Below are 72,089 nucleotides of genomic sequence, written 5' to 3' on the forward strand. Positions count from 1 at the left end.
CTTGGATACTTCTTTACCTAGGTTGCCATCTACTCCTTCATTTGAGTGGGTGAAATTCATTTTTATTAGCTTTATTATCCCACTTGAATATGGTTTGCTTGAAATGGATGGCCAATGTAGGAAACTTTGTGGGATGAAGCGTAAGCAAAAAAGGTTTTGTGGTTGGCGTTGCAAATCAAGGCTCATTAGGGTTGATGCATCAAACATGAAATACAAAGGTTGGAGTAGTGCTCAACTAGATGGGTCTAGGAGGATTGTTGGCCACTTTATTGAGAATTTACCTTGCCACCCGGATGGATTAATAATGATCAATTCAAGGATGGGTGTGGAAACAAGATATGGGATCTGGAAATACATGAGGACCACTTTTGGGAGCCCATGGTTTGTGAGGAACTCCACCCAAGTTTGGAGTTATTAATTTTGAAGAATGGTGCTTATTGGAGACTCAAGCATTGGTGGATGTTCCAAGATGAGTTTAAGCACAAGCCACCTTGAGAGGAGCTCCCCATAAGTCCAACTTAAGGACAATAAACAAAAGTGCTAGGTGGGAGACACCCCACCATGGTAAATTCTTTTCAAATTTCTCTTTTGTACATATTGATAAAATTAGTTTAATTTCATGTTTTTGTTGGTTTTTTGAGTTTATTTGGTAGTTTAGTATGTTAAATAAGGTTTTATGGTATTTTGGTAGCTGTTTGGAGGTTTGGAATGCTTAGATTAGTGCAAAAATATAGAATTTTTTTTGAAAAATAGAGCACCATCCGCGCGTACGCGTGCATCAAGCATTTTCGCCCACCCACGCGGACGCGCCATGTACGCGTACGCATGAATTGAGAAATTCCACCCCCAAGCCAAAAACCCGAGAGTTGTGCGAACGTTGCGCGCGCATTGTGCCTTTGGCACAAAACAACTCGCGCGTACTCGCACATGACGCGTACGCGTCATTCTCGAAATAAGCCATCCGCGCGCACGCGCCATGTGCACGTACGCGTCGCATCCATTACACCATCATCCGCGCGTGCGCGCCATGCGCGCGTACGCGCGGATGTCCTTCCTTCAACACATCTCTTTTCTTCTCCTCTTTCCATTTCTTTCCTTCTTCTTTCTTCTTCCCTTCGTCTACCCCTCATCCAACACTCCCAAACACCATTGATAACTATTTATTTTAGTTAACTAATTAGTTAGTTAGTTAGTTGATTAGTTAGTTTTAGTTAGTTTTCATTTCATTTTCTCTTTTTCATTGTAAGTGTTGGATTGTTATTCTTGTTTACCATTAATTGCTACTGAGTATTAAAAAGGGATGTTATCTTAACATCATTATGTTTATAATCTTTGTTGGATTCTATTGTTGAGGTTATATTTTGCTACTTGGTTTTGAGTTTTTCATGCTTACCTTTTAAGAATACCAAGTGATGAGAATTGCCTTCGAGCTTGTAACTCTTCTTGAATTACATGATTTGGCCACCATGTGATTTGAACCCTATTCTTTGATTAGGCAATCTCTTGACATTGGATGGTGTGCATTTACCTTAATGCATTGTATTTCACGATCATATGCATCCATATGCTTATAGCTTGAATGCCTTCATGCTTCTTTAATGCTTGTTTTACCTTACAAGTTTACTTAAAGCATCTCAAGCACACTAGGATATGTGAAGTGCATTCTTCTTTAGTGACATAGCTTTTATGCTAATGTGTGTTCTAAACTGCGCGCAATTTAGAATTTACACACTTATTTGTCATTAATGTCACACTAATTCACTCACTCAATTCTAGTATTAGTACCTCATTCCAATAATGTTTGCTTCCTTGCTTTTGTTTTCTCATCTTATGGTGTTATATTTTTGTTTTTCATGAATGATGCACCGCGTGCAAAAATGGAAGCGAAAGAAAGAACGCGCAGCAATCGGTTGATCTACCAGCTGAAGGTAGCAATCCGGAGAGTCGCCGTACCCCCTTGCTCATATTTGAGAGCACCGAGGATGATGCAAACTTTTAAGTGTGGGGAGGTCGTCCGACCGGTCGGCGATTTTGGGTGACAAGTTTCTAATCTCAACACTTTTGCATTTCATTTTTTTGGTTTTTAGGATTTTTGTTGCATTTTCATAATTTTGCATATATATACATAATAAGCTTAGTCAAAATAATGAGGTTCTTCAATATTTCTATCTATAGGGCACCAAGTGATTTGAGTGAAAACTTTTCATAGAACTTGCTTGAATTATATATATTGTGGATCATGTTTTTGAGCTAAGAACACAAGCTAGTGAGATTTGAGCCTAATGGTGTGATTACATCTTATAACCACTTATTTTCCCTTCTTGTGTGTATTGTTCTCTTTCTATGATTGTAATCTTTGATTTGTTTGATTCTTTATGTCCATTATTTTGTGTATTCATGTATTTATATGATTGAAGCCATCATTTCATTTAGCTCACTTACCCAAATAGCCTTACCTTTTATCTTCCATTGTTAGCCAATTTGAGCCTATGATTAACCCACTTGTTCTTCATTTTAGCACAATACAAGTCTTAAAGTGAAAAACAATAAATATCCTTATTTGGATCTTTGATTGACTTACACACTCAAGTGTGGAAAACTTAGAACATTGGTTGAATAAAGAGGATAGTTTGTATTTTTGTTAAAAATATTGGGAATTGGGTACATGCTCATGTATTGACTAAATATATAGACCTTATGCATTGATGTTCTTGTATATAGTTTGAAAGAAAGGAAAAAATGAGAAAAAGACAAAAGAAAATGAAAAGAAAAGAAAAAGAAAAATAATATGGAAAAGAAAAGAAAAAAAATAGAAAAAAAGAAAGGAACAAAGAAAAAGAAAGAAATAAAAAGGGGACAAAATACCCCAAAGCAAAGCTCAATAAAGATCAATGCATAAGTGTTGTGAAATGAAAAGAAAATGCATGAGTATGTTAAAAAGTGAAGAATGGGTAGTTAGGTTAGCTTTTGAATTGTATAGGATGTCATAGGTTAGGTGGGAAGTTTAAGCTTATCAAAGATTCAAATTTCAAGCTCACTTAACCATATATGCATCCTACCTTGACCCTAGCCCCATTACAACCAATGAAAAGACCTCATGATACTTGTATGCATGCATGAAATAAATGTCGATTGTTAGAAGAAAAACAAACCTTGGAAAGCATGATTAGGGGAGAATTGAGTGAATCAACCCTAAACACTTGAGCGAATAAGAGTGCAAACACTACCGGTGAGGGTTCGATTTCTCAATTACATGTTTTCCACCTATGATCATCATTCTTCATGCAAGTTTGTAAAAATATTTAATAACTCAATTTAATTGTGGATTAGACTTGCTAGTCCTTAGCCCTTGTGCATATATGCTTCTTGGGAATTGATTTATTTTGACTAAGTAATTACATTCATTTAGATAGTTGCATATAGGTAGATTGCATGTAGTTAGATTTCATTGAATAAATGTTGATCCCTTTGCTTTCTCTTGATTTAAGCATGAGAACATGCTTGGTTTAAGGTGGGGAGGTTGATAAACCCCATATTTAGGGTTTATCTTGTATTGATTTTAGGGGATTTTATCACCTTTTACCCACATTTATTCAACGAAATAGCATGGTTTCATAATTGTCTCCCAAATTGTGCTTAAGTGTGAAAACATGCTTTCTAGGTCCTTAATTAGCTAAATTCAATTCACCCTTGATTTCACTAGATGCCTTGATTTGTTTGTTAAGTGATTTCAGGTTGAAAAGGCTAGGAATGAATCAAAGGAGTGAAGAGGAAAGCATGCAAAGTGGAGAACACATGAAAAAGCCAAAGATTTGGATATCTTCATCCACGCGCACGTGCACGGTACGTGTACGCGCCGGTGGGCACACGTGATTTTTTAATAGAAAACGTGCCTAGCAATTTCTGAGAGCTGTGGGGCCCAATTTGCAACCAACTTTGGCGCCAAAATGCATTTAAAGGACCAAGGATTGAAGGAAATGGAGACTTAGCATCATTTACACACATTAGGATTAGTTTTAGTTAGTTTTAGAGAGAGAAGCTCTCACTTCTCTCTAGGATTAGAATTAGGATTAGGTTTAGTTCTTAGATCTAGGTTTTGATTCATGCTTTCTTCTACTTCTTCTTCTTAATTCTTTGTTGTTACATTCATGATTCCACTATTCTTTTGTTGTAATTTTCTTTATGTTGTTTCTATGCTTTATTGTAGATCTACTCTTGTTCCTTCTATTTTCTTCCAATTCAATTTGAGGTAATTCATAATAATTGTGTTTCTTTTTATTGTTGTTATTAATTCCTTGCAATAAGTAGTTGTTAGATTTCATTGTTGTTATCAATTTACTTTGCTTTCTTTTTATGCCCTCCAAGTGTTTGATGAAATGCTTGGTTGGATTTTAGTGTAGATTTTGTTCCTCTTGGCCTAGGTAGAGTAATTAGTGACACTTGAATTATCTAATCCCTCTGTTGATTGACAATTAGAAGTTGCTAATTGATTTGGATACCACTAAAGCTAGTCTTTCCCTTGGGAGTTGGCTAGGACTTGTGGAATCAAGTTGATTCATCCACTTGACTTTCCTCCATGGTTAGAGGTTAACTAAGTGGTAGCAATGGACAATTTGTGGTCACAATTGAGGAGGATAACTAGGATAGGACTTCTAGTTCTCATATCTAGCCAAGAGCTTTGTTAGTTGTTAGTTTATTTTCTTTGCCATTTATATTTCTTGTCTAAAATCTCAAAAACCCCAAACATACTCCATAACCAATAACAAGAACACTTTATTGTAATTCCTAGGGAGAACGACCTGAGGTTCCAATACTTCGGTTATTTTTAGGGGTTTGTTTTAGTGACAAACAATCTTTTGTATGAAAGAATTCTTTTTGGGTTTAGAAACTATACTTGCAACGAGAATTTATTGTGAATTCTAAACCGTCAAAAGTCCTCTCATCAGTGTCTAGGAGCACTCCCCATGTAATTTACCTGTTCAGAAGAAGATTGAGTATAATCATAATTCTCATTTTGCATAAAATTACCTGTCATGTCATAAGGGACCTCTTGAGGTGTATTCTGGGTGTTGACAGCTAAAACTTACATTCCACTCAACTATTGAGTAATTAAATTCATCTGCTGACTCAAAATTTTATTCTGAGCAAGGATAGTACTAAGAGCTTCTACTTCCATAACACCTTTCTTCTGAGGGGTCTCAGAGTTCACAAGATTCTTGTTGGAGGAATATAAGTATTGGTTTTTAGCAACCAACTCAATAAGCTCAATAGTCTCCTCTAGTGTCTTCTTCATGTGCAAAGAACCACCTGCAGAATTATCTAAGCGCATCTTGGACATTTCACATAAGCCTTCATAAAAGATATCCAATTGAGTCCATTTAGAGAACATGTCCGGAGGGCATTGCCTAGTCAGTATCTTGAATCTCTCCCAAACTTCATAAAGGGTCTCACCATCCTTCTGTTTGAAGGTTTGAACCTCCACCCTTAGCTTAGTCAGTTTTTGAGGTGGGAAAAATTTAGTCAGAAATTCAGTGACAACCTTGTCCCAAGTATCCAGACTTTCCCTGGGTTGAGAATCTAACCACAGCTTTACTCTATCCTTCACAGCAAATGGGAAGAGTATGAGTTTGTATACCTCAGGATTCACTCTGTTGGTCTTCACTGTATCACAAATCTGCAGAAAATCAGAGATAAATTGGTTTGGGTCTTCCTGAGGGAGCCCATGATATTGGCAATTCTGTTGCACAAGAGTAACTAGTTGTGGCTTCAGTTCAAAGTTGTTTGCAGCTATAGGAGGCACCACAATACTTTTGCCATAAAGATCTGCATTAGGAGCAGTGTAAGAGCCAAGCACTCTTCTAGGTTTCTCATTCCCATTCAGATTTGCAATATTGGCATTACCAGCATTATTATGATCCTTATTGGACTCTGCAGCCTTGTAAAGTCTTGCTTGTTGCAAACGCCGCCTCAAAGTCCTTTCAGGTTTAGGATCAAAGTCTAACAGAGGTTCCTTGTCCCTATTCCTACTCATAAACAGACAGAAGACAAAAAAAGATGGGACTCTCTATGTCAGTGTGTAGAGAATTCCCTGTGAGGTAACCTGTGTGAAATAATAAAATAAAAATACTAAATAAAATAAAGAAATAAAATTAAAAAAAGATGACTAAAATTAGAGAGAAAAATTCAAAAAGTAATAAGAAAATTAAATAGGAAAATTAAAATAAAATCAACTAGGTAACACCAAACTTAATTTCAGAAATTAAGGAAAAATGCTAGTGCTAATGTTCGAAAATAATAAAGCAATAATTAATTAAAATTAAAACTAAAATGCCTAATCTAAGTAATCAAACAACTAATAGTTGTTAATCACAGTCAATCCCCAGCAACGGCGCCAAAAACTTGGTGCGGAATTTATAACCACAAACTAACCGGCAAGTGCATCGGGTCGTACCAAGTAATACCTCAGGTGAGTGAAGGTCGATCCCACGAGGATTGATAGATCAAACAACAATGATTGAGTGATTGGCTTAGTTAGACAAACAGAAAATGGTGCTTTGAGTGTTCAAAAGCATAAACAGTAATTTCAGAATATCAGAAGGCAAGCAGTAAAATTTATGTGAATAATATATGGAGAAACAGTTAAGGTTCAGAGATATCTATCTTCCGGATTGACTTTTCTTGCTAACTATTTTAATCATGCAAGATTTAATTCATGGCAAACTATATGTGACTAAACCCTAATTCCTTAGACCTTTTTAGTCTCATCTAACCATCATCAACCGCCAATTCCTTGGTCACTTAATTTTAATTAGAGGGTGAAGTTCAATTCTAGTTTATATGCCACAAAAACTCTAATTACCCAAATATAAGAGGATTATATGTCACGTATCCCGTTAAGTCCAGATAATTAGTGATTTAGGAGAATATGTTTTCAAGTTGTTGTTCAAGTAAAGAGCTTTTCCAAGTTATACAAGAACTCAATTAGAAAAAAGGTCATACTTTCGTTCCACCTAAATTCATAAGATAAAGAATGAAAACAATTCTTGAAATATAACTCAGTACATGAATTAAAATAGAAAAATAATAGTATCAATCTATACAATAGACAAAGCTCCTAACCTTAATAGTAGAGGTTTACTTGCTCATGGTTCAGAGAGAAAACTAAGATTCGTAAAAACTGTAAATTGCGGAATGAGGTCGTAGAGAAGAAAAGAGCCCGAATGGCTGATTCTTTTCCCTTTTATATCTAATCCTAATTAATGTAAAATATATTTCCTAAAAACTAAATAATATCTTTTGCTAATTTTTAATAATATAAGTTAAATAAATAGTTGCAATGCCTTCACTTGTAATGCATCCTGGGACGAGTGGGGACCATTGGGCTTATTAAGGTCCACGCTGAACTTGAATTAAACCAAGTTTAGCGTGGAGTAGTATGCGCATCTAACCCTTTTGGAGCGTTGAACTGGCGCTGAACTTGGAAGGAGCCAAGTTCAGCATGGAGGAGGCAGAACAGATTCCCTAGGAACTTCTTCAAGCTGGCGCTGAACTTGACCATTGTCAAGTTCAGCGTGGAGGTCACGCGTGTGTTCCTTGGGAGGTGTTGATGCTGGCACTGAACTTGAAAAATTTCAAGTTCAGCATAGAGGAGGTAGCATACATTCTTCACTCTCTCTATTCTCTAGCCTTGACTTAAACTCCATGAAATTCGTCCAAAATGCTACCTGAAATAAATAGAATTGCACACAACTCAAAGTAGCATTCATAGTGGCTAAAATATATTAAATTTTGATTAAACTTAGCAATTCAAGTGCAAATTCACAAGGAAAAGACAAAGAAGATGCTCACGCATGACTAATGCACTAAATGCAGAGGTAAGAAGGTTACCTTCATGGGGCTGAAAAAGCCTTTTAAAGGGGGCGTTCTGTAGTTGAAAAAAGGATAACTTGACGGATTGGCACGACCTCCCTGATGCGTATCTATGGAGACCCAAGGCTTCCTCCTCTGTATCCGTTCACTATCACGCGCGGCTCGCAAAGTTAGAACCTGGGACAACCTATTTTCTGGGTTAAATACCTATTCGCAAAGAACCAATAGTGAAATCAGACATTGATCCAAGAAAGCTTCCCTGCAGAAATTGCAAACAAAATATTGTCTCTGAAAATTGAACCTAGAGATAATGAACTAAAGTGCGTATTGAACAAGGGTAGAAAGTATGACATTGCATCTGGCTATTTGGTGGCATACCAATTTAACCACGACCCAATTGAGCTTTTGCCCCCAATTGATGAGATAGAGGGATGTATGGGTTACCCTGTGGAAACTAACTCTCCTCCACAAAATCAAGATTTTTCTCTAGAAGAGCATCCACCAATGTCTCCCCTTCTGCCATCCTCTTCACCATCGCTTCCCGTCAACGTTTGGAATTTGCCCATGCTGCTCTGAAGAAAAAGAAACAGTACTCCACTGCTTGGTGACATGCAAATATGCTAAAGAAGTGTGGAATTAAATCTCTCTAGCATACCTGCTAGCAACTTCTTCTTCTGGTCCCTTCACCCAATAATGGATATTATCCATGAAATCCCTCAAATCCAGCCTCATCTGACAGATCCATCTCCAACTTCTTACTATTCTCCTTTGATTCTTGTGGAAAGAACGAAATTTATGGATTTTTTTTAGCACAAACGGAGACCTCCTGTTCTCTCTTCAGTTCGCAATCTCCACGATGAAATGCTGCAACTTCCAAACTCCTTTCATCCTCAAAATGTTTGTAGTAATGCTAGGACAATAATAACCTAAAATAGTTATCTTTTTTATCTTAATATTCATAATTTTATGTATGTAATATTTATAATTATATGTTTATTATATTTAATATTATTCAACTATTCAAACAATAATTAAAAATACAAAACAATTTTAAATTGATTTTTTTTAATCTATTAAATATTTTTAAATTTTTTTTATGCTCTAATATCATAAATTTAATGTCTGCACTCCAACCCCAAGTACAGAGCACAATGCCACAAGCAGAGAAAACCACAAATTGATATCGCTATATCTATACCCAATAAATTAGAATAGTTGTTACTTGTTACTCCTACCCTCAAATTAAAATCTAAAGAACCAATGGCAACTAAAGAACCAACGCTATATTTGTACCTTAATTATTTTATTTTTTATTTTTTTAATCTAGAAGCTAAAGAACCTGATCCGTCACTTTATAACTCGGTCTTTATTGTGCATTATGAGTTATAACTCGGCCTTAATTATCATTCATTTTGTAACCGACACATTCATTACCGACTTAATGATCATTATTCTGATTTAATGATCAACGGTCATCCATCAACTCTATTCAGCAACTCTATGTCTATAAAAGGCACCAATTTCTACATATACAAGACAGATTCTAAATATATTCTATATACATTCTATATTCATAGAATTATTATAATATACAACAAATGCTAACTTCTATTTCATATCTTACATTTTATATTCATAAAATTATTCTTATACCTCTTAAACACTTACTGACTTGAGCATCGGAATGTCTTTTGCAGGTATCCACCTCCTTGTTCTCTCCTTACCGACGTATAACTCATCCCGACCAGAAATTTAAAAATATTCATCGACAGATGAGTTATATACCGACCAAACTCAGCAAGAACAGAACCAATGGCAACTAACCCATTCTAACAAATTTTCTGGTTCTCTAATATTTTTCAAGTTATATATATCTTGAACTTAATAATCTTGTTTGACACTTTGAAAAATATAAGGCTTCGTTGAACTACCTTTTTAGGTTTTTGTTTTGCTTGGTCCCCGAATCCCTTTTGACGTTAAGTTAGGGGTAAGTCTCATCAATTTTAATGTGTATTAAATTAAAGCTCGTTAATCTTAGTCTTGATATTAGGTTTATTTGCGATTATAGTCAAATTTCATACGTCGATCGATACGATGTTATTTACGTTGCAAAACAAACATCTAATCTAATCTAAATATATAGCTAGCTATGATAGGTGACACATGCCTAGTTGCCTACTAGATAATAGATATATGAACGAAATACTATTTTTTAAAAAAAAAAACATATAGCTAACTACAATAATATTAAGAGATAATAATTTAAAATTATTTTATTTAACTTAATATTTATAATTTTATATATATAATATTTAAAAAAATTATAGACAATGAGACATAAAATCTAAAAAAAAAAATTAGACAAAAACTATCCTAAAAAATGTAGTTTTAATAAAGTTTGTATAAAAATTTTACAAAAATACACAAGAAAATAGAAAAGAAAAAATAACATCCCGAATCTTATATCTTTGTCGTACCAATCCATCTGCATAATCATTTACTTTTAGAAACTTATAATGGATGTTCTAATTATTTAACTTACTACAGCGTTCTTTAACATTGTGTTTGGTTTGTGTTTGTGTATATCAGACACACACCACAACACATGTATGTTGTTTGTTTTATGAAATACAAATTTAAGAGAAATACAGTTACATATAATTATCTATAAAAAATATGTATTTTGTGTCTCACTAAAATAAAGAGATTCTGATATTTTACTTGAGACACAAATTAGAATATATTTTTGGACAACTTTATGTTTACTAATTTTTAAAATTTTAAAATTGCTCAACTCATTAATGTTCTTATTTCTTTTCTTCTCTTTTCCTCCTCTGATTTCTATTGCTACTGCATCTCAACTCCTTTCCAAATCTGTTTCATTCTCATCCTCTACCATGCTACCTAGATCCATCAAGTAGCTACACATATGAAGCACTTTGTGTTTATTCGTAAGATCTCTCTCTCTCGTTCGGCACCACCGCCTCCGGTAACGTCGTCTTTGCTTCCTCTATTTCTTTTACTTCTGTCTTCATCTAGTGATGAGAACAAAGTGTTAGTGACTAGAGTGGTTGGCTGTCATTGCAGATCTGACGCTATTATCGAACACCACCGTAATCGCGAGCACGAAGAAGGCCGTCCAACACTGTCGTTTGCCTCTGCGTAGTCCTTTACCATCACTGTCGTCTTCCCCGTCATTTACGTCACCTCTATTACGTTAACAAACCCTCACCCTCCCTCATCTTAGAATTAAGGTTTAGTTACTTTGTCAGTCCTTATAATTTCGTCGAATTTTCAGTTAGCTCTCTATAATTTTTTTTCTTTTCAATTGGATCCCTATACCTAAGTTCCTATCGTGACAAAAACGTTGGAATTAATGAAATATTCTTCTAAACTATACAGAATATTTAGTCGAATGTTAGGATATCCATTTTGTTTGAAAGAATATTCCGTTAATTCCAATGTTTTTGTCACAACAGGAACTTAATTACAAAATCTTATATGATATAGGGACTCAATTGAAAGAAAAAAAATCAGTAGAGTGATTAAACCTAGATTTAATTCTGTCTTTCTTTTAATTTTTTGTTTTTTAATTTGTATTGTTTAAGTGATATTTGAATTAGAGTTGTTAATTTTATTTATTTGAAATAAGATTGAAAAATTAATAGTGATGATAGTAGTGGTAGAAATTCGTGATGATGGTGGTAGTGGTGGTGGTGCTGTCATTGAGGTTATTTTGATAATGACTTTTGATAGTGGTAGAAAACCAGTTGATGCCTTTCTCTCTAAGGCCCTTCCAAACCTCAATCGGGATATTATCAGGTCCTACTGCCCTGCCATTTTTCATCTGCTTTAGAGCCTCTTTTACTTCGAAGTCTCGAATCCTTCGATAATAGTCAAAGTTTTGATCTTCTTCCCTTGTGCATAACCGACCAAGGCTCGGAAAAGTCTTCTGTCCCTCATTAAATAACTCGTAGAAGTAGCTCTTCCACCTTTCATTAATCTTCTCCTCTTGAGCCAACACCTCTCCATCCTTATCCTTTATGCACTTAACCTGATCAAAATCTGTCGTTCTTCTTTCACGGCTCTTTGTGGTTCTATATATACTTTTTTCTCCTTCTTTCGTACCCAAAGACAGGTAGAGACCCTCATATGCTCTTGTTCTTGCTTCACTTACAGCCACTTTTGTCTCTTTCTTAACCGCCTTATATTTTTCCTAGATATCTGCGTTGCGGCATAAAGACCATTCTTTAAAGCACTCCCTTTTTATCTTTATCTTTTCTTGTACACTCATATTCCACCACTAGGACTCCTTGTCTCTTAGTCCTATTCCTTTAGATTCACCAAAGCTTTTTTTTACTGTTCTTCTAATAACTTCTGCTATCTCCCTCCACATCTCTTCCGTGCTTCCATTCCCATTCCACTTTGTCTCTTCTCCTACCCGTTTTAGGAAGCTTCTTTATTCCTCACCTTTCATCCGCCACCATCTCGTCTTTGAGTTCTTCGTATGATGTATTTTCCTCAACTTTTCTTCAACGCGAAAATTCATGACGAACACCCTATGTTGTGTTGTCAAACTCTCTCCCGGAATAATTTTACAATTAATGCAAAATTTTCGATCGACTCTCCTCAACAAGAAGAAGTCGATTTGAGAGCTTGTCATATCACTTTTATAGATTATAAGATGTTCATCTCTCTTTTTAAAATATATATTTGTAATGAGAAGATCAAAAGTTTGAATTGAATTAATTTTTATAATTTACTAAATTTATAATTGAATTCTTATTCTTTAAAAATTTTTAATTGGTTATTTGTTTTTATGTAATATTTATTAATAACTTTGAATATTGAGCATCTCAAATATGATTATATGTACATGGTCCAAATTATTTTTCTTACTCTGATATAAGTCTAATCAATCATCTTACGAGACACTGTAGTGTGTAGATACCTCCAAATGTCGTATATAACATAGTAGTGACTGTTTGAAGGAAAATAACACACCCATGATGATGGGGTACTTTTTAATTTTAATATACCAATTAAATATCTGTAATACGGCGAAATGAGAATTTGAGCGTGTAATGCATAGATATGAGTTTTATAATTGTTTTTACAAAAATTGGTATTTGCAATTTAAATGAAATCGTTAATCACGATATAAAAAAAGAAAAAGAAAAAAAAAAGGAAAAACTAAAAACTGTTAAATTATTGGTCAAACGATTGGAAATTATTGAAAAATTTGGCACTACTAATTTTATTTAAAAAAATAAAAAATAACAAAAAAAATTGTGAATTACGATTTTATATATATATATATATTAAATTTTGGATGAAATGTACCAACAATCAATTTTATATATTAGTACCAATTTTCTATAAAGATAACTGTGTCTTGCAACTTGTAATTTTTTTATTGATATATGATATCAATTTTTATTTATCTTCGCTCTCCTAAATATTTATATTTTTAGTATTAATTTGTATTGCCTGGAAATGGATTATTATTATTATTATTATTATTATTATTATTATTATTATTATTATTATTATTATTTCCGTACATAGAAAAAAATTATCTGGGTCATCATCTTGTTACTTATATATATATATTTTGGTAAAGATTTTTTAGTACCTCTAGTTTTAATTGCTACTTCCGTTTTTATTTTTTAAAATTTACAAAAAAAAAAAATTAATTCAAAACGTGAATCACTTTTTTTTATAAATTTTTTATTTCAATTTAAATCGTTATTAACAATTTTTTTAATTTAAATTTTTAATCAATTCAAATCGTACTTACAATTTCTTTCTAAAAAATTTTAAATTCTACAAAATTAAAATTGTTACTAACGATTTTTCTTTTCTATCATATTCATGAAATTCACTAACAAATCCTAATATTTTGATAAATCTCACATTTGATTTAAATATTCAAAAAAATTAGCTATGATGGATTCATACTTAATTATCATTACGAAAATATTTAAAAATAAAAAAAATAATTACACAAATCAGTTCCTGAAGTTTTTAAAATCAGATCTTTTAGTCTCCCAATTTTTGAAATATACAAAAAACTTTTTTAAGTTTAACTTTGGCAGACAAATCAGTCCCTGATAATCTTTTTCCGTCAATAACAAATGAAAAACGCTGACGTGGAGCCCTGAACTGGCACACGTGGCAGTCAGTGGTCCACGTGTGCAAAAAGACAGATCAGTCCCTGAGCTTAAACTACGTCGTTTTAGGGTTTGGCCTATTACATCCTCTCGGTTTCCCCCTTTTGAAAACCAAAAGACACAATATCCACCCTTTCTTCTTCAATTTACAGAGGGAACATGTAATCCCTCCTCAACGTTAAACTCCAGATCATTGCCCACATCATCGCCATGATCCGATTTCATCCGTTTCATCTTCAACCTTCGTCACCCACATTCAACCGTGTCACCCCTAACATCACCATTCCGTTCGTCGCCATTACCGTTAGCGCATAGTCAGACACAACGAACAAGTGGATGTGACTACTGAAGACTTGCATTGAAGAAGGTTAGAAACTCATTATTTATTCTTAGCTATGATTATAGTAATAGTGATGAGTATTTTATTATTTGGCTTAGGGTTTAGAAATTTGTGATAGAATATTGTAATAGTTTATTCATCCTCTCTGATTTGGTTATTATTATGACATAAAACGGAAAAAAAAGAATCAGGAAGTAGGAATTTTTTATTGAACTTTGTTGTGGTGTTTGTTTTTAATAAATTATTTTGCATTATGTTCAGTGATGGAGGATTTCATAGTTCCTGTATTCCACCATGGTGGTCATTTTGAGAGGGATAACAATGGAGTACTACTGTATATGGATGGTAAAGTAGAGAGATTTTCAAGGATGGACATTGATCTCATCTGTTTCTTTGATCTGCTGACTCTATTTAAAGGTTTAGGATATCTAGATTACAAACAGATGTATTGGTATGATCAAGTTGCTTGTAATATGGAGTTTGGATTACATCCTATTAAAAGAGACTTAGGGATTAATCAAATGCGAGAAGGGTTAAGAAAAACAGGAAAATTGATGAAATGTGCATTTTTTTTTATCACCGAATCATGGAAACTCCAGTTAAGGAGGCTAGCGATGCACCTGGTGATGAAGCTAGACATGAAGTTGGTGATGAATCTAGTGACAATGGGTATGAAAGCACAGAGGATGAGCCTTATAAACCACCTCTCCCAGGTTTTGATGATGAAAGCAGTGAAAAAGAGTGTGTGGTTCTGAAGAAGAAGACAAAAAAGGAGGAAAAAACCAGAGAGTAAAAGTAATGCTTCTAGGAGAGAACAACAAACTATGAAAAAAATGTCTCAGAAGAAGGTTAATAGGGGCTCAAAGAATACAAATGCTTCAAAAATTAACAAAAAATCTCATGTTGGGCCAACTACTGATGGGCCTCATGTTAGGAAGTCTAATGATGTTGGGCCTAAATTTAGTGGCCCAAGTGCAGCTAGGCACGACCATGCTAGTTCAAGTGGTGGTGGCCCAAGAAGTGGCTGTGGTCCAAGAAGTAGTGGTGGTCCAAGAATGGCTAGGACAAAAACTAATGTGCATAGAACTGTTGAGACAAATTATGTTGGAGCAAATGATGATGAACAACAAGAGGCTGAAGAAGAGGTTGAGCCTGACCCTATATTTGAGTATGAGTCAGAAACTATAGTGACACCAGAAAACTCTGAAGATGAAAGAGAGAAGTATAAGTTTCCATAATACAATGAAGCATAAGGTTTTGGAGAGGTTTACTTTGAGTTGGGCATGGAATTTGTAACAATTGATTCCTTCAAGAATGCTTTGAAGAATCATGTGATATTTGAGGAGAGGAAGATTAGGTATATCAAGAATGATCAAAGGAGAGTCAGATGTGATTGTGAACATGGGGTTGAGAGGATTAAGAAGCCAAGAAAATCCTAGAAAGACAAGGATGCATCTAAAGAGAATGAAGAGTCTAACAAGGACAATGGTGAAGATGCAATTGATGGTGACTCTGAGATTGTTGAAGACCCTGCAACTGTGGAAGAGGGACATGTAGATGGTGGAAGTGAAGAAACTGCTAAAGAGACAAATGAATCAACCATTGTAGTATCTGGGACAACTCAGGCTATTAATCCAAATCCTTATCCATGGCTTATCTATTGTGCTTGGAATAATCAACACAAGTCATACCAAATCAAGACTTATGTCCCTAATCATACATGTGACAGAGAGTTTGGGAGTAATATGGCTGACCAGAAGTGGGTTGCCAAGAAGTTGAAAAAGAGGCTATTGACTCAACCACACATGACATTGAATGAAGCCTATGAACACATTAAAATTGACTATAATGTGATGATCAACGGGAAGATGATTTATAGAGCACTTAGAGAAGTCAGAGAGCGTGTCATTAAGAATGAGAAAGTACAATACTGCAAGCTGAGACATTATCTTCTTGAGATTTTGAGGAGTAATCCTGGTAGTACTGCACTATTGGGTGTGACACAAATACTTGAATCTCCTCCAATATTCAACAATCTATACATATGTCTAGACGCTTGCAAGAGAGGCTTTAAAGCTAGTTGTAGGAAGCTGATTAGGCTTGATGGGTGCTTCATAAAGGATTATTTTGGTGGGCAACTCTTGACAGTCGTAGGACAAGATGCGAATAATCACTTTTATATGATTGTATATGCGGTGGTTGACAGTGAGACAAAAGATAACGGGAATTGGTTTCTTACCTTACTACAAGAGGACCTTGGAGATCATTACACTCATGGCTGGAACTTCATATCCAATCAGTAAAAGGTCCATTTACTTAATTTTATTTTAATCCTAATTTAAATTAATAGACAGCATTTTAATCACATATATTGAAATGTGTACTTGTTAAAATAAAAAATCGATATGTGAGTTGGAGGGTAAATGATATAGAAAAATATTTGTGCTATTTAATAACTACTATGTTGAGTTGCTATTATATAGAATCTTGTTTTATGAAGTTTGATAATAATTTGCTAAGGGTAATAAAGTGGGAGGGTAGACCTTCCTTTTTTTATTTTTTATTTTTATTGCAAGTGTAAATAGATTTGTGATCAAATTTAAATTCTAATTAAGTTGTACTGAAAAGATTGATTATAGGATGTTCAAGTAGCAATGGAAGTATGACCAGTATCTATGTTTATTGCCTTCGTAGTTTAAATTCAATTTTGCCTTTAGGCTTAACTTGGCTATATATTTGGTTCATGTTATAACCTTTGAAGATCTCATCTTATTTTCTTTCTTGATTTGATTCAAGTTGGTCTTGAAATAGCTGACTCATTCTATAAGATATTAAATTATCTTGTTAATTATTGGCAGGGAGATTGAGAAGCTAAAACTTATTGATATGACTTGTTAAAATAAAAACTTGGTATATTGAATACAACTTCAGCCTCTTATATTGAAATGTGTACTTGTTAAAATAAAAAACTGATACGGTGAATACAACTTCAGCCTCTGATATTGAAATGTGCATGGCCCACGATTCAAGTAACTTATCAATAAATATGTTTTTTTTATGTTGTGTTTAATAAACATGTTGTACACTGTTGTCACTGTTTTGTGTAGGGCCTTTTACTAGCCTTGAAGGAGGTGATGCCGCATGCACATCATCGGAACTATATCAGACACATTTAGAAGAATTTTAGTAACAGATTCAAGGACAAGCGAATCAAAAACATGGTTTGGGAATGTGCAAAGTGCACAATTGTTGCAGAGTTCAAGCCAAGCATGGAGAGATTGCGGAGAGTGAATGAAGATGTCTGGGTGTAGCTTGTGAAATTCGACCTTGCATGCTGGACAAAATCCCATTTTAGTCATGGACCAAAAGTTGACAATCTAACCAACAATCTTTGTGAGGTTTGGAATGCAAAGATAGTCAACTACCGAGCCAAATCGATTCTCACAATGTGTGAGGAGCTTCGGTGTTACATTATGAGACGAATGAGAAAGTACAAACAAGTGTTAAACACATTTGGAGGTACTGACTTGGCTCCTATGTAGCGGAAAAGACTAGATGATATTTTCAAGAAGGTGAAGTATTGGCACCCAATGTGGGTTGGTGATGACGAGAGAAGAGTGTCACTACAACACTTTCAGCAGTTACCGGCAGTTCTGGAGAAATATTGCGGCGGTTTTGAATCGTCGCTAAATATTTTGCAGTGGTTAAATTTACCGCTGAATGATAGGCCGCGGGCAAACGGTTAGTGGCAGTTTATGCTAACTGCTGGAATAACCGCTGCAAAATATAAATTGATTTTGTGGGGGTTTGCAACCCGCGCTTCCACTATGAAAAGCCTTCCACAAATAAAGAAGCCAGAGCTCGAACCTTGAACCTGGAAGAAGGAAAAGCTTTAACAATGTCATGTTGCCACCAAGCCAAATGACTCTTCAATGTATATAGCGCTAATAATTATATATCATATCAACACATTTGATTGCTACACAATTTTTTGTTATATACTTTATATCTGATCATAGTTATTATAGGCACCTTATATATTACATATATATATATAAAGGCATGGATCATATTATAATTTATACATAATTTAATTAAATTAAATTTAAATAAAAATTTATTTTTTTATATTCATATTTAATTATGATCGGGCCAATCAGTTCAACCTGTGACTCATCGGTTGAACCAGTGGCCAGTAACCCAGTTATATGACCAGGTCGATTACCGATTCGATTCTGATAACTATGTTCCTGTTACTTTTTCATTATTTTGCCTATTTTATTTTGTCTGTTTTTCAATTTTAATTTATTAGAAATTAGTTAAAATAAAAATTTTAAAAATTTAATGGCTGATTGAACTTTGTTTGCCTCTTTTATTTTGCCTTTTTTAGTTTAACACTTAGGTTGATTACCTTAATTTAATGGTTTTGGGTCGCAATATTACATATTTGTCTACTTTAAGAATTTCAATCTTTATGCTCGATTGAACTTTGTTTTAATATTAAAAAATTCAGATGTTAACTTTTTTTTTTCTTTTACAGTTACGCTTGAAGAAAAACTTAAAAGTTCTTATAATAAACGAGAAAATCTAATTTGTAAATTTGTTTACATGATTAATCAAAATATATTTTTGTAAGTGATTATTTTTTTCGTAAAACAAATACAAAAATAGTGTAAAGATTTAAGTAACAGTGATTCAAACATATTTCTCAAATAAAGTAATGGGAACGTAAGTAAATCATACGCGATTATTTAAAAAATAAAGAAATGAGTTAGACGTATTTTGCGGCGGTTGGAAAAAACCGCCGCCAATAGCTTATCTAGCGCCACAATAATCCATTTTGCGGCGGTTTTGATAAAACCGCCGCAAAATTACAAACAATTGTTAGCCCTCCTCTTATCCGCCGCAATATTCATTTGGCGGCGATTTTCGGTAACCGCTTGGTGTAGTGGTATTTGAGGCCCAGCGAGGTACAAAGAAGCTGTCTGTGGACTTGGCCCAGAACAAGTGTACATGTAACGCGTGGCAATTGACTGGTAAAAATTTCCAATAATATACCATATTACAATTGTGATAATTGCATCTGTTTATAACAAATTCTCAAATAATGTTAAATTGTAGGTATTCCATGCGTTCATGCTTTAGCTGCTATTGCTAGGAGAGGTAACAGGCCTGAAGGCTATGTACACCCATTACTGAAAATTTGGGCAGCAAGGGCCACATACCAACCCTGCATCCAACCAGTGAATTCAGAAGAGTATTGGGACAAGATCGAGGTTATTAACCCAATTCCACCTAAGTTGAAGAGACCTGTTGGAAGACCAGTGAAGAGAAGAAGGAAGGAGCCATCTAAGAATGAGAAAAGCGGTTCAAAGGTGAAAAAGACATTTCGGGTTACTTGTTCTAAATGTGGAGAGACTGGACATAACCAGAAAACATGCAAAGGTCCTCCCGCTCCAAATAGAAGATCAACCAACTCAAGAAGAAGTACAAATGCTCAGTCAACGGTTGGAACCACTAACCAATCAGCAGAGGAGATGCATGTCTCACAATCAGCATCCCAGGTGCAGGTAAACCACCATAAATAATGTACTAATTATTGATCGCGAGGACTAAATTGTGTTTTTAATGCTTCTATAGAGACTTAGTCGGATATTTTAAAAAACGTTGGGGACTTATATGTCTTTTTTTAAATTCCACAAGGAGTCAAGGACTGACTTGGAATTATATTTGGATAATTTTTTCATTATTTTAGAATGTGGTTGATCATCCTAATCCAACTCAGCCCGCAGCTAATGCACCAGGTTTTGTGTCTAGTATGGTGAGTAAAATTGGAGTTAAAAATCTGCAATTGTGTTACTGCACTGTTAGGTTTACTAACATAGCTTTGTTTACTCTTTACATATGCTATCTCCTTTATCATAGGGTGCAGCAAATTCTGGAGCAACAATTTCCCAAAGTGCAAAGGCTAAGCAGCCTATCATTAGACCACATTATCCTGCACCAGTCCAGTCTAGCACTCCACCTCCTATTCTACCACCTAGACCAATTCAAGGCGTCTCAGCAGAAACAATTATAGCGGCATGTAAGGACACTACATCAAGGATATTCCAGTTTATTCCCAATCCTGGGTTCAAGCATCCGAGACAGAAGTGACTGAAGACAAATGATTATGCTTTTTTTGATGTAATAGTTTGGTTTGTATTTTGGTGGTGAGATTTTAAGTTGATGGACCTAAACTTGAAATACTCTTAATTTAGGGATTGATAAGAGATTTGTGTGGATGAATTTTTTTTATTATGTTTCTGCTCATGTAAGGCCGATTTTTTACTGTAGTTTAAGTTGCTACTATCACAGTTATGTTGTTTTTATTAGATTGAACCTGCGATTTGCACCCTATGTTTTGAAGTTTCCACTTGACATTAAAGCAATATATTTGCTGTTATAAGTAATGGTGATGTTGGTTATTTTCCATTATTCATTTGGTGTTATGTATTAATGAACTTATAAGTAATGTCAAAAATCTTGTCAACCCAGGCAAAGAACTTGCAATGAAATAACTTTTCCTATTTCTAGTAGTGTTTTAAATTAATTACAATAATTTGTATTCTATATCATTCAATTAATAGCTGATTGTATATGCTCATAAAGGATAGAGCTTACATCCCATTTTTAACACATAGATAATATGTTAATGCAAAAATACAATAATAACTATGGTTTCAGTAACAAATTCAATGATTATTTGATGCATAGGAATGATTCAAGATCCATGGTCCTAATTGAAATAACATATGCTTATTATCTTTGTTTAAGAAAATATAGTTCTTTACAGCTATGTTTCAACAAATTCCCAAATTTTATTTAACCTGCAAAAGTGTTTGACAGCTTAAAATTATTCAAAAGAATAATGAAATATGTCACTCTAGAAAAAGTGGTACAAAAAACAACATATATAGAGTCAAATTGTTAAGGATTTCATTCATTCATAAGTTTCAATTTACATCACCAGATAACTAACATTTTCAAAAAACCTAAGATCCAACAATACACTTAAACACAACAGCACAACTTACAGCACAAAATACACAAATAAAGTAAACTGTCTTAAACTAACTCTTCTTGCATTTTGTTTTTGGCTTTATATTTTGACACATCTCTATTGCATACACCCTATTTTGTAACCCTATCAATCTATCTTGAAACCCACCAACAATACCCATAAATCATGCAGTTCACTACGTTCTACCACAGCGGACTTCTTAAAGCTGAGATAAAAAAATAGTGTCAACCCAAGCGAAGAACTTGCAATATGGTTGATTTTCCTACAATGAATTCAATTCCTGATTCTGCTCAGAACTATTCTACAAATCCAAAAAATTTGTTATGCAATAATTTTGGTTTCTTACCTTGTACATGGGGTACCCAAAAAACAACCTTTCAGGATTTTCCGTAGTAGTCGACTTGCATATTCTCGCGTGATACCCATAAAAGCAATTCAGGTGTTTTCCCTTTGCGAAGTCGATTTTGCTTAATCCTCTCTCACCCATGCTGTCCTGACTTAGTCTCCCTCGCCGGCGACTAGACGCAACAGAGCTTTCGCCGCTAACGGTCGCTGAAGCATTGGCCATTATAGAATGCAAACAATAGGGCTCTATATGCATGCAAAGGGGGATTCCATCACCAAATGGTGACGGTTGAATGTGGGTGACGGAGGTTGAAGATGAAACAAATGAAATCGAATAATGGCGATGATGTGGGCAATGATATGGGATTTAACGTTGAAAAGGGGTTACATATTCTCTTTGTAAATTGAAGAAGAAATGGTGGGTATTGCGTCTTTTGGTTTTCAAAAAGGGGAATCAGAGAGGATGTAATGGGTCAAACTCTAAAACGACGCAGTTTAAGCTCAGGAACTAATCTATCTTTTTGCTTACGTGGACCACTGACAGCCACGTGTGTCAGTCCAGGACTTCACGTCAGCGTTTTCTATTTGTCATTAACGAAAAAAGATTGTCAGGGATTAATTTGTCTGTCAGAATTAAATTTAGAGAAATTTTTGTGTATTTCAAAAGTTGAGGGACTAAAGTATTTAATTTTAAAAATTTTAAGACTGGTTTAAATAATTACTCAATAAAAAATATCAGTAAAAAAATTGTCAAAATTTATTATTTTTAATTTTATTTAATATATTTTATAATAAATAAATATTAATTAAGATAAATTTAACCTGATTATTTTTTTTCTCACTTGCATTGTCATTATCATTAACTAGAAATTGAAACGGTTTCTCTCTCCATGGACCATATACATCTAACATCTTCGTTTTATAAGTCACCCTTGACGTAAACCTTAATCCATAGTTCATGTACGGTGATAATAGGAATTGCGTCCGTAAAAAATATTTCTTGTTAAGCAGGACTTGGAAAAAAATGAGGTATTTAAAAAGTATAATATAAATGTACAATTTAATTTAAATTTAATTAATCTGTTGGTCTTTATAATTTTTTTAAATTTATAATTTAATTTTTATATATTTTTTAATAGAATTTTTATGCTATTTTTAATTTAATAATTAAGTCTTTTATTATAAAAAAATATTAGAATTAATAAAATATTTTTTTATAAATTAAAATTATCTATAATTAAAAATCTAATTAAATTTTGATCACATATTTTTTAAAAAAATATTCTGTTAATTTAATATTTTTTTTAAACAAAAAAGATCTAATTAAAAAAGTAAAAAAAAATTCAATTAAAAAATTATAAGAATATAATTATAAATTTAATAAAATTATAAAAATTAACAGAATAATTAAATTTTTAATTTATTACAAATATGTGTAATTGATTTTATGATTTGAAATAATAAATATAAAGTTATATAAAGGAAAATTCAATTGTTACTCAAAATTAAAGCCTCTTTCAAATAATTAAAATTATTTACAAGCAGTAATCTTTTTAATTTTATATATATATATGCATGCATCTATTATAAATCAATTATTTAACCTTAATTGTTAACCAAAAAAACAAAAATTAATTTAATCTACATCATCTAAAATTAATTACACTTAACTTTTACTTTATATAGAAATGGATCGTCTCATATTATTATTGTTTTCACATAGTATTATCGGTAATGTTTTATTATATTATTATAAACAAAGATGATTCATTCCCATAATCTCCATCCATTTTAGATCAATTTAAATTTATTATATATTACTAATTTTATAATTAAAATATGTTATATAACTTTTTTATTATAATTAAAATTATTTTTTTTAAATTAAAAAATTCTCCTCTCCTCTCTCTCTTTTTCTATCTCTCTCATTCCTTCACTCACTCTATCTCTCTTATATATCATTATCAATGACTAATTATAAATTTAAGGGTTAAGTATTTTTTTGTCCCTAAGATTTATGGTCAAAATCAAAATCGTCCCCGACCATTTTTTTATTATTATTAAAATCATTCTCAACGTCATAAAACGTTATAAAATCATCCTTTTCACCCTAAAAAAAAAATTTACCTTTACAAAAAGTAAATTAAAAATTTAAAAAATACAAAAAATAAATTATAAAATTAAAAATTAAAAATAAAAAATAAAAAATTAAACTCCATTTTCCATTCCAGATCCCACCATCTCCCTCATCAACAATCAACATCATCTCATCTCTCTCATCTATCCCAAAAAAGACACACACGCAACTGCGCTGCCAGCCTCCCAACTGGTGCCGACGAGCTTCCTTCTGCAGCAAATCGCTGCCTGTCAACTCGCCGGTGATGACGACCACAGCCACCACAAAGAAAGCTCCGAGCGCCGTTGACCAAGTGTCGCACGTTCTCTAAACCTCTTCGCTGGCGACGACAACCACGGCCCCACGAATGGAGTTTCGAGTGCCGTCGTTATCCCGCGCAACCAAAGCTCTCGATCCCAACCCCTTGCCGTCCGTTCCTCCCGACGAAGCAATTGACGGTGTCTCCTCACCGCAGAAGACGACATCAACAACCAGCAAAGGTAGCCCGTCTCTTCGTCGCGTCCAACCACACTCTCCATCAGCCCTAAGCCCCCATGTTTGTATTCTGTTTGTTGTTTCTCTTTTTTTTAAAAAAAAATAATTAATTGAAAGGAACAAACATAAATATATTAATTATTGTTAGTGTTGTTGTTGTTAGCAGAAGAGATATAGTAGTTGATAAAGAAGAAAATTATTGTTATTCTTTTCTGTCTTTTCTTCTATTGTTAATGTTGGTAGTATTTGTGGATTGTGAGAAGGAGTTTGAGTTATGGTTGGTGGTGAGAGAGTGACAGTGGGATGATGGTAGAGGTGTGGGTGACTCGGTACATATGGTGATGGATGGGTGAGATTCAGTGGGTCATTGGTGAGTGGATGAGGTTGAATGGTGGTGGATGATGATGCAGATGAAGGAATGAAGATGAAGTGGTTTGAGGAGAAGGACAATGATGTTGGGAATTGGGAATTTTTTAAAAAAAAAAAAGATAATAATTATTATTTTTAATTTTAAAATTTACTTTTTGTTTACTTTTTTATTTTATAATTTATAATTTTATAAGGTTAAATTTGCTCTTTTAGGGTGAAAATGATGATTTTTTTAACATTTTGTGACGTAAAGGATGATTTTAATAAGAAAAAAAAGGTTGGGAACGATTTTAACTTTGACCTTAAATCTTAGGGAAGAAAAAAATACTTAACCCTGAATTTAACACTTAAAATATACAATATGACATTCTCTAATTACATTTAAATAAATTAAAATTAAAATTAAAATTAAAATATTAAAATTAAAATATAATTATATTATATATTATATTTATATATTACTAACTAATTTAATAACTAAAATATGTCACAGGACACTTTCTTACTAAAATATAGAGAAAATATTTTTCTTTAAAATTAGTAAACTTTCTTCTTACATTTTCCTATCTACCTCTCTCGATCTTTTCTTATGTTTCTCTCTATCCTTCTCACTCTATATATAATTTATAATTTATATTTTTTTATTATAATAAAAATATTTTTTTTAGCTTCCAAAATTAACAAACTCCCTCTTTCATTTTAATTTTCTTTTTTATCTTTCTCTCTTTTCTCTTATTCTCTATTTTTCTCGCTCTACCTTTCTGTTTGACAAAAAATAAAATTAACAATATAATATAATTTAAATAAAAATATTATAATATGTATATTTTTTATTTAATTTTAATTTTTACTAATTATCTTTTTAATTTATATTTTCACTTTTTTCTTTAAATATTTATTACATATAATTTAGAAAAAGTACTAATATTGTGATTAAAAGTTAGAATCAAGATTCAATTATTTAAAAAAAATTGAGTTAATTTTATAACTATCAGTATAAATTTTTTATACTAATATCTAATTATATTTTTATATATAGAGAGAAAAAATATTATTTTTAAATAGCAAACATAAAAATTAATTATTTCTATTTGTGCAATAGACTTAACACGTAATTAAATATAAAAGTATACATGTTAAAATTTTCAAATTTTAGATAACGAATGTTAAAACTAATTATTAGTAAAAAATTAAACTCTTTTGTATGAAAATAATAACTAAAAATTTATTATTTAATTCTTTTTATCTACAGAGATCCTGATCTTTTTAGTCTACGAGAGTAAAAAATTTTTGTCCCTTATGATTTTTTTGTAAAAATAATTTAATGCTATAAATTTTTTGTGTCATAATTTATAATATCAGGATCGACGTAATTTTAAAAAATTTATATTCTCATAATATTATTACCGATAAAAATACTAGTTAAAGGATATAATTATATAAATCCATGGGCAATTTTCTTAATTAAATGGTTTTACTCTCAATATTACGCAAATACATTGTTTCCAAATTCAATACGCAAATACATTGTTTCACGTATCTATATAAACCGCTACTAGCAGTAGCGGTTTACAGGTGTACAGAAACCGCTACAACTAGCCGCGGTTTACGTGCAATAGGGCTAAGTCATAAACCGCTGGTACCAGCCGCGGTTTACGTGGAATATGCATTGGTCATAAACCGCTGTTGCCAGCAGCTGTTTACGTGAATTGGTGTGCGTGCGTAAACCGCTAGAGCCTATAGCGGTTTACGTGTAATTGGCTGCCTATATAAACCGTGGTGGTAGCCGCGGATTATTCATTTGGAGGGGTTGTGAGGTTTTTTAGAGAGAGAAAATTCTAGAGAGAGGTCAGAGCAAGTTGAGAGCGGGTCCGAGGTATCTCAGCGGCGACTTTCGGCGAGTTATCATGGCAGACAGGACCTTGTACCGACTGAACGGTATTGCGCATATTGCCGGTTCTATTGGTGACGAGATTAGTTAATAATTATTTTTTTTAAGGCTTAGTATTTGTTAGTTAGAAAAATGGTATGTAAGGTAGACGAACTAGAATTTATATATTATTCCCTCTAGTTTGAAATTAGGCTTCGCATGCTAGGATGTTAGTTTAATTGGTTTGGGTTAGAGTTTTAAATTTTTCTTGTTAATTTATAAATATGACTAGTTAGCTGAATTTTAAATCCCTTCAATGAATGTTATTCTACATGTTGTTGGTTTAGTTTAGGGAAAGGGACAGTTGACGTTAGTGATTTATTTTAGTTCAGTTAGTGTAATTGTATGATATGAAGTTTTTTATTTTAAAGCTTTATAGTATTTTTATAATTCTGGCTGTTATTTATGCAAGTATGTGTGTTGTTATTTTTACTATCGTAATTAGTTTCTATAATTTGAAGCTTACATATTTTTCGATGGCTTAGTTATATAGGGTTCATAGATTAATTTGTTTACCGGTTCATCATTTGTTGATGGGTTAAGATATTTGTTATTGTTAGATAGGGGAATTTTTTATGGATAGGAGAATTTAATTGGACCCTGTATTTCTTTCATGTTCTGTGTAGTCCACTAGGTGTGTATACAGTGTGAGACGGCAACAGAATATGCTAATGCATGAAAGGATCATCCCATATTTAGAGAGGGCTGGATTGTACCATTTGGCCAGGCTAAACAGCCAATGGTTCTGGTTGGATAAGCCATTGGTTAGCGCGTTCGTTGAGAGGTGGCGTCTTGAGACGCACACGTTCCATATGCCTTTCGGAGAGTGCACAGTGACATTGCAAGACGTGGCATTTCAGCTAGGGCTGCCTGTGGATGGGGAGGCTGTGAGTGGTTGCCTTGGTGAGTTTGAGAAATACATGGAGGGTGGCCGACCAGCTTGGGAGTGGTTTGAGGAACTATTCGGTGAGCAGCCTCCACCGAATAAGGTCAAGCAGATGACAGTACACTTTACATGGTTCCACGAGAGGTTTAGGGTGCTACCACCAGATGCGACCAAGGAGACTGTCCGCATCTACGCACGTGCCTACATCATGATGCTGTTATTGAACTCAGTTATTTGGGGACAAGAGTGCGAACCGGGTACATATATGGTGGTTGCCATTTGTGGCAAACCTTGATGACATGGGGAGGTATAGCTGGGGGTCGGCTGCTTTGACTTGGTTATACCGATGCATGTGTCGGGTGGCGAACAGAAATGTGACTAACCTTGCGGGTCCCCTACAGTTGCTGCAGAGTTGGATATTCTGGCGGTTTTCGACTTTGAGGCCGTCCAGGTTTGAGGTTTTCTCTTTCCCGCTGGCATCCAGGTATGGGTTATGTTTTTTTAATGCTTAAAAATTGATAGGGCGGTTTTTTAAGTTTGTGTCTGATATGATTTACAATTAGGTGGTCTGCATACTTACCTCCGAACGATGGCAAGGAACAGAAGGTCATAAGCTATCGGCTTGCATTGGATCGCTTGACCGCTCGTGATGTAAGTATTATACTAGTTAGGGTTTCATTTCTGGTTTGCTCTCTTGTTGTGACTAGATATATACTTGTTGTGGTAAGTAGTCTCAGAGAAACCCGATAGCTACCCAACGAGAATTTGCCAGTGGGAGTAGTCTCAGCCACTGTATAGTCAAGGTGATGCCTATCAAACACAGTCACGGTGAAGCACCTCGAATCCTTCAGGTTACGCTCAATGGCCTTAACTAGTGCCTGCAAGAATCAGTGCCCGGACCCTAATTGTGCCTCTGCCGTCTGCCCCCGGACAACAAACAACTTCACCAGCCGTTGTGTCTATCAGAGATAACGAGAATACCTTGCTGTGGAGTAACATGTCTTCTAAGATTAGATAGAAAGTATGACCAAGACTCTGCATTTTCCCCCTCCACGAGTGCAAACGCAACAGGCAAAATATTCGAGTTACCATCCTGAGCGATCGCCAACAACAATGTCCCGCCATACTTGCCATAGAGGTGTGTTCCGTCGATGCTTACGAGCAGCTTACAGTGGCGGAATGCCTCAATACATGGAGGGAATGTCCAAAACATGCGATGAAAGTAGACTCTATCTTCATCAACTTGGTCACCTACTCTAACCGGGGAGGTCTTCAGCAGAGCAACGGAACCTTCCATGGTGCATGTGACCCCAAGGATCCATCGAGGCAGATCCGCATACGACTCCTCCCAATCGCCATATATCTGCGATACTTCCTTCTGCTTCGCCAACCACACCTTCCGATAACTAGACCTGAATCCATATGTCGCCTCCGTTGCCTCTTGCAACACCTTAATCGACACCGACGCATCAGCTCTAACCAATGGAAAAATTCTCACACAGATGACATGATAATCAAGCTACTTGTGATCGCTCGATATCGATGTGGCCATACACGTGTGTGGTCCGTTGTACCTCCTAACTTCCCATGTGCTCTTCCTTTTCCGCATGACTATCCGAATCAACCACGTGCACCCGTTACCAAACTCCTTGCATCTCCCTTGGTATTTCAGATTGTTTGACTCCATAACCTTATACTCAACTCCACGCCGGATACTGTAATCTTTTACGCTCAGCACGGCTTCCTCCTTACTCTGGAACGATTGGCCAATCTGAAATTCAGTCATAGGTGTCCCATCATGCATCCCCTGCCCATCGAATGTTGCATCTACATTCTGGTGTTGGCCGATGCTTCCAAGTTGAAAGAAGAGAGGTGGGGAGGATACTCTTGTGTTCCAGAACCGGAACCTCCATGGGTTGTACGTGTACCTCTTGGAATATCATCATCACTGTCCCCACCAATATCGACCGGCTCCTCATCCAAATCATCGTCACACAGCGCATTCTCAACTCGATCCGGACCGGCATCAAATTCAAAATCAGGCACAACAGGAGCCACATATGCATGAACATCCCCAGCATGTTCGGGCTCATGAATCAGAACTGCCGCTGCTACCACAGGCATCGATGTCGAGGCACCACCGGCTATGGTCGACTGAGGATTCGGTGCCGATGCCCCAGAGCTATCCACACCATCTTCCAACTTCGCAAGCAGCTCAGGTACCCTCACCTCCGGAAAACTACGCCTGCAGTGAAACAAGACCTGCAGGTCTTCATCCGACCCTATCACGAAGGTCTCATATCTCACACCAGTTGAAACAACGGCTATTGGAATCTTGTAAAATAACTTTTTTACCCACTTCGTCCCACAGGTACCGAGCTTCCGTAATATGCTTAGCTTAATCTCTGCCAATGTAATCGACGATCTGATAAAAATACTAAGTGGTTCTCTATCTGTGAATTTCACACCATGCCTTTTGCTCTTTTGAATTTTTCCAGAGCAGTGAACCAGAGCCACAAAACTATCCTCCCCCTCCATTTGTGAATAACACTCTACCTCTCCACATTTGGCCCCTCCATGGTTTATATAGGCAGCCCCATTCAGCATCCTCAACGTAAACCGCTATAGGCTCTAGCGGTTTACTATCACACACGCACACACATAAACCGCTGCTGACAGCAGCGGTTTATGACTTAGCCCTATTACACGTAAACTGCGGCTGGTTATAGCAGTTTCTGTACACCTGTAAACCGCTACTGCCAGTAGCAATTTATTTAAATTCATGAAACAATGCAATTGCGTATTGAATTTGAAAACAATATATTTACGTAATATTGAGGTTGAAACAATTTAATTAAATAAATTACCCTAAATCCATCGTTGAAAATTCAAAGATTCAGTCTTTTCCGCTAAAGGAAATATTTTAAGAGCGAGGGGCAATTCATTTGTTTAATTGTTTTAATAAAAATATAGAAATTTCTTAATATCGGTCTCGATGAATTGATATTCTTGGACCACGTCACTTATTGGAATTGATAAATCATTTTCCATCTTCCCTTTCATGCATGTCTCTTGTTTATTACTTCAAATTCAGCAACTTCTCTTACCGATCCTATAGTTGATCACAGCTCCTAGCTAGGCCATTATTGTTCAATTTTGCAATCAATTAATTAGTTAATAGCCAATTTTTTTTATCATGATATTTAATTTAATATTTGTTGAATTTTTTAATAAAATGACTTTTTTAAACAAAATTTACCCTTGGATTATATTTATAAAAATTCATATCAATTTATAATTATTTCAACAATTTTTTTATTCCTTTAAATCTACATATTGTTGAATTATATTTATAAAATTTTATATCAATCTAAAATTTCTTAACAATTTTTATAGTCTCTCCTTAGTAATAATCTCATCGTAGGTTAGGAAAGAAAAGTTTTCTGGCGGCTTTATCCAATCCAATGCATGGCCTAAGAAGAAATTGATAGGAGTATACATAGGACCAAGAAAAAAAGTTTGTGGGCATATGTTTGCTAATAAGTCTAATACTCTATATACAAAATAAAGAAATAAATAAATAAATCCTATATTTTTCCAAATTGTTACATGTCTATTGTGATTTCAGTGACAAAGTCTTTCTTTAAACTCTTGAAGTTTGTTCTATGTAGCCTCCACAATTGGCAATTGCTATTTTTATTTATTTTATTTACGAGTCTCTCTTTCAAGTTTTCAAACCCATGATGGAAGTGGAAAGAGACAGATGCTTGCCAGCAATTACTAATGCGATGGGGGGGATAGATCATTGCCTGGGATTTTTCTTCCACTTAGACAAAATCCTTTTTATTAAAGAAAAAACTAATTCGTTTCATATCAACAATATAAAACCCTATCCTAAACAATCTTATCAATCGAGATAGTTTTTTTAAACAAGAGATCTCAATATAATAAAAGAGAAAATTTAGGACCAGCATTTATGAAAATTAGTAAAGTTAATTTTAGAAAATAAATTAATAAATAATAACTAAATAAAATGAAAGGTAATAAATAATCTTAGTTTATAATCTTAGAATTTTAATGGTTGAAAAAGAGAAGAATTATATACTTTTAATTGACAGATGGTTCATATTGAAAAAATTCACGTATAAATTGAGTTTTTCTTTAATTCATTTCAATCAAGTCATACAGATAGAATAACATAATATTTCTTTGAGTAGTTTTCTTTTTTTGTCAAGAGAGAGTGTTATTGTAGTCTCTTTGTGATAGAGAGAAGTTGTAATTCTCAAAGAAAGTTATTCAATTGTTTTCATATTTTATACAAATTTTGCTGTATCATTTGTCTGGTACCTAACAGTAGTATCAGAGCCTAAGGTTGCTAATTAATATTTTCTTTTTTCCGCTGCGAGTTACCGTCTAAAAAAAATGGCAGCAAAGTATGAAATTCCAAAATTTAGTGGGAGTAATTTTTCCATATGGAAATTGAAGATAAAAGCCATTATGAGAAAGACAATTGCATGACAGCAATTGAAGGTAGACCCACTGGAATTACAGATAAATGGAAGGAGATGGATAATAATGCTGTTACAAACTTACACTTGGCACTAGCTGACTCAATTTTATCAAGTGTAGCAGAGAAAAAGATAGCAAAGGAAATTTGGGATGCTCTCACCAAATTATATGAAGTCAAGTCACTTCACAACAAGATATTCTTGAAGAGAAGACTTTATACTCTTCGAATGACTGAGTCCACATCGACAATGGATCACATCAACAATCTAAATATGCTATTTTCCCAACTCTCATCGTTGGAATATACCATAGCAGAAAACAAACGTGCAGAACTCTTACTTCAAAGTCTACCAGATTCATATGATCAGCTTATCATTAACTTAACTAATAATATTTTGACTGATTGTCTTTCTTTTGATGACATGGATGCTGCGGTTCTTGAAGAAAAATCTAGGCGCAAGAATAAGGAAGATAGATTAGAGAACTCAAAATAAGCAGAGGCTTTGTTGATGACAAGAGGGAGATCAATGGAGCGTGATTCCAGTGGAAGTTAAAGTAGACCAAAGTCACAAAGTAAGAAGCAGGTCAAATGCTACAATTGTGGTAAGAGATGGCACTTCAAGAAAGATTGTTGGAATAAGAAGAGTATAGAGAAGGTTCCAGAAGGATCAAGTTCTCAAGGATGTGTTGTGAGCACCTCTGATGATGGAGAAATCCTGTATGGCAAAGCAACAATTGGTTCTAAAGGCAGCAAACAGCTCACTGATATTTGGATTGTTGATTCAGGAGCAACATGGCATATGACTCCTCTTCGTGATTGATTTTGTACATATGAACCTGTCTTGGAAGGATCGGTGTTTATCGAAAATGATCATGCCTTAGAAATTGTTGGAATGGGTACTGTCAAAATAAAAATGTTTGATGGCTCTATTTGTTCATTTCAAGGGGTAAGACACGTGAAAGTCTTGAAGAAAAATTTGTTATTGATTGGACAATTGGATGAACTTGGTTGTAAGACCCATATTGAAGGTGGGATCTTGAAAGTTGTTAAAGGAGCTCTTGTGGTAATAAAAGTAGAAAAGATTGCAACAAATCTATACATGCTTGTGGGAGATACTTTACAAGAGGCAGAGGCATTAGTTGCTTCAGCAAGCCAAGAAGAAATGACAATGATATGGCATTACAAATTGGGCACATGTCAGAACGAGGATTAAAGATTCTTGTAGAATGTAATCTCATTCCCAGGCTCAAATCGGTAAACTTACCGTTTTGTAAGCACTGCGTTACAAGCAAGCAACATAGATTGACGTTTGGTAGATCAACTGCTCAGAGCAAGCACATATTGGAGTTGATTCATTCTGATGTGTGGGAATCACCAGAGATGTCCCTAGGAGGAGCAAAATATCTTGTATCATTTATTGATGATTACTCTAGGAGGCTATGGGTGTACCCAATCAAGAAGAAGTCAGACATGTTTGCGATGTTCAAAGAATTCAAAGCAAAGTTAGAACTTGAATCTAGAAAGAAGATCAAGTGTTTAAGGACAAATAATGGAGGAGAATATGTCGATGGTGATTTTCTAACATTTTGCAAGCAAGCAGGTATTCAACAGCAATTCACAGTTGCATATACGCCTCAGCAAAATGGTGTAGCAGAGCGAATGAATAGGACTCTCCTAGAAAGAGCACGAGCTATGTTGCAAACTGCAGGCTTGGCCAAGTCTTTTTGGGCAGAAGTTGTTAAAACCGCCTGTTATGTGATAAATCGGTCACTATCAACTGCAATTGGGTTAAAGACACCAACGGAGATGTGGCAAGGTAAGCCACCTAATTATTCTTCTTTACATATATTTGGTTGCCCTGTGTACGTGATGTACAATTCCCAGGAAAGAACAAAGATGGATGCAAAATCTAGAAAATGTATATTTTTGGGTTATGCTGACGGAGTTAAGGGGTATCACCTGTGGAATCCCACTGTCCACAAGATAGTTGTCAGTAGAGATGTGATATTTGCAGAAGATGAATTGCAAAAAGAACAAGAAAATGACAACATTGTTAAAGAGATAACCACTGTTCAAATAGATGAAAAATACAGAGAATGTGATCTTTCTGAAGTAGAACCACAGCATGAAGAACAAGAAGTAGAGGCCAATGACATAGAAGTTCGTCGATCCACCCGACAAAGAAGAACACCATCATGACACTCAAATTATGTTTTGACAAACTATGATGCATATTGTCTTTTGACAGAAGATGGAGAGCCAACAACTTTTATGGAGGCTATGCGCAATCCAGACGCTTCTATGTGGATGACAGCAATGCAAGAAGAAATTGAGGCATTACACAGGAACCATACCTGAAAACTTGTTGAACTTCCAGCAAGTCGAAAAGCCATTAGTAACAAATGGGTTTACAAGATCAAACGAGATAGTAATGATCAGGTGGAACGATATCGTGCAAGATTGGTTGTCAAGGGATATGCTCAGAAAGAAGGTGTTGACTTTAATGAAATATTTTCTCCAGTGGTGAGACTAACTACTATTAGAATAGTTTTGGCTATGTGTGCTGTATTTAATTTACATCTAGAGCAATTAGATGTAAAGACTGTTTTTCTTCGTGGAGAACTTGAAGAATATATATATATGCTCCAATTAGAAGGTTTTGAAGAACAAGGAAAAGAAAACTTAGTTTGCAGGTTAACTAAATCTCTGTACGGTCTAAAGCAGGCGCCAAGGTGTTGGTACAAGAGATTTGATTCTTTCATTATTAGCCTTAGATACAACAGACTTAGTTCAGATCATTGTACCTATTACAAGAGGTCTGGTGATAATGATTTCATCATTCTGTTGTTGTATGTGGATGACATGTTGGTGGTAGGTCCCAAGAAAGATCAAATCCAAGAATTGAAGGCACAGTTCGCTAGGGAGTTTGATATGAAAAATTTGGGACCAGCAAACAAGATTTTAGGGATGCAAATTCACCGAGACAAAAGGGATAGGAAGATTTGGCTATCGCAAAAGAATTATTTGAAGAAGATCTTGCAACGCTTCAATATGCAAGAATGTAAGCCAATTTCAACCCCACTTCCTATGAATTTTAAATTATCCTCAAGTATGTGCTCTAGTAGTGAAGCAGAGAGGATGGAAATGTCTCGAGTGCGGTATGTATCAGCAGTGGGAAGCCTTATGTATGTCATGATCTGTACAAGGCCAGATATTGCTCAAGCAGTTGCGGTGGTAAGTTGATTTATGGCAGATCCGGGTAAAGAGCATTGGAATGCTGTTAAGAGGATCCTGAGATACATCAAAGGGGCCTCGAATGTTGCATTATGTTTTGGAGGATCGGAATTTATTGTCAATGGATATGTTGATTCAGATTTTGCAGGTGATCTTGATAAACGAAAATCTACCACATGATATGTGTTCATGCTTGCAGGAGGAGTTGTGAGCTGGCTATCTAAATTACAGCCTGTTGTAGCTTTATCTACTACAGAAGCTGAATATATGGCAGCTACACAAGCATGCAAGGAAGTTATTTGGATCCAAAGGTTGATGGAAGAACTCGGGCACAAACAACAAAAGATTTCTGTGTATTGTGACAGTCAGAGTGCCTTGCACATTGCAAGGAATCCTGCCTTTCATTCAAGAACAAAACACATTGAAGTACAATATCACTTTATTCAGAAAGTAGTAGAAGAAGGAAGTGTTGATATGCAGAAGATTCACACGAAAGATAACATAGCAGGTGCCATGACAAAATCAATCAACACAGAAAAGTTTGAATGGTGTAAATCCTCATACGGCCTATCGAATACATGAGCAACATGAATTTTAAAATTTATCAAAATTAGCTTTAAGTGGGAGATTGTGAAAGCTAATTTTAGAAAATAAATAAATAAATAATAACTAAATAAAATGAAAGGTAATAAACAATATTAGTTTATAACCTTAGAATTTTAATGGTTGAAAAGAGAAAAATTATATACCTCTAATTGACGGATGGTTCATATTAAAGAAATTCACCTATAAATTGAGTTTTTCTTTAATTCATTTCAATCAAGTCATACAGATAGAATAACATAATATTTATTTGAGTGGTTTTCTCCTTTTGTCAAGAGAGAGTGTTATTATAGTCTCTTTGTGATAAAGAGAAGTTGTAATTCTCAAAGAAAGTTATTCAATTGTTTCCATATTTTATACAAATTTCTAATTTTTCATCTCTATATTTTGCTGTGTCATTTGTTTGGTACCTAACAATATTTTTATTAAAATTTGGCCCGCACTTAACCAACAAAAGAAAAATGAGTAATCCCACACCATTGGATGAAATCTCACACCATTAAAAATACCAATAATAGCTAATTGATGGTTATAAATCACAAAACTTGCTGATCCCTAGCACTCTTTTACAATAAAATATAATATAAAAAAAAAATAGAGACAAACTCAACACTACAAACTCAATCGTTAAGGTTTTTTCTAATAGAAAATATTTATGGCCATTAAATTTATTAAATTAGCATGATCGGCTATTTTTCTTAATTCTTTGACTTTTACTTTTTTAATCTATTCTTTAATCTTTTTTCTGATTTTTTTTATTTTTTTAGTCTATTTTCTTAGTAACATAACAATAATATCGATACTAGTAAAGAAATAGTACGCAGAAAGAATATAATTTGAGATTCATAAAAAATATATTGCCCAAGATATTTATGTCTGTATAAATAGTTTGATTGAAAGAATTTTTGCAGACAAACTATTCTCGCTGAAAACTATTCAACACTCAAGGCAATTTGGAAGATCTGGAGAGATTTGATACAATGAAAAAAAGAGGTAACATATTTCAATTTTTTCTTGATCATTATATGGATGTTAAGCAGATTGAGAGAGGGTCTCCTTAATTGATTAAGGATTATATCATCCACATTCAAAGATAGACAGAGAAACATAATACAGAAGAGAATCCTATACCAAGCTTCCCAACATGGATTCAGTTCTGGGACTATTGGAGATTCAAGACTCTGGCGGTGGATAGGAGGATAGGCGAGAATATTGGAAGAGTTATAGATGTGGGGTTTTTTTTTTATGTTAGGAAAAATCAGTCAGTTAAGACTCAAGTAGAGATTAATGGTGATGAAAAAATTCGTGATTGTTTCAAAATCATAAGGCTTGATAATAAGATGTTGGAGATAGCTGCTCGATACGAAATGATAGGTGTTGTATATACTTATTGTGCTTCCCTTGGTCATGAATCAAAACATTGCAATCAGTTGTTGGATAACTCACTCAAAGGCAATCTTCAGCAGAACTTGGTGGGAGATTGGATCAAAGCCGACTAGGTAGGTGCTAGGGTGATGATGAAGGACATGTGCTCTAAGACTAATTCTAAATGGTACCTGATCCAAATCGGTACACTAATCCTAAATGGTACCTGAGAGAGAGAGAAATAAATACTAAATCGGTACTCGAAAGATTTAGACACTGATAAAATGGTAATTGATCTTTGTTATTAACAAAATAATTCTCGAAAGATTTTAAAATTTGACAAAAGTGACCATCCATCAATTGAGTTACCTGGAGTAACGGTTTAACAGTGACGTGTCAATTAACAATTATCATAATTACAAATGTGGATAATTTTTTTTTATATGGAAAAAATATTGATGTTTTGTTAGAAATGAGATTATTTGGTATAATTACAGATTTACAGATGGGTGAATTTTGGAGGTGAGGAGTCAACACGTGGGGGGAGGGGCGTGTTAGACACTTGGCAACATCCCAGCCAACACGTGGGGGGCATGTTGAAATACGTAGGGGGCGTGTTAAATATTTCCACAATACTGTAATACACTTCAAATGTCAATATTCAAATAAAACACCATCTCCACTTCCATATTAAAAATAATTTCTGTACAAATGTTATCCACTTTTAATTTTTATAATTTTAAAAATACCCTAATTCAATTTTCTAAAATCATAATCCATTTTTTCTCTTATTCTACCTCACTACTACCACCTCTTGCACCACCCACCATTCTCACTAACTCCATCTCCAAATCACATTCACCTCTCTCTTTACCTCTTTTTTCTTCACAATCTTCCTCTTTCTCACCTAACTCTGAACTATTTTCTCTAGTGTTGACAACATTTGCAATCGTGTGAGAGAATAAAGAATGAAATCAAAAGATCCAAGCGAGAAGGCGCGGATTTGGAGACTAAAGTTTAAGCCCTTATTCTGTTGTTTGCAAGATTCATCAGCTATAGCTACTTCTCCTCCTCTTCTTCCTCTTTCTCCTCCTCCCATGGATCTGAAGCACAAGATTCAACTTCCAATTCTATCGCTGACAAGTTCCTTTTTCCTCTTCTCCAATGAACTCTTTTTTTCTCCTTTGATTTTTTTCTCTCTTCTATTTTCTCATCTATCCCACTACTTTATGTTTTTTTTTTTCTTTCTCAGTTGTCCCTCTCTTCTTCTCTTTATTTCTCCTTTTCTATCTTTATATTTGTTTTTTTTTTATTTTAAACAAAATGCATACTGTTGTTGTTGAACTTTGTAAATGTTATTATTGTTAATGACTTATTATTGTAGTTGAATAGTGTAAATATTGGATTATGGAAAAGAGTTTATAGTAAGGTGAGGTGAGGAAGAGGAAGATTGCGAAGAAAAAAGAAATAAAGAAAAAGTGAATGTAATTTGGAGATAGGATTAATAGAGTGGGGACTAGGAAATGGTAATAGTGAGGTAGAAGAAGAGAAAAAAGGGATTAAAATTTTTAAAAAAATTGGAATTGAGATGTTTTTAAAATTAAAAATGAATAATTTTTGTAATTATGATCATTATTAACTGACACATCATTCCTAAATCGTAACTCGAGTTAACTCAATTGATGGCTGATTACTTTTTTTTAATTTTAAAATCTTTTAGGAATTATTTTGTTAATAATAAAGATTAGGTATTATTTTATCAGCGCCAAAATCTTTCCGATATTGATTTAGTATTTACCTATATATATATATATATTTAAAATAAGATAAATATATTAATGGTTGTTGGGCCTAATTACTATTTGGCACATGTGCCAATCAAAATATTTGTTTCTCTTTCTGTTTTTCTGCCCAAAGATAACCTCTTTTAGTAATTTTCTCAAGAGGATGAACCAGGTACCCTTTTCAACATATGGTGGATAAATCTAATCATCTTGCCACCACTGAGTGTAATCATTTTGTTCAATTTCAGTTTGTTTCAGTTCGGTATCTTTTATCAGAGCCTTGAAATCCTCAATTATTCCTCTTTAAAATATCCTCTTCCCTTCCAACGATCCTTTTCATGGTAGCTATATATAGTATCTTCTAGTTTATGAAAATGATTTCTAAAACTAATTCTTATTTGAAAGGATAGTTTTAAATGTATATGCAAGTGGATTCGGAAAAATTTATTGAAAATACGTTTGTATTTTTAAAGATATAAATAAATTATGTATTTGTATTTTTAGTTTTAGTTTTTAAAAATTAAAAGTGTTTATGAAATATTTTTAAAATTTATTAGTTTTTTAAAATTAAAATATTTTTAGAAGTATTATTTTAAAAGTATCTATGAGATCTTTCTAAATTAAGTTTGTATTCTTACACTTTTATTACATTTATATTTAGTAAATTTATTTTAAATTTTAAAAGTAATGTTATTAAATATAATTGTTGCAACTTATGCTTATTAAAACTTATTTTTATTTTATTTATCAAATTGTTATAATTTTGAAAATTATCTTTGAAAAACTACTTAAGAAAGATGAACAACTTATTCATCCTTATTATAATAATAATAATTTTTTTTATATATATTTGTCGGTGTAAAAATAAATTATAAGCGTCTGATGCATATTCATGCATCACACTCAAAATTATGTAAATTAATCTAGTTAATTAGCTGATAATAATTAATTTAAATTATTTTATAATATTAATGCATGTATCAAAATTAATTTTATATTTTAGCAATTAGTTTTTTTAAGAATCAAAATTAAAGTTACATTCCACTCATAAAATGTCAAAAGTTGTTTATTTTAATCCAATTTTGTAATTTTACCCAGCACTGCTTACAGTGTATCAAACCAAAATATTAAAAAAAAGAGGGAAAAATGCTGTAATAAACAAGTTGCTGAACGTATTTGGGTGGGTTCCTTTTTTAATTCTTTTTAACATAATTTTATTTTTAAAAATTAAAAAAATAAAAAAGTTTTATATTTAGATATTTCATATAAAAATATTTTTTTATCTATCAACTATGTTTGGATACAACAATATAAAAATATTTATTTATTTATTTATTATTTAAAAATATCTGTCTTTAATTTTAAAATATTGTTTTTTTGAAAAATATAAGAATTGTAGCCTTTTTAAAAATATATATTTTTAAATTTTTTAGTATTTTTATTTACATTAAAATTTATAAATTATTATTTTTTATTAATTTTTTTAACATTTAATAGCATCTAAAGATACGCCCTATTGTGGTTAGTATTAACTTGGGATTTGAGGATTAGGAGATTTGAGAATGAATTAGATTCCAAAAAGGGTGGACTTATTAGATGGAGAGAGGAAATGGAGAGACATATAAATATTATCCTAAGTATGGAGTCCAATTGTAAAAATTAGGAATATTATATACAGGGATGAAGTTGTTTTTATTTTATATATAAATACGACGAGAATATGACCGCAAATAGCAAGCTAAGGCTTGAATTTGGAAAGCCCGCAATTATTGATTAGAATGGAATTGGGGTTTTGTAGTGGTTAATTTTCCTTCCATGATAAATGTTTAGGTGTTTAATGATTCAAAAGCATTAAAAAAAGATTGTACTATGATGAGATTTGAAAGAAAATAATGTTTAAACATTAAAATATCTTAAAGAAAAAAGTAATATATATATATTCGTGGAGCAATCTAATCCTTGAAAATTAGAAAGGAAAATTTAGTTCTGGTGTAATATTTAAAAGAGTTTTATATTAATATATAATTAGTCACCAAAAAAAAATATTAATATATAATTATTTGTTGTGTTTACATATAAATAAGATTTTTTTTTCCTTTGAAAAAATAGATATTCATGAATTATTGTCTTTTATGATTATAGCACATATATAAAACTAGAGAAAATATAAGGAGTCAATGAAATATTTGTACAATATGTATAATGGAGGTTTAGAGATGTCCGATTCAATATTAGAGATATAATCATTAGTGTTATCTTTTTTCATCGGCTAAAATTTTTGGAATAAGTGATATCATGATATGGTATCAGAACTAACCCCAAAATCAACTTAAACTTTTAGGATGAATGGTTTCATAACATAAAATATTTATTATCCCTAGTATCTTGTACAAATATTCTATTGGCTCCTTAGAAGGACTCATAAAATTATTAAAATTATTATGTAGATATAGATCAAACTATAACGAAAAATACGTTGTCTTGATATAAATGTTACTTTTAGTATATATTAAAAAATGTATTTAAATATTTGTAATGGTCAAACTACATTAGTGTTATAAAATATTTATTCGTCTAAATTTGTCAATTATTTTATAATACTAAAAAGATTTCAAAAAAACTCTGAAATAGTACTAATTGGACAAAAAAATCATATTAAATAAAATAATTCAAAAAAAAAAAAGAGATAATAAATTTAATAATACACCATTAAAAATATTTCTTTATATTAACAATAAATAAGAATTAAACTAAAATAACATCATCTTAATAGTAATAATAATAATAGAAGAAGAATGTAGCTTAGCACACACATGATGATTCACCATAGCGGAGAAAACTAACTAATTACAAGTCTTCTAGATGATTACATAGAGTGTTACTTTTACAGAGGGAGTTAAGTGTTGTTGCTAGAAGTTAGAAGCTGGGAGTTGGGATATTTGTCGTTATTGTGTTTACGCAGTACTCCAAATTTTCCTTGGGCTTTTATCTCTCACCTCACTCCGTTAAATCCTTCGATATCCCAAATTTGTTACCTAATAAATGTACTGTACCACTCACTTCACTAATCCCTTCCTTCTTTTCCTTCACAACCTCCGATCTAATCCCCTCTCCATTGTCAGACAACACTTCCCAACTCTCAATCTCCACCGTCCCTTCTCCAATCTCTTCTTCTTCTCCGATTCCCCACCTCGTCCCCTTTCCTCTTCTTCAACCCTAAAAACTCACCCTTTCATTATCTCTCCTCCTCCTTCCACGTCCTAAACCCATTTTTGCGGCGCTCCATTCCCACGCTTCCACGCTTCACCACGTGTCAACTTCACCTTCTCAAGAGGTTTAAGTTTCAACTGTTTCAACCTCCCCCGTAGCTCAATAACACAACCAAAGCATTAAATTTAAAAAAAAAAAAACAGAATAGAAAAATCGTGTGAATCCCCTGAGCTTTTTGTTTTTTGTTTTTTTTTTTTTAATTTCTTTCCACCCGACACCGATCTGCATCCAATAAGTCGAGATCTTCCAACACGTTAGAAAATTGGCCGTCCACGCTTGATGGCGTCGATGGAGGAAGACGGCGGCGGCGGCGGCGGCGGCGGCGGAGGGAGCAACAAGAAGAGGATGGAGGCGATGATAAGTACGAGGCTGTCGGACGTGGTGTTGGACATAGTGATGCCGTACATCCACGACCCGAAGGACCGCGACGCCGTGTCGCAGGTGTGCCGGCGGTGGTACGAGCTGGACTCACTGACTCGGAAGCACGTGACCATCGCGCTCTGCTACACCACGTCACCGGACAGGCTCCGCCGCCGCTTCCCCCACTTGGAGTCCCTGAAGCTCAAAGGAAAGCCACGCGCCGCCATGTTCAACCTCATACCTGAGGATTGGGGCGGTTTCGTTACTCCTTGGGTTAAAGAGATCTCTCACTACTTCGATTGCCTTAAGAGCCTTCACTTTCGACGAATGATCGTTAGGGATATGGATCTTGAGCTTCTTGCTCGTTCCAGAGGCCATGTTCTTCAAGCTCTTAAGCTTGATAAGTGTTCTGGCTTCTCCACTGATGGACTCTACTATATTGCCAGATTTTGCAGGTAATAACTAACTAACTATCTAATTAATCCTTTTCTTTAATTTAATTTTGTTCTTAATAATGAAAATTATGGTAACTACCACTTGCGGTTTGTGGACTGGTTTTGAGGATTTGAGCTTCATTTAATGTTTACTGTTAATGAATGCAGTTTTTTAATCTCTAACTTTCTATTAAGGAGTGTCTGGATTAAGGAACTAAACAAGGAAAAAGTAGTACTAATTTTATTTTATATTATAATAATTGCATGAATGTAATAGTTTAAAAGGAAATAACTTTTTGTTTGATTCTTCTTCTAATTGGAAACTGTTAATGTTATGTTGCACTTGGAATTAGTATTGTTTTATTTTTATTGTCCTATTCTTTGTAATAGTGCCCCACTTCACTACATTACATTTTCCATTTCTGATGAATATGGTTTAGATAATGATTATGTACGGGCTCATCTTGTGGTAGACATACATTGCCTTTGAAATTCGGTTCTAGTCTTGATGATATATGTCTCTGCAAATTACTTTAGTGAACCTTGATAATTTGCCAAGAGATTAAATTGTTGGAGGTCCAAATCCCGTTAATCTATACACAAGTTTAGTGATTCATCATTCATGATTTGGGGGGGCTAAAGAAGATGGAATTTCCTCATAAATTTAGTGATTCATCATTTGAATTCTTAGATATGACATTGCGTGATACCTTACGTTTCATTTTAATAAATAAAAAACTAACTTACTTGATCCCTTTGTCTTTTTCTATCATCTCTAAGTGTTGGAGGCCGTCTTGTATGATTTTGATTTTGAATTAGTCTTCTCGGTTGTATATAGTATAAATATTTTTTCTTACAACACTGGTTTGTGTAAGATCTTATGACGTGATACGTATCTATGTAAATGTCCAAGTCAGCGAGAGAATTTAGTAAATGATTGAGTTAATATAAATCAACTTCCATATTAGTATTATAAAATGTGTAATCACTTTTGTCCCTCATTTTTTCCCCACAGTCACTTTACAGGCTTTTTTTTACTTTCTTTTCTTTTTTATTTTCTTATTAAACGTGTTTCTGCCCTTAATTACTGGTTAAATTTTTGTGCTGATATAAAGCTTTAGTTTACTTTGTTTTATCCATGAAAAATGTTGAAAGGCTAGTCTTTGTATCTCCATCTATATGTCAAAATGGTATGCAAGTTGATCATTGAATGGGAAATGTATATATAATGTTCAAAATTTTCAAGTCATGTAGAGGTTTTATAAGTCTGTCATTTCCATTCTAAGAATCTTAGATATGATATTTTTCCAACTTGATGATCTACAAACTTTTTGATTAATGCAGTTCTGATTGTGAATTAATAATTTATGGCAGGAATTTGAGAATCTTGTTTTTGGAGGAAAGCGCAGTAGTTGAGAACGATGGTGAATGGCTCCATCAGCTTGCTCTAAACAACACAGTTCTTGAGTCCCTCAATTATTACTTGACGGATATTAACAACCATGTTAGGATTCAGGACCTTGAGCTCATAGCCAGAAACTGCCCCAACTTAGCCTCTGTGAAGATCACTGATTCTGAAATCATGGATCTTGTCAACTTCTTCAGATATGCATCGTCACTCGAAGAATTCTCAGGGGGCACCTACAATGAGCCACCGGAGAGGTACAATGCCGTGGTGTTGCCAGCAAGGTTAAGCCGATTGGGTTTGACATACATTGGAAGTGATGAATTGCCGATTGTGTTCCCTTACGCCACACGACTCAAGAAATTGGACCTTCTATATGCATTGCTGGACACAGAGGATCACTGTAATTTAATTCAAAGGTGCCCCAACTTGGAAGTCTTAGAGGTTAGTTTCCAGAACCTTTTTGTTTCAAGTTTTGTTAGCACTTCAAATCCTTGCAATGACTGTTTTCATCTTTGTTCTTATAATTTCTTTTAGTCTAAGCTTCTAAATTTTAGCTGTCTTGTGTAAGTCTATTAGGAAGCATAGTCATTTACAAATTACAAGTATTTTTATATATTGCTCAATGAGCATGGTTTGATCTTATGGACTCTGTCTAATCTTTATTCTTTTAACGACAATAACCAAATTCCTGTACCCTGTTTGCAATATTAATTACAAAATTTATCACTGTATTTTGACCATGTTCTCTTCTTTCAGGACTATGTTAAGATTTGATTTTCACTATTTTTCTTCATAAAATCTTGAAAATACGAAACAGGATAAACATAAGATGGTATTTTTGCAACTAAAAAGAAACAAAAAAGAAAGTTAATCCTTCTTTATTGTGAACTTTATTCTTACTCAAAAAAAGATGTTCAAAAAATAAGTTTCAGAATGATATAACATAATTAGTCGTCTTTGGATAAGTGACTAGATCTTACAATTACATTTAATTCGACCACCATCATATATCTGGTGGAAAACTGGTATTAATATATTGTTGTCTGCATGGCATTATTATTTGTTATAGTTTAGTAACAGGTTTATAATTGAAATATTCATTTTATGAGCCTACAATTTTTCCTTTATGGGCAGTCAAGGAATGTAATTGGGGACAGAGGATTAGAAGTACTTGCCAGCAGTTGCAAGAAGCTAAAAAGGCTAAGAATCGAAAGAGGTGACGATGATCAAGGAATGGCTGAAGAAGCAGGCGTAGTTTCCCAGAGAGGACTAACTGCTTTGTCACAAGGCTGCCCCGAACTTGAATACATGGCTGTTTATGTATCTGACATCACAAACGCGTGTTTGGAACACATAGGCACCCACCTCAGAAACCTCTGCGATTTTCGCCTCGTCTTGCTCGACCGAGAGGAGAAGATCACTGATTTGCCCCTTGACAATGGGGTGAGGGCATTGCTAAGAGGTTGCAACAGACTGAGAAGATTCGCATTGTACCTTAGACCAGGTGGCCTCACTGACGTGGGGCTCGGTTACATAGGGCAATATAGCCCGAATGTTAGATGGATGTTACTCGGCTACGTTGGTGAAACCGATAGAGGACTCTTGGAGTTCTCAAAGGGTTGTCCAAGCCTTCAGAAGCTTGAGATGAGAGGGTGTTCATTTTTCAGTGAGTATGCATTGGCTATTGCAGCGACACGGTTGACTTCTCTGAGGTACCTTTGGGTGCAAGGCTATGGAGCGTCTCGTTCGGGGCGTGATCTTCTGGCAATGGCTAGACCATTTTGGAACATCGAGTTGATCCCTTCGAGGCGTGTGGCCATGAATGACAATGCTGAGGTCGAGCATCCAGCTCACATTCTTGCATACTACTCCCTTGCTGGACCGAGAAAAGATTTTCCAGATACTGTTATACCTTTGGATCCAGCAGCATATGTTAGAGATGAAGACAATTAGATATCTGTATATAACAACAACTTTTCTTTTTTGGAATCCTTTTGAAAGTCTCTGTTTGTAAGTTGGTTGTATTGTTTTTTTTAGTTTAGATGGTTTTCCCCCCTTCAAATTTTCTATGCAATTTGTAGCCGTAGCGTAATTATGTAATAAGCTGTGTTTTTTCTGTTGTAATTCAGAAAAAAAATGGTTCTACTTCCAAACTCTTGTTCTCTTTCCAATGATGAGCATGCACAATTTTGTGAATATAAAAAGCGAGGATTGGTTTCTCTTTGTTGTTTCTACATACCTTGACATGCAAGCAAATTCATTGTCAATTTTATTGTGATCCCCGTTGATTTACAAAACCATATATTGATCTCTGCCAAAATTTGAGTAATGTTAGGTGTGAGATTCTTCTTTGTAAATATGTGACATAAAATGTTTTTCAAAAATACTAGTTACACACAAAAAATCAATTATCATATATATATATATATATATTAACTTATTTTTAATGCAAATTTTGTATTTTAATATGCATTTATTGTGGTCTAAAACTATTCAGAGTGGGATTTGAAGGATAGAATGGAAAACCACCAATCAACTGTCGTCTTGGAATGATAAAGTTAGTTTGAATTTAGGAAATACAAGGATCAGAATTAGAAAATATTTTTAAGGGCTCTTGTTCTGTTCCCATCATTTATAATCTTCTGTTGTTAGATTAGTGGGAGAATTTTCAGTTGCTGGTGTTACGCCATACTAATATTCTATACAAATTATTGATTTGATAATTGATTTTTTTTATAGGTAATATGATTGAATATAATTTTAGGAAAAGTATAGGTAATTTACAATATTCTTGAACAATATGTGAATAATGTGAATTAATAGGGTTAAAAGAGTAAATTAATCTTAAATTTAATTAGTAGTATTAAATTAGGATGTAGTGTATTTTTTATGATTGGTGGTTGTTTATGTTATTCAAGATGATCATTATTTACCTAGCACTCTCCATAATTTTAATAGTTATAACATTAATATCTTCTAAAAAAAGTTTTAACGAGATTGGTTTTGTTAAGATAAATAGAAAATGAAATTATTTAAAAAAATAATATAATTTGACATGAAGTACAGGAAAAGAAAATTCAAGAAGTCTTCCAAACAAACTATTAGAGATAATCAAGGGACCGAAGATTGTTTTAGTTGATTAAGCACGATTAAACTAAATAATATATTTGTTTTCATTTTTCATATAACAAGTTGTTAAGGAAAGATTGGCTAACGGCTGTGGAAGCATGAGATTGATTTTGTTTGTCTTAATTGTATAGGGTACCATCAGCTAGTAGCTAGAGGTGACATCATCATCATGGGAGACTAAATAGCCAAATATTTTTAGTGCCCCAGTTTGAAATTAACATAAGGTCTCACAAATCGCCATTATATAACCCACTTGTCACGCTCATCTCCTGAAATTATATCTTTTTTTTATTATTTTGGTGGTAACACCCTTGTAATTGCGGTGCTGTCAATGTTGTCGCCACTCCACCATGAAATGTCACCGATCACTATTCAATACTTGTGTTGATAATGATGTTCTTGTCAAATATATATATATACCCTTTATTATTCATTTCTTGAGATGTATATGCATGTATTCTATATGTTTATTAATTATGAAACGTCCTTATACAAATTGAATAGAATTTGGTGTTAACTTATAGAATGAAAATCACTATTCCATTGTAGAATGAGCCAAAGAATAAAATTGGTGTTGCAATAGCGTAATAGGCTTTAGCATTTAGACTAGGATTTAGATAGAGTCTATATTTTTGAATTAAAAAAAATCCTTTATAAAAATAAAGGATTTTTTTAAAGATATTTGTCACGAAATTATAAGAAAAATAGTTTTATAAATAGAATAAAATTAGCTACATTTATTATCATTGGAAGTTTCAAAATGTTATCTTCTTAGATAAGGAAATTTTATTGTTTGTGTTTTTTAGTCTTTTCTACATTCAATTATAATTATGATAATAACTAACAATTTGACAGGAGGTAGTCGTCGTCATGAAAGACAATGGATAAAAGGGTACGTGATGATTAGATAACCAAGGATAGAAGACAATTTTTTTTTTTTTTTTACCAAGTATAAACCATCAAAGATTTAACATAATAGTAAAATTGAATTATATTAAATATTAAGGGATAATTTTAAATTTGTAAACATCTAAATCAATTCTAAAGAAATTTTAAGTAAAATATTTAGTTTTTTTTTTTTTTTTTTTTTTTTTTTTTCAGACGAGTGGGTTAGAGTAGACAACCCTTAACCATAAGGTAGAGATGTGCATGGCCGGGTGAAACTGGGTTTGATGTGATCCAGACCCGACCCGAAATATATACTGGGTATATTTATTAAACCCGAACCCGACTGTAGACCCGATGAAATCTATACATTTTTGGGCCACGTAAAAATCGGGTGAAAATTGGGCCGTTAACATTACATGACCTTGATACTTTTTTATAAGGTAGCATGTAAAAATATCCAAATTTCTAAGACTCCAACCATTATTTGACATAGTAAAATTCACTTAGAAAAATATAACAAGAACCAACTATTCTCTAAAATTAAAGCATAACCATAATCAATACTAATATTGTCTAATAACACTAAATATTTAAATCAATACAAATAACACAATATTATGCATTAATTAGTCTCAAATCTTATGTATTTTAAACATAAAAATTAACTTATAGTCTTATAATAACTAATAACACAAAATATTAAGGTTTACAATACTTAAATTCCACATAAGAATAGCCATCATTCATCACTAATACACAAAATATTAATTGTGTATGATGACCGGGCCACCCGGCCGATTTCGGGTAACCCGAGCCATGACCCGGACCCGACCCGAAATCATGACCGAGTCTATTTTTGAGACCCTTACCCGACCCTAGACCCGATGAAATCACACTAAATTAGCCCCTAAAGTGTTTGGGGCCGGGCCAGGTCTTCGGGCCGGACCGGGCCATACACACCCCTACCATAAGGTTTATAATATCATAATATTTATTTTTTTATTTATAAGTATTAATTCGTCGCAGATCGAAGCTCTATTTAAAAATTTGTCACTAGTTAATGAGTTGTTGCATGCATAAAACTAAATTCAAACTCCTGATACTTATTTAAGTAGAATAATAAACTAACCACTAAATCAACCTAACTTAAATTTTGATATTATTATCCATGTCCATGATTTTGTTTTTTGTCAATTGTCATTATCCATAGCCATGGTTAAGTGCTGCCAAAAGAATAGAAGGCGACCTACCAAAAACATGGCTATTGGGCTTGACGTTTAGAAAAGGAGGGCTTGATACATTAAGCCTATCGAGCTATCACCCAAGACAAAAAAAAAAAGCCTTTCACCAATTTTGAAATTTTCTAAGGACTAAAACGCACACTTCTTTCTATAATTCTATTAATTAGAATTTTAAATTCAGACCAATTCAAATAAAATTAATTTCGAATCAATTTTTTAAAATTGGTTTAATCTCATCTAAATTACATAATAATAATATTATTATTTTTTTATTATTATCATCCAATAAACAATTATTTTGTGATATAATATTAATTTACTACATCATTATGTTATTTGATACTTAACATAATACGTTATTATTTATCTGACGAATGAATTAATTTGATTCACGTTTATATTTTTTGAAACTAATATTACTAATAAAATTTTTTGAAAATAAATTTAAAGAATATATTATTTTTTATGAACGAATTTGAGTATTAACTAACAAATTAATGAAATATGGTATAAAATATTAGAAAAATAATTAATTTTAGGGATAAGTATTGTTTTGGTCCCTCACGTTGAAGGTCGGAATCGAACCCGTCCCTGATGTATATTTTGATTTAAAATCATCCTTAAAGTCGTATTCGAATTTAAAATCGTCCTTTCTAATAAAATTTTTTAATTTATTCCTATACTACCCCTATAATAAAAAAATTATAATTTTTTTTTATTTTAAAAAAAGGAAACTCGTTGGTGGGGATCGGGGGAAGAAAATGGTACGAAGGGGAGGGGAGGGAAAGGGGGAGGGGGAAGGGGAAGGGGAGGGGGGGACGGCGCCGGCGGCGAAGAGAGGGAGGATGGAAAGTGGAAGAAGCCGGAGAAGAAGAGGAAGGGGGAAGGGGGGAGGGGACGGCGACGGCGAAGGGGGAAGGGGGAAAGGACGTGGGGTGGGGTGGGGTGGGGTGGGGGGAAGGGGAGAGGGGGAGGAGGAGGGGGAAGGGGATGGCGGCGCGAAGGGGGAAGGGGGAAAGGACGCTGGGTGGGGGTGGGGGTGGGGGGAGGGGAGAGGGGGAGGAGGAAGGGGAAGGGGAAAGGGGGGAGGGGACGGCGGCGCGAAGGGGGAAGGGGGAAAGGACGCTGGGTGGGGGTGGGGGTGGGGGTGGCGGGAAGGGAAGAGGGGGAGAAGGAGGGGGAAGGGGGGAGGAGGGAGGGGGACGGCGGCGCGAAGGGGGAAGGGGGAAGGGGGAAAGGACGCTAGGTGGGGCTGGGGGTGGGGGGAAGGGGAGAGTAGGGGGAGGAGGAGGGGGAAGGGGAAAGGGGGGAGGGGGACAGCGAGCCACTGGCATTGGAGTCCGCCTCGCTTCTACCGCCTCACGCCTCGCTGCCTTACGTCGCCGCCTCCGCCTCGCTTCTGCCACCTCACGCCTCGCCGCCTCCGCCTCACCGCCTCACGTCTAGGGATGGCAAAATTCTCCGAGACGCGGGGATCCCTGCGGGGACCGTCCCGAATGGGGATCCGATTGTGGGGAATTTTCCCCGCGGGGATGGGGATGGGGGACAAAATTTCCCCGAAGCAGGCGTGGGGACCCGAGCAGGGATCCCCGCCCCGTCCCCGATATTCCCCGAAATTTATGAATTTCTTAAATTATCTTTAATAGTTTATTTCTCATATATGTTTTTTAGTCATTTCTCACACACACATATATAGAAACCCAAATCTCCTAATCTTTATTTGCATAACCCTTCTTCAATTCAGAGATCCCTAAGGCTGTCCATACTCCATCTAACCTCTCTGCAGCCACTCCCTCGTCACCCTTCTCACCGAATCGTCACACCTCACCGTGCCATCACCCTTATCGCGTCGTAATTTCTATTTGTGGCGTTCTTTTTCATAACTCTACCATCGTGTCCATTCTCCTCTCTGTTGCCACGTCTCTTACCTCGTCCACTGCTTTGTCCTTTGACTCGTCGTTGCGTCCCCCTATTGCGTTATTTCGAGAGAAGTCACCATCGTATCATTTAGACTTTTTGTATAAAATCTTGCAGTTTTTGTATAAGATAGATACTTGCAGCTCTATTCATATGGAAATTAATAATTAGTTAGAACTATTATGTAGATGGGGAATGGGGTCCCCGCGGGGAATTGGGCCCCATGGGGAATGGGGATGGGGAGCAATATTCCCCCACGGCGGGGAATGGGGCGGGGATGGGGAGCAAATCTGAGGGTGGGGATGGGGAGCAGGGAGGCATCCCCCGCCCCCGCCCTGCCCCATTGACATCCCTACTCACGTCGCCGCCTCCGCCTCGCTTCTACCGCCTCCGCCTCCGCCTCACGCCTTGTTTCTGCTTTCTTGCTTTTTGTTTCTATTTGGTGTTGTTTCTGTTTCTGTTTGGTATTGTTTCCTGCTTTCTTGGTGGTGGTCTTGGTGGTGGTGGTTATGGTTGTGGTTGTGGTGTTGTTTCCTGCTTTCTTTGGTGGTGGTCTTGGTGGTGGTAGTGGTGGTTGGTGGTGGTTGTGATTGTGGTTGTTGGTGTTGGTGTTGGTGTTGGTGTTGGTGTTGGTGTTGGTGTTAGTGGTGATGGTGGTGGTGGTGGTGGTTGTGGTTGTGGTGGTGGTGGTGGTGGTGGTGGTAGTGCTGGTGGAGGAGGTAATTGTGTTGGTAGTGGTGAGGGTATTTTTGTCCAAAAAAAATTAAAAGGAAGATTTTAATGCGAAGAAAAACGTTAAGTATGATTCTAAATCGGAAATTACGTTGGAGATGGTTTCGATTCCAACCCTCAACGTGAGGGACCAAAACAATACTTATCCCTTAATTTTATTGTCTTGAAAAATGAAATAAATAAATTATTAAAAAATATTTGTCAGGCAAAATTTATTACAAAAGTAAGCTAGGATAGAAAAATAATCAATTAAAATTTAAATTTAATAGAGTAGTAATGGATAGAGTTGGAAATGAGTCAAGCTAACTCATGAGTTAACTTGAGATTGACTAGTTAATAATTTGATAAGTTGAACTCGTGAGTTGGTGAGCCTAGTTTGAGCCTGGAATTAAGCTCATAAATTAAATAAATCGAGTTTGAACTTGGATAAGCTCAGCTCATTAGCTCGTGAGTTGGTTCGATTATATATATATATATATATATATATATATATATATATATATATATATATATATATATATAAATGTGTGTGTATATATATATACACACACATTTAAGTTGTACTTTTAATATTATGTATATACATATGAAATAGTACATCTTAATTATTTAAAATTTTATATTTATTTTTTATATATAATTTTGATGTAAGATATAAGTAAAAAATTTTATAATTTATTGATAGATAGACAATATATAAAATTAATTTTTTAAATAGTTTTAAAATATATAAGTTATAATTTATTAATATAGAATTATAGATTAAGTTCCTATTATTTAGGTTTTGTGAGCTCGAACCAGCTCGTGAGCTTTCATTGAGTCGAGCTTAAACTTAAGAAATAGGCTCGATTGTTAATGAATCGAGTCGCGAGCCAAGCTTAATTTTCGTAAGCCGAACTTGAGTTTGGTCTAACTCGATTCAACTCGACTCACTTCCAACTAGGGGTGGCAAGCAGGGAAGTCCGCCCCGCCCTGCCAAAAGCCCGCTCTTTGGCGGACTGGTCTGCTCCGCCCCGCCTAATGAAGCGATCCTAAAATCTCATCCCACTCCACCTAACAGTGGACTGGCGAGCCAAGCCCGCCAAATCTTTTTTTTATTATTATGTATTAAATAATATAAATTACCAAAAAATTAAATAATATATAATTTCGCAACTATTTTAATAAATTTATAATTTTTAATGACATAAAAAATTTATAATTTCTAAACTAACAAACATTAAAGTCTTTATAATTATAAATATGTAATAAACATAATCATAAACTAAGTTTTTTGAAACAAAATAATAAAACCAACATTGGCCAAAGTAAAATACATATTATCCAAAATATATAATTAAACATCTACAAGTTTAGAACATAATAAATCAAACGTAAAACATAATCCAAAACAGTAAATTAGAACATTTTCAAAAAAATCCTAAACCCGAGAAAGTCCGCCCCGCCGTGCCAAAGCCGTGGTTTAAGCGGTGCGAGTTAGACGGACTTTTGATGTGTGGCGGTCTCAATTTTTTGGTCCGACCCGCCTTTTTAGCAGATTATGTGGATCGACCCGATGGATTTAGGCCCGTTTGCTACCCCTACTTCCAACCCTAGTCATGGAGTCAAATAAAGACATCTGAGATTATCTCTGCATCGTGTCCAATAAATGTACAGGTGATTAATGCTCAATTTGAGTAAATAGTTTAATTAAATTTAAAAAAATAATTTAAATTATAAATATTTATATTAAAAATAATTTATAAATAAATTATTTTGTATTTAATTTTTTAATTTTAAAAGTATTTATTTAAAAAATAATAAAAAATTTTATTATAAAAAAATATTTTTTAATTTTTTATAAATATTTAAATAATATTTTAAAAATTATAATTTAATTTTAAAAATTATATCAAATATTAATGTTATAATTTTTTATAAATTAAAAATTAAAAAATTTAATTATGAATCTATTCAAACTGATCCTAAATGTGATTAATCCATATTTAAATCCTTAATGAGAAGTTAGATGGCAATGTTGGGCCTAAAATTTATTATTTTGTGCGACTTGAATTTGCACAAGGGTGCTTGGGATAATAAAGCTGTCGGGAATAAGTTCTCCCAAAAGTTAAAATATTCCAATAATAATTTAGAATATCTAATGTTCCATTTGTTCTAATAAAAATAATTTTTTGAGCAAAAAATTACTAAAACGCCCAAATATAATGGAAAAAATTTAAACAATAAATCATTTAATTCTATTTCTAAAACTCAATAAATAAATATTGCATTTTCTTAATTCAATGTTTTCATATATATTAATACTTTATTGTTTATTATGTCACAAAATTGTAAAATAAAGAATATACTCTTTTATATATTTTTATATTATAAATTATATTAATTTAAAATTTTAATTAATATTGAATTAAGATATTCTAATTACAAACGTTTATTCTCATATATTACAATTTATTTATTATTTATTTTATCATTCTTTTGAAAAGTCATTTATAATTAATTTTGCATCGCAATAATAATAATTTATTTCTAAAGCATACATTATTTATTTAAACTATTTTTGTTACTAAATAATTATTATTCCATTCATATTTATAATATAATTTAACTATTATTCAATAAAGTATTTATTAAAATTAATTATTCCACATATATGCTTTATAAATATAAGGTGTCTAATTCAGTCATTTTTTATATTCTTATAATTTAACATGCTTCTACCTTTTTCATTTTTCTTTTAGAATTATTGAAAACTACCACCACCTTTGAACCAAACTAAAAAACTACAAAATTTTAATTCAAACTAAAATTCAATATGTATAATAATAAAATTAAGGAAAAAAGACAGATAGGTCCTGACTTTTTAAATTTTTGACAAATATATCTCTGATAAAATTTAAATACAAAAAAGTCATTGACTTTAACAAACAGAGGACAATTTAGTCCTTCCGTCTATTTGCCTCTCATATACCAAACGGAACTGGCTGACGTGGCTGAAACGGTGTCCAGGTGTCCGTTACGGTGCCATGCTCGAAGGGAAATAAAGTTCGAAGGACAATTAGGTCCTTGAGAATTTAGTTCATTATACTTCTATTATGCTTCTATTATGAGAATTTAGTTTATAAAATTATGCTTGTATTTTGAAATCTAGTTAACTTGTTGTATTCTGCAATTTAAATTATTTGTATTGAAATTGCAGAAATTGAGCTTGTTCTATTTCTACTTTTTTTCTTAAATTGCATTAGTTCAGTTTTCATCATACCAGTGGCATTAGTTAGCATGAGTTCATTTATGCATCAAGTTAGCATTAGTTCATTTGTGCATCATTCATGTATTAAGTTAGCATTAGTGTATTTGTGTATTATATTAGAACTAGTATTTTTATCCATAATAACATTACGAGAATAATTTTTTTTAATTATAGTTCACTTTGTTCTAACAGTATAAACTATGCATGGCACAAAAGATTTATAAAATCAAACACTTTTACAAAAAAGTCGTAAGTTGAAAAAAGTCTCTGGTTAAGAAGACCAACATATCTGCAGATAAAAAATTAAATAATAAGATTTTTAGTTATTATTTTTATATGAAACTAATTTTTTATTAATAATTGATTTTAACATTTGTTATCTAAAATTTAAAATAATTTAATATTTATACTTTTACATTTAAAATATTTTAATTGTAAAAAAATATCGGATGACATATTTTGATTTGTCAAATTACTAATATAAAATATAATTATATATAGAGTAAAAATAGTAGAGAGAAATAAAAAAATGGAGAGAGGTAGATGAGAGAATTTAGGAAATGAGTTTATTAATTTTGAAAAAAAAAATATTTTCTCTCAATTTTAATAAGAGTGTCATGTGACACATTTGATAATTAAATTAGATAGTAATATATGATACATAATATATGTATATTTCAATTAGATAGTAATATATGATACATATAGAAGCATAATGAACTAAATTCTCAAGGATCTATTTGTCCTTCGAACTTTATTTGCAAAATGACGTCAAGAACTTATTTGTCCTTCGAACTTTATTCTCCTTCCAGCGTGGCACCGTAACGGACACCTGAACACCATTTCAGCTACGTCAGCCAGTTCCGTTTGGTGTATAAGAGGCAAATAGATGGAAGGACTAAATTGTCCTCCGTTTGTTAAAGTCAGGAACTTTTTTGTATTTAAATTTTGCCAGGAATGTATTTGTCAAAAATTTAAAAAGTCAGAGATCTATCTGTCTTTTTTCCTAAAATTAAATCCATAGCAATGTGATTTTTGGAGTGATTCAAAAGCATCAATTTCTATTTTTATACAAATTTAAATTAAATTCATCAAATATAAAACTAACAAAGGTAATTCACATTAATAAAAAATAAAAAAACGTAAGGTAAATCACCCCAATCACATCTCTATGCAAATTGAATGAACTAGACTAGATTTGGAACTCTATATAAATCGAAACCCGTCTGGGTCAATTTATACATTTTTACATGCTGTCCTAGTAAATCTAATAAACCTGTTTCGATTTATGCATGCATGCTATCCTAGTAAATCTAAACACCCTGTTTCGATTTAGCCATACACGTGAGCGCATAGTAATAATTTGAAACAACCTGTTTAAATTTACACCTGGTATTGTCCTCATATAATTCGAATGGGACTGATTATATTTACTGTGAGGCCAACCTATATAAATATGATATGAACGTCAATTCTGTATGAGAGTAAAATACAATGGCTAGTGAGGATAGTTTTCTAGTATTAGTGCACTATAGAGGGTCGATTAAGAAAAAAATAAATTTTGGAATTAAGTTTACTGATAAGGATTCCCTTAATATTTTTTGAAACCTTCAACAAGTTTCACTGAGTTCCTAAATTCTATAATCTAAAAATTGGAGTTGAAAGGCGTGAAACGGGTTGAAAAATTATTCTATAGAATTTTGATTTCAGTTTTGCGGGATGACGTGAAGTACGATTCATTCGTCATAGGGAGCGACAAAGGTTTGGAAGTTCTATTCCATTGTCGTCGGCAGATTACCGAGGTCAGGAGCCCTGAGCTGTTGGCCAAGCTTGTAGATGTGGTCTCCAACTCAGGCGGTTCGAACCGGAATCCCCAAGCTCCAGCAACGGCAACCTATTCTAGTTTGAGGCCTAGTGGTGCCTCCTCATCCGTGACTGTGATTGCGCTTGAGGCGATGTTGGTTGTCTCTCCGTTCTTCGCAGTTGATCTAAACTGCAGTGGTGATGTAGAAGTAGGTATTACTGATACGGTACCAGATTCATTACAAGGTAGATTACCGGATGGTATAGACAATGTACTGCAGGATGATGATGAGGATGGCGATGTAGGAGCTAGACATAATTGCCGATGATAGGTGATAACATAGCAGGGAGTGATCCAGTTGGGGGTGGTGGAACGTCTAGTTCAGGGACTCACGTGTATGGCTAAATCGAAACAGAGTGCTTAGATTTACTAGGATAACATGCATGCATACATAAATCGAAACAGGTTGATTAGATTTATTATGACAGAATGCAAAAATGTATAAATCGAATCCGACTATTTCGATTTATATAAAGAGCTAAATATAGTCTGGCTCATTCGATTTGTATAGAGATGTGATTGGGGTGATTCACGTTACGTTTTTTTATTTTGGGTGATTCGCTTAAAATTGGGCGAATGTTGATTTATTAACGCGAATTATCTAATTAACAAAAACTTCAATTTCAACTAAAACAAAAAATACACAGATTTAATTTTTTCAATAAAAGATAAAAATAAAAAAAAATAAACTTAGAAACTACAAAATCACGAGTGATGAGATGCAAATAAGACAATGAGGTGAGGGAAGGAGGAGACAACAAAAATGTAGAGAGGGGAGTAGAGGTAGAACCACATATCTATAGTTGTTCACCATTTGCAAAAATCTTGAAGAGGAACAAGAACAAAGGCACATAAGGAAGGGGGACGCTCTCTGTGGAGAAGACGAATTGCCAAGAAGAGGTTGGGGACGGTACCGTCAAAACTCCAAACCAACGCAGTAGAGAGCAGTAAAAAGATAAAATTGTAAAAAAAATTAGTATCTTAAGTTAGAAATTTGTGTCTTAACATTTTAGATAAACACAAAATACATGTTTTTAATGGGTACTTATATATGACCGTGTCTTTTATAATTTTTATTTCAATAAACAAACACCATACATGTACTTCTGTGTACTCTTGTATCTATATTTTGATAGATATGTATACCAATTAAAAACAAACGCAACAAACAAATACTGCTCCAGCATTAATTACGTGTCCTTCATCTAATTTTCTTTTTTTTTTTTCTTTCTATTTCTTCTTCATCTTTTTCTTGGAGAGTCACCGCATCAAGTTCGTAGGATAACTCTAACTGCACCGTTCTTCGTTGAAGCTTTTGAGCTTCTTCTCCAGTTCCTCGTAGCTTCGATTTTGCATCATATTTAGTTGTTCATTTAGACTAATAACAGTAGTGGTATATATGTAGTCGAACGTTGGTATTTTTTTTTTCTTTTTCTTCTAGTAAAATTTATATGATGGGATTTTATTTTTCTACAAATCTTTTGATTTTTAAATGATCTTAAAAGAAAAGTATGTTTTAATTTGTTAGCTGCAATAAATATTTTTATTAATGTTAGTAAGATTGCAATAATTATTTTCATTAAAATGATATTTATTTTTTAATTATTACACAATTTTTGGACACAAATTTTTTTTATATTATTTAATTTACTCATATTCATATATTAAAAAATATATAATTCCAACCGCGAATTCTATAGCCACCTTGAAAATGTCCGATGCTTTATCGTTTAATTCTTCTTCGTCTTCCCGTTATCTTTCTTGTAGAGGGGCAAGATTTTGGAACGTAGGGTTTGCAATCTTATGGAAAGATTGAGTTTATGTCTTAGTAATTTAGAGAGATATAAAATATATATTTTTAATGGGTGTTTGTGTATGACCGTATTTTTTTATAATTTTTGTCTTAATAAATAAATATCATATGTGTACTCTCCTGTATTTTCATGTCTATATTTTGATGGACATGTATACTAAAAATAAAGACTATCTATAAGCGAAGAAGAGCACATCTAAGTGTAAATGACTTGTTGAACTTATTTAGTTAATTAATTTGTATTTTGAGATTTATCAATGACAAATCCCCTTGACAAAATTTTGATGCGTCACTAGGGTTATGTATTAAAGTTGAAATTAATCCTGTCAGCAACCTTAGATAAATATGGCTGCTTTTATAGTATTTAGTTGTTAGTGACACAAAAAATAAATCAAATGCTAAGGGTAATGATTTGACATTGAATCTAATTAGGGTTATAGTTAGTTTATGATGAGTTTGGAAAACTCTAAATTATTATGATAATTAAATATTATTAAAATAATTAAATAGCAAAATTATTAAGTTGGTGATTTTATTATATTGATTAATAATTTTGTTGTATGCAGATCTTTTGAATGGGTTGAAAATTAAACAAGTCCGATATAATTTTAATATTCAGCTTGGTACAAAAAGACTATATAATATGTGGCTGAGTTTTATGTCATTTGGGCCAGAAAATTATTGTGCAAGCCCAAAAAATAATCCTTGTTACAAGAAACAAAATTTGGTCCGAATTGAAAGAAAATGGAGCATGTGGTTTCTATTACCCATTTACTTGGTGGGATCCAAATTCAAACTGAGTGCATGCTTTCTACAGTTACTTCCTTTCAATGGGTTATGGAACTCAAATTTTAATCAACTTGGATTTACTGCATGCCTTGGTAACATGAGAGAAAGCTCACATTGATTTGATTGCTATTATTGCTCTCACACGTTACTAAGCTTGGGAAAAGGGAAGTGGTTAATTAATTCATTTTAATTACCTTCTTTATTTCTAGTAAAAGCATTTCACTCTTCTCTCTCTTCTCTTTCTTTGCTTTCATTCATATCATCAGGAAGGAAGGATATGCAAGTTATCAGAAGAGAGATGCAAGAAACAGAAGCTATGAACAAGCAAGAGGCCAAGGTGATGATGGCCCTTGCAAAAGGAAGATTTACAGTATGGTGTGGCTGAGATCTTTACCACTAAAGGTAAGATCTGGTGAGGAAGTCTCAAGATCTCCATACCTTGACATGGAAGCAATCCGTTTTGGTCAGAGAAGAAGATCCCTGGGGTATGGTTCGTCTTTACTTTGTGGTCATCCATCACATAAGGTAGCTACTGTAGCTACGTGGAGGAGGAAGCAGAAGTGGAGCAGGAAGAGCTGTCAAAGATCAAGCGTTCATCAAGGGTCAGAAATCCTTCTTGGGGACCAAGTCAAGATGGATGGTTCAGATTGATGAAGCTTGAAGCAAAGGGATGAGAGAGAGGTAATTGCATGTTGGTTTTAGCTTTCGGTTTCCTTTCTCTTCTCTCTATCCGAACCAGTTTTGATGCTTGAAGAATAAGAAGTTAGCTCGGTTGAACCGTTTCAACCTTGGAAGCTTTCTCTTCTATAATAATGGTGAACAGCCAATGCTTGAGACAATGAGAGAAAGCACAGAGTTCTCATAGCTACCCAAGCTAACAGAAGTTCTTCTCCTTCAATGTGTTTCATTTTGTATTTTCTTTAGTTTTGTCTGTTTTGAGTCTCATGGTGAAAAAGGCAAACAGTGTGAGGTTTGTAAGAAAAAGCCAGTGAGCGAAAAAAGGCAGAGTGTACAAAATTAAAGAAAAAGCCATAGGTGTCTTAGAGGTCCTTTGTACATCTATGTGTTGTGTATCATGATTCTGTGGGAATCCCCTTGCAAGTTGGGTTAGCACTTAGCAGTTGAAAGCTTGGTAGGTGACCAAGTCAAGTTCAGGATTGGGGATAGATTCTGGACTTGTCTTGGATAGGAAGGGTAGTTCCTAGAGAGAATTGGTGTCTGTAATTTGTTTGATTATAGTGAAATTCCATCATTGATTGTGATGGAGACTGGACATAGGCTGCATTGCACTTAGCAGCTGAACCAGGATACTTTTTGGTGTGATTCTCTCTTTCTCTTCTACTCCATTTCAGTTTCTGTTGCTATGGAGACAAAATTGAAAAATATCTCCTGACTGGGTACGAGACAAAAAGAAAATGTCTCGTGTCTGGTTATGAGACAAAATGCAGAAAATCTCCTGAAGTTAGTTTGAAAGGCAGCAAGTATTATTCAGCAAAAAGGGGCTAAGATTCAATCCCCCTTCTCTTAGCCACCGATTACCATCAGTTTATAATTTGGTAGTATTTCACACAACCACATTTTTTCCAAATTTTTCTTATATTTTGTGACATAATTTTTTTGGACAAATCCTTGTGTTTTATGACTTAATACATAATAGATATTCAAACTAGAAAAAAAAAAGAACGACTATTAATCTCAATTCGTTGGCTTTTCGAAGATTTGGATACTTCTTAGTCGTCTTCGACTAATGTTTTTTGTGACAACTGCAATGCTATTTAGATTGCGCATAATAATGTGTTTCATGAATGCACAAAACACATTGAGATTGATTGTCACTTTATCCGGTAATGTCTCCTTGTCGTCTTCCAAAGGCTCATCCTCTTATTCGTTTCTGTAACTTCCACTTGAGTTTGAGGGAGGATGTTAGAGTATAATTAGAATTCATTTAGATCAATTAGTATCATTTATATTTATATAGTATATCTGTATATTAATTATAGAATTGTATATTTTTATTGTTTTGATTCTCCTAGCACCTATATATATCTTTGTATATTGTACCTTTCAACATACTCAATAATACACTCTTCAAATTACTCTCTTGTTTCTAACATATACCATAACTAATTTGGTGACTAATTTGTTTATGTCCATGAGATTATTGGTTAATAATATAGTGTGCACTATATTTAATTTGATTAGGATTATATATTTGCATGCAGCATCCTAATCCAGAATTAGAAAAGGCACAACAACTTTATATTTTAAGAGGTTTTTATATTATATGAATGTTTTATAGTGTGTTAAAAAAAAAGTTATGATTACTTTAAAACAATTTTGGTTGATATGATTATGTTTACTTAATTTAATACATTAATCTTATGTTTCATCAATATCTGCAACTATATGCTTATTAAATTATGGATGGATCAAAGTCTCAAATAGTGCCTTGAGACCTAGCTACTTTGCTAAAAGGATGAGCTTCAAAGGCCAAAGCACACCATATTTTTTTATTTTTTATTTTTTATTTTTAAAAAAGGTGCTTCCAAAGAGTCTTTGGTCTTGTCTCTTGCTGCCATATGAAAGATGGTACCAGCGGATAAGCCATTTATCTCAATTAATTCCTGTTATATAAAAATTAATAATAATAAAGTGTTATTTTGATCCCAAAATTTGGGATGAATTTTAATTTAGTTTTTAACATTTTAAATATTTTATTTCAGTCTAAAAGAGTTTTAAATATCTTATTTTAATCCAAAAAAAATATTAAGTGGGTTTAATATTGTTACAAATAATTCGTATATTAAAGAGCTAATAGCATTTGATTTTAATATGTAAATAAAATCAATTCATTAATAATTACTAATATAAATTTTTTTCTTTAATTTTTAAGCATTAATGATTTGATTGTAAGATTTTGGAGTTTTGTACAAAAAAAAATTGAGAAGTATTACAATAAGGTTTTAGTTATGTTTTTCTAACATATGAAAAAAAGATATGACTTATTAACTAACTAGTAATGTTAATAATATCTACGTCACTCATTCGGTTAACTATTAGTGTCAAATTTAACGGTAAGACAACATTGAATCTGATTAAAATTTTTTGGGACAGAAATAGAATGTTTGAAATATCAGGATCCAAATTAAGATTTATCCCAAACATTAAAAACTAAAATAATACTTTACTCCATAAAAATAAAATTATTGAAAAAAAATAAATTTTTTGTTTTTGACTTTTTAGATTTTTGTGCAAAGTTGTAAAAATAAAAAATGAAAACATAAATCAAACAGACCATATAGTCCAAATACATCTTTCTTAAAACTCAACCTAATTCTCTTGGTTAACTTATTGAATATCCTAGACTAAATGCTTAAAAAACCTAATTAACTGCTCTCTGTTAACCATTTGATTAGAAATGTTAAAGTTGATTTGGTAATAATACTATCAACAAGTTGTTTTCAGTGTTTGAAATGTAATTTTTGAATACAGACAGAAATCTTCCTAATGAGTCAAGGATCACTTTAGACTAGTTTGGAACATTAAAAATAATAACAATAGTGTATATTGTCTAAGGATTTCTGAAGAAAAAACAAAAGGAACAATTCTAATAATCTATTCAATCAGAAAGACCAATTATTGTGCGCTTATATTCTCATAAAATTCCTATCCAGATCAAACTGCATAAAGTAGTTTGAATAGCTCAATTGATAATCATAATCAGCATGTAATCTAATGAGGTCTGTCACTTTATTCTTAGTAATAGTTTTTAAGTATATGAACAACCCCTGCATATTGTATAGGTCTATAATATGTTAATGGGAATCAATCATCATGCATGAATACAAAAGAACAATCATAATATGAAACTATATATTGGTAATTTGGTATTTATAAAAAAAAATTGATTATAAGAGCATTTAATTATAATTTTATTATAACAAGTTTAATCATTATATTATAAACAAATACATAATAAATGATTCAATGGATATTTTTTGTGTATAAAAAACAAACACCTAATTTTTAGGACAAATGTTAACGAATATTGCACTGGCTGGAAATTAACTTGCTATTAAAAATAAAAAAAAAATATATCTTAAATTCTAAACTTTAAATTTAAACTATTAATATAAAATATAATAAATAAAAATTAAAATTTGTTTAATTAATAATATGTGCAATACTTTTTATGTATTAGTAAGAAACGTTCAAAAATGAGATAAATTTTAATAAATTTTGAATTTTAAATTCTGAATATATAGTATTGTTTAAATTTTTGTTTAATATATAGTACTGTCTAAATTTTGTCTAAATTTTGATTTTTAATTAATCTCATCTTTTGTTACTCTCTTTTTTCTCTTTATTTTTGGTCCCACTTATAGAATTAAAGGTGAAAAATTATATTTTATTCTCTCAAGTGTTAAAAAAATTGGAGAAGATCCATTTTCGAGATTAAACTATCTCCGGTAAAAAGATAGCAAAAAAGAAGTTAATGGGGTTCTCTGAAGAAAAATAAAGAATCAAAAGAAAACATGATGGATAGCAAAGACCAGGAAAAGAAGGAACAATTGCTGACGCAACAGTATCGCCACCCTAGAAAAGTAGATTGGTGGAAACATAAATATCAAAGCAAAAGGAACAAACTGGATTGGCTGAAGAATCAACATGTAAAAATAAATTATAGAGGTTGTAGATAGTGTGAACCACATTGGCATATATATGTATGCTTACGTGAATCTGGCCATATTCTTGACCCCCAATGAAGCATGCGATTCTTGTTTGAGTGGAATGCAAACTCGGATTCGACTACTAAAGGTGATGCCTTCCTTCATCACAAACAAAGGTCAACTTGCCCCTCTTCCTCTCTTACAATGCCTATTCATTATTAACAAACTCATCTTTCGGATAAATAAACACAAAACCTTACTACACTACATATACCAAAGATTAATTACTGCGGTTGCCCTTCATATTTTTACTAAATTTTTAATTAGATTTTATTAATTTTTTAATTTTGTAATTAATTTTTTTAATATAAAAAATATTAAAGTTAACTGAATGTTTTTCTATAATTTAAAAGTATCTATAATTAAGAATCTAATTAAATCTTTGATCACATATTTTCTTAAAAAATATTCCGTCAATTTTAATATTTTTGACATAAAAATAACATAATTATAAAATTAAAAATAGTATAGAAACCTAATTGAAAAGAAAAAAAAATATAAAAATTTAATTATAAATTTAATAAAATTATGAAAATCAATAGAATAATTAAACTTTAATTAAATCAATTCAACTAGATATCTTCTAAATTATTCCTTTAGTCAGCATTTTATTCTATTAATTAAAAAAAATAAAACAAACACATCTAAATAGATTTAGTGTCTTTTTTTTTTTAAATACAAATTCAAAAAACAGTTTAAATCAAATTAAAATCCAAAAATTCAATTTTAAATATCCAAATCTATTTTGTACCCTTAAACGCCAACACATTCAAAAAAAAAAATCCTTAAAAACTCAAAACACACATCAATCCTAAAATCCCATTGTGATTCTCATTCTCGTGCTCCTCCTCTTCGCCGTGCTCCTTCTTATCGCCGCTTCCTCCTCCGCGCCGCTTCTTAAAACCTCTAATACCCTTTCCCGTAGAGAGGATATAATTTTACTATTTTTGTTCTTAATTACTTATACCCGTTAAACTCATTAACAAGGGCTAACAAAAGAGTCGACTAGCTCACAGACTTTTGGTTAATGAAATTTGTTAGTATGTCTATGTTTTTTTTAATCTTTTTAATGTGTTTGTGATGATAATTTTTTTTTTGTTTGCATTCATCTATTTGATTTGGGATTTATAATGTTAACGTAATTTAGATGTATAAATACCTAATTTTAGATCTATTTATGTTGTTCATTTAATTTTAGACGTGTTTATATTGTTCATTAAGTTTTAAGTCTGTATATAAATTTTTTTTATATAAATTTTGGATGTATTGATAAATACTTAACAAACATTCTTATAATTTAAAATGTGTTTATTTTGTTCATTTAATTTTGGATGTGTTTATGTTATTCATTATGTTTGCAAATTTTTATATAAATTTTTTTACATGAATTTTGAATGTGTTGTTAAAATATTTAGTGTACCTTCTTATAATTTATTTTGAAAACTTATGTGATTTTTGAAAAATCAGTACAAAAAAAGTGGTTACAAATTTTAGGATGTGGTTCATAAAAAATCAATACATTGAAAGTGGTTATAAGTTTTACGGTTACAAATATAATAAATTAAATAAATATAATAATAGTTTTTTAAAAATAAAAAAACATGATTAATTAAAAAATTAAAATAATAAAATATTAAATTTAAAAATTAAGTAAAAGACAACATTTGAAAGATAAGTAAAATTTTTGTAATTAAATATTAGAAATGTCTTCTAAATTAGTAAGAGTCAAACACCACTGGGTGGGAGCCTCGTGCGCTAGGTCGCGCCTATGTCTCTCACAAGTCACAATTTGAAGCTTGGTGTATCATCACTATCATGATTAATCCAATTAACTACATTTTTAATAAAATGTAGTGTCAAAGTAATTTGAATAGAGCATTAGCAACGCCAAATATGTTTTTCTTCTGAAGGACTAAAAGTTTACCAAAATATCTCAAAATATAGCTTTTGTACACTCATTTACACAATTTGGTATATTTTTTTTTTCATTTGCAGAAGCACCAACAGCTCCGGTTAGGAATACCTTAATTTGAGGCTAGTATATTTCTTATATTTTGTGCCTGCTAGAGTGCTAGTATTATTATCATCATTTTGCAGCTTGACGTATATTGGATAAGAATGAAAAGAGGGCATTAATTTAAAATAATGTGGAAAAACTTAAATACCAATACACACTAAAAGTTGTGCTGGATAAGTGTTTTAAATTAAAAAACAAGATATATATATATAGAGAGAGAGACATCTGTTCCATTGTCCTTAGTTTTGGTTGGATAGAATAAAATTCAACAAATTTTCTAGAAAAAAATGATATCTCGTAGAATTTTATATCTAACACATGATGGTGTTATGAATCAAATTGAGTATCCAAGAAAGCAGACATAAACAGAATGATGAATATGAAAAGATCTGTAAGGATTAAACATTATTGCAGGTTCCTTTCAAGTAGCAAGCATCATTGAAGTGATGAGCATACAGCATGAATTGTTTGATATATAACTTTATTTGTTAACAAACATGGAAAGAGTTGTTGGCATTACAATGCATGAATACCGAAATCAGCTTCCTTGTTGAAATGCGGGATCTTGAGCTTTGCATAAGCTTCATGGAAAGCACAATCAAAGAGATCCTGCTCTTGCAAATGGTCGCAATTGGGGTCGAAAACCATCACTGATCCATCATCATTACAGTGATTGAACCAGTCCAATTGTACTTTAGACTCATTGAATGAGAGGGGCTTGTTGATATTATTATCATCTAAAGTAGCAGTGGCTTCTGCGAGGTTAAGAGTTGTTATATCATGGATGCTCGGTCTCCTCTTATCTTTCCCTCCTGAAGAAACCTTTTGCCTTATGTAGTACTTCTGAGCATGGCTAGCAACTTGAGTAGGAGTCTTCGTCACCACGAAATTGCGTGAAATGTTTCTCCAATCTCCTTTTCCATACTTCAAAAGCCCCATCAGAAAACGTCTGTATATATAGAAACAATCCATAAAATTTTATAAGTTAAGAAGACACCAAATTCAACTCAAAATCTTAAAATGGTAAATTAATGAGTCTCTCATCTTATAAACTCTTCACTCTTTGTTTTTTTTGATGTGGGACTAACTTCGTGCGCTCTTCACGCAACATTAATAATAAGTATTTTGTTCGAGGCAAATGATGAAGGACCAAAAATAAAAGTTGAATATGAATTTAGTTAGGTTACCTGTGCTCCTCTTGAGTCCAAGGAACACCTTTCTTCCTTTCTTGATCAGAAGAAGGTCTAGGGGTATTAGGCCTTCTTCGAGATCCATCATGGTTGTGGTGGTGAAGAAGCTCGAAGGTGAAAGAAGAGGCGATATAGCCGGGGACAGGGACCCGGCCGGCTTCTATATCATTGACATCTTCTTCCAGCTCTCTGTACTGCTTGATCACATCATACACACTCTTTCCGGGGATCATAGCAGCCACCTTCAGCCACCTATCCGGTGTCTCCTTATCGAATATCGCCAGCGCGCTCTCGAACTTCTTGTTGTCCTCTTTACTCCATTCTCTGCTGCTGCTCTGCCTCTCTTGCTCTAACAAATTCCAGTTCCAATTCCACCCAGGATACACGCTTTCCAATTCCATCAAACCTTAACTAACTAACTAACTAACAACTAACAAAGTTGTGGAAAGAAAAGGGGTGTGTGCTCAGAAGCACAGAGGAAGAAAAGCAAGAAGATGGAAATTATAGAGCTTTTGATTCAGATAAAAAAAAATAAAAATAAGGAGCATTAGAATTCGGAATCTTTTAAGTGTGATCAAGAATTTACTTTGATTGATTTCCTTGAGCAGCATAAACTTGGGAATCTATAAAAGTCATACCTTTTTGAATCGAGGAGAATCTTGGAAAAATCATTGTTGCACCTGAGTTTTTATTATTATGGACTACTATAATCCTAGTAGAGAGATCAGAATTCTGCAGTTAATTAAACAGAAAAAGAAGATTAAGAAGTAAAGATGTTCAAAATAAAAAAGAAATAAGAAGAATGTTTGGTTCTTCTTCCCTTGTATTGTGGTTAGATGAAATTAAAGGGAAAGGAGATAAAATTATAGGAAGAAAACAAGAGGAAGAGGATGCAGAAAGCTAAGACCCAATAGAGAAAAGAGAGAGATTCTTTTACAACGAAAGAAAAGGAAAAAGCGGGAAACTGTTTTCTTTTTGTCGTTTCTTCATCAGGAAGCAACTATCAAATCAAAATACGTTACATATATACCACATCGATACACTATATATACAAAGTAATTAAAATGCACCGAAATATAAAAAGAAAAAAAAAAGAAAAAAAACACTTGTTATTACAAAGCCAAGTGATATGCATTTGCTATGTAACTAAATGGAATGCGAGACCTACCTGATTTTGATATCATACTCTATCAAACAATGGAGTTGATAGTGCATATCAAGGCTAGTATTTAAACAGAAATATTTAATAACAAAAAAAATTAGATAAGAATAATCCGAATTTATTTTATTTAATATTTATCAATTATTATAATAATTAATAAATATTAAATAAGATAAATTTTTATTTTTTTATTTTTTAATATTATCAATATTTAAATTGGTTTTTAATAAAAAATGAATCAGATTAAATATTTAATATTTTTTTATTATATATCACTCTTAACTATTAAGTATTACGTGGCACGTTGATAACATAATATTTAACAAATTTTATCTTACATGTTAGCCAGCCGCATTAATAAGAAAGAGTAAATAGACAAAAATAAACATAACAGATTTTTTAGATTATAAAAATATACATGACAGGATCGAAATTTTAATGTACACATGAATAAAACTAACTTACGGTTAAAGGAGCTCCATTTTCGTTAAATCTAGTGAATAGTGGCGAATACATTAATAATTTAGCACTATTTATTCTTTTTTTTTTAAATCTGAGGTAGAATATATCTTATTTCTTAATTTTAAAATAAACTAAATAAAATTATTAAAAGAGAGAGTATCTTTGTTGTACCCAAGTTGATGGAATTCTAATGTTATGACATTTTTCAGAGGTGTCAATAAAGGAGAGAGGTTGAAACTATGTCTAAGGTCGAGGATTGAAAGAGAATACCTTTACAGCAGAACAGCTCCGGTGACAGTGTGACCCTAAAGGAGAGAAGTTGAAACTATGTCTAAGTTTAAGGATTAAAACTTAAAAGAGAGTACCTTTACAAGAGAACAGCTCAGGTGACACATTGACACCGATCATTCGGCGGAGCTGTGTCAAAGAGAAAGAACAAAAAAACACCCTTTTAATTATGAAAAATGCTACCATGGCATTGAGGTCGTATTACTAAAATCGCGAACAGAACATAATTCAAGGAGATGATTCTTTCGATGTCCTTTATACAAGATATGCTTATATTAAATTTAGTTTCAGACTGTGTTTATTAAAAGTCTTTTTCATTACTCAAATTTTTTTATCTTCATGTTCAATGAAGCATAAATGAACAGAAATTTAAATTGAGATGTGAGTATTTCGTCTGAGTTAATGAAGTAAAACATGAGTACAAAGACAAAATTATTTGAGATGCTAATTTGTTGCAACATTTATTTTCATGGACACTCTTCTTTTTAATAATCTTATTTAGGTTATTTTAAAATTAGAAATAAGATATATTTCACCTCAGATCTTCAAAAAATGATAAATAGTATTAAATCATTAATTTATATGTAACTATACACTACACTTAATGGAAATGGAATTTTTCTAAGGGCAAATTAATTTAGTCATCTTTGATGTATACATTAAAATTTTGATTATGTAGTGTATATTTTGTAATTCAAAAATTTTTTCATGTGTACTTTTATTTATTTACTCAATAAAAAAATAAACAGAAAGATTAACTTTATTCACGTTGATATCATTTTAAGAATTAAATTGAATTGTTAAATTTATAAAAGACCACATATATACGTGATTTTTCAAGATTTATTTTAATGATTAACCCATAAATATTAGTTTATTGAGCAATACTAATACTAAAAGCTTCTTATTTATTGAATTTTATTGTTATTTAAAAATATTATGTGTATATAAAAATTAATTATTAGATTAACTATTATATCTTTATATATAAATATATATTATTTAATTTATTTTTATATGTATTTTATATTTTATTATATATTTTATAAATTTAATTTGTATGTACAGACAATATAAAATGTTTTACAGAATTGTACAAATAATTATTCTCTTAGATGATTATTTATGTGGTCAAAATAAAAAATAATTATTTTTGCTAATGTGATATTATGTGATTAAATATACATATAAAATGATTTTATATTAACGATATATCAAAATTAAATTTTATTTTTATATGAATAATTGATTTAATAATTGATTTTTGGTGTGTATATAATACGGTTAAATATTATTAGTTAGGAGGCATAATTAGTGATACTTTTACCTTCCCAATCACGGTATTCATGAATGTTCTAACAATAAAGTTTTGTGAGGATAACTTAGTTACAATGACGTGCAAATATCAGGTTTTACTTAATGTGGTTAACGCCAAAACGTAAACAGAACTTGACATGACAACTATTGGCAAGATGCACCTAACATTTGAGCAACGATATTGAGTGACTTCATGCTGCCTCAGGATGTGAGTAGGAAGACGCTACTTATTTTTTTTGGTGACTAGACACTACTTAATTTGAGAAAGTACAATTAAAATTAAGAAAATAAAATAAAAATTGGATATATGCATAGGGCCCTATTGAGGAGGTAACGAAGATTTTTTTTAGATCAGTAATAAACAATTCGATCTTTTTAGGGAGTACAGAATATTAATGTCAAGTGATTAAATTTAATTTCTTTCGGCATTGTTATCAAAGACTAAAATCAACAAAAAAAAAACAAATTAGACGATAAACATAAACAAAAAACAAATTAGACGATAAACATAAACTAATAAACAAGTAAATAATACATAGAGAATCAAAACATTCCTCAAATGTAATACGTTGAATTGGATTTTTTTGTTCTATACTTCCATCACCTGTTATAAGAAGTCAATGTACTTATTTTTTCTATTTTATCCATCTATAGTCCTTAATTATTGCCCTTGATTCCCACTCTTTTCTTGATTTGTATTCACTTTCTCCCTTGAACTTCACATTTGTGTTCTGCAATATATGTTT

The 72,089-nt window shown here is 32.8% G+C and overlaps 3 protein-coding genes and 1 non-coding gene across 5 annotated transcripts; 2 read left to right on the forward strand and 2 right to left on the reverse strand.

Annotated features, from left to right (window-relative positions):
* Positions 1 to 5,384: 5,384 nt before the first annotated feature.
* Positions 5,385 to 5,491, forward strand: LOC148550348 (small nucleolar RNA R71). The gene has a single exon (XR_015893084.1). It is a non-coding gene; the product is annotated as a small nucleolar RNA R71 (small nucleolar RNA).
* A 23,038-nt stretch (positions 5,492 to 28,529) lies between these two features.
* LOC107606620 (uncharacterized) lies at positions 28,530 to 29,372 on the reverse strand. The gene is made up of 2 exons (XM_016308660.1): positions 29,161 to 29,372; positions 28,530 to 29,061 (listed from the first exon to the last, which is right to left on the reverse strand). Exons 1-2 carry the CDS (start codon positions 29,370 to 29,372, stop codon positions 28,530 to 28,532), a joined length of 744 nt encoding a protein of 247 aa, XP_016164146.1.
* Positions 29,373 to 41,993: 12,621 nt separating this feature from the next.
* Positions 41,994 to 46,773, forward strand: LOC107609161 (coronatine-insensitive protein 1). Its single transcript, XM_016311007.3, has 3 exons — positions 41,994 to 43,167; positions 44,521 to 44,995; positions 45,689 to 46,773. Exons 1-3 carry the CDS (start codon positions 42,632 to 42,634, stop codon positions 46,505 to 46,507), a joined length of 1,830 nt encoding a protein of 609 aa, XP_016166493.1. The 5' UTR covers positions 41,994 to 42,631; the 3' UTR covers positions 46,508 to 46,773.
* A 20,525-nt stretch (positions 46,774 to 67,298) lies between these two features.
* Positions 67,299 to 69,313, reverse strand: LOC107609463 (transcription factor DIVARICATA). 2 transcript variants are annotated; one of them, XM_016311455.3, is made up of 3 exons: positions 68,753 to 69,134; positions 68,112 to 68,623; positions 67,299 to 67,873 (listed from the first exon to the last, which is right to left on the reverse strand). In XM_016311455.3, exons 2-3 carry the CDS (start codon positions 68,513 to 68,515, stop codon positions 67,441 to 67,443), a joined length of 837 nt encoding a protein of 278 aa, XP_016166941.1. In that variant the 5' UTR covers positions 68,516 to 68,623; positions 68,753 to 69,134; the 3' UTR covers positions 67,299 to 67,440. The 2 variants fall into 2 exon arrangements, with proteins under 2 accessions (XP_016166941.1, XP_016166940.1); XM_016311454.3 differs by having other exon boundaries at positions 68,112 to 69,313.
* Positions 69,314 to 72,089: the final 2,776 nt, after the last annotated feature.

Source organism: Arachis ipaensis, chromosome B7 (genome assembly GCF_059453495.1).
Source record: "Arachis ipaensis isolate K30076 ecotype BB chromosome B7, ASM5945349v1, whole genome shotgun sequence".
In the NCBI taxonomy this organism is placed as follows: Eukaryota; Viridiplantae; Streptophyta; class Magnoliopsida; order Fabales; family Fabaceae; genus Arachis; species Arachis ipaensis.

What these genes read in the sequence shown, in the direction of transcription:
- LOC107606620 (XM_016308660.1), bottom strand. Translation starts at nt 29,372, where the DNA reads ATGACTGAATTTCAGATTGGCCAATCGTTCCAGAGTAAGGAGGAAGCC. An exon ending in AGCACATGGGAAGTTAGGAG is followed by an intron (nt 29,062 to 29,160) that starts GTACAACGGACC and finishes TCCATTGGTTAG; the next exon opens with AGCTGATGCGTCGGTGTCGA.
- LOC107609463 (XM_016311454.3), bottom strand. Translation starts at nt 68,515, where the DNA reads ATGGAATTGGAAAGCGTGTATCCTGGGTGGAATTGGAACTGGAATTTG. An exon ending in TGGACTCAAGAGGAGCACAG is followed by an intron (nt 67,874 to 68,111) that starts GTAACCTAACTA and finishes CTATATATACAG; the next exon opens with ACGTTTTCTGATGGGGCTTT.
- LOC107609161 (XM_016311007.3), top strand. Translation starts at nt 42,632, where the DNA reads ATGGCGTCGATGGAGGAAGACGGCGGCGGCGGCGGCGGCGGCGGCGGA. An exon ending in TATATTGCCAGATTTTGCAG is followed by an intron (nt 43,168 to 44,520) that starts GTAATAACTAAC and finishes AATTTATGGCAG; the next exon opens with GAATTTGAGAATCTTGTTTT. An exon ending in CCAACTTGGAAGTCTTAGAG is followed by an intron (nt 44,996 to 45,688) that starts GTTAGTTTCCAG and finishes CTTTATGGGCAG; the next exon opens with TCAAGGAATGTAATTGGGGA.